General features: G+C 40.0%; 1 protein-coding gene, 1 long non-coding RNA gene and 2 other non-coding genes across 4 annotated transcripts; 3 read left to right on the top strand and 1 right to left on the bottom strand.

Moving 5' to 3' along the window:
* The first annotated feature begins 18,374 nt into the window (after positions 1–18,374).
* LOC136498695 (small nucleolar RNA R71) lies at positions 18,375–18,483 on the top strand. The gene has a single exon (XR_010769704.1). It is a non-coding gene; the product is annotated as a small nucleolar RNA R71 (small nucleolar RNA).
* Positions 18,484–22,678: 4,195 nt separating this feature from the next.
* Positions 22,679–24,139, bottom strand: LOC136495531 (uncharacterized). The gene has a single exon (XM_066491438.1). The coding sequence runs from the start codon at positions 24,137–24,139 to the stop codon at positions 22,679–22,681; it is 1,461 nt and encodes a 486-aa protein (XP_066347535.1).
* A 971-nt stretch (positions 24,140–25,110) lies between these two features.
* On the top strand, positions 25,111–25,695 carry LOC136496324 (uncharacterized). The gene is made up of 3 exons (XR_010769033.1): positions 25,111–25,399; positions 25,476–25,583; positions 25,679–25,695. It is a non-coding gene; the product is annotated as an uncharacterized lncRNA (long non-coding RNA).
* Positions 25,696–39,364: 13,669 nt separating this feature from the next.
* Positions 39,365–39,471, top strand: LOC136498711 (small nucleolar RNA R71). The gene has a single exon (XR_010769719.1). It is a non-coding gene; the product is annotated as a small nucleolar RNA R71 (small nucleolar RNA).
* Positions 39,472–72,089: the final 32,618 nt, after the last annotated feature.

Here is a 72,089-nt window from a genome sequence, read left to right as displayed (position 1 = left end):
GAAGCCAAGTAGCTCAATTTAGGTGGGCCCTAATAAGTGAAAGTGCACACACTAGAGGAAGTAAGGATGTACGGAGAGCCAATGGCGTGAGTCCAAGTGTGGGAGCGGGTTTCGATCTTCCTGACAAATTGGTAGAATCTCTGAGGGTGCGGTGCTGATTGGACCCACGAGTTAGTCCTGAATTGTACCAAAGGTGACCTAAGGCTAGCTTCATGGTGTGTGTCTCAGTTTGTGTTAGGAATAAATTTCCCAGCTAGGTAGGAATCGATTCAAATCGCTCTCTCCTGCATAGTGAGAACTTGACTGAGCAGTGGCAACGTAGAAGCACTAATTGAAACTTGATGGTTATGATGATGCTCAAATTATTCTTATACCGGATATGGTTATTAATGTTTGTTAGCTTAATCAAGTGATTGCTCTAGTACATGTGCTAATCTAGAGATGCTTAATTGAATAGGTATTCAAATTGATGCTAGAGGCACTAAATCTCCAAGTTATATTACTTAAGCTTTTATGCAAAATGTTGTCAAGCTAACTCCACCTTTTAAAGCCATGAATACTCCTTGGTGTCTTATTATTTTGGTTTATGATGGGTAAGTCTAGCTAAGTACATTCTTGTACTCAGGGTTTATTCCCATTTGTTGCAGATGACATGATGTACCATGGTTACTACAAGCATTGCATAACTCATGCAGTTGATGGAGAGTAAGACCAAGGCCATGGTCATTCTATATCATCTCATCTATGTGATTTTGTTGGAGATGATCCTAAGCTGGCTATGTATTTGAACTATCATGATGTTGTTTCAAAACTATGTTGCTTCCGCTACTTCTAAATTTGGGTTGTAATAACTTCATTGAAACTCTGATGTATGAGAACTATTTGTGAATTGTTGTAACATGTGACTGGTTGTGTTGAATTATGTACGATCTTGGTTTGTATGTTGGTTTGTTTGAGACCTTCGTGATTTCATTGGACTATCGGGTTTGTATGGGTTCAAGTATGACGGTTCGATCACTTCAGTGATTGCTATTGTACTTGTGCTCTTATGAATTGGACGGTTCTGTTACAACTGGCATCGGAGCAAGGTTCAACATTAAACTTGTCATATGAGTATTTAAAACAAAGGTTTTATGTTTTTTTTTAAAAAATTATAAAGTATGCCAGTGGTCATCTCCATTATGCCCAGTTAAGGACTATTAGGTGGCTATATAAGTACTAACATGGGATGGGTTTTTACTTTCGTTGTCCATACGGCATGCTATTGTATGGATGTCATTCACTTGAGTGGTAATGTATGGATCGAATGCCTCTACACCCAGGTAAGAAGGTAAGTTAATGAGTGGCTTGACCGCAAGATGTGAGCATGCGGTCGGGGAGAGCTAGCTTTGATACGAATGTATATGCATGCTTGCATGTGTGTATGGTATGTATTTAATTGTGGGTAATAAATTGTCATCGGATAGCTTTGGTATAGAAATATATATATATATATATATATATATATATATATATATATATATATATATATATATATATATATATATATATATATATATGGATATATATATATATGGAAGTATTTAGTTTACCACTCTCATATATTCAACCTAGAGCCTAGATTACATTCTTGTACATTTAATTGTTGGGATGGGCTAAAATGAATCTTCTACAGCTACACTAACAACAAAACGTGTAGCTCGTTTAGTTATGAATATATTGAGAGAACGTATGTATGCCACCACGTATATCGTTAAGAATTTAATTTTCCTAAGTTTGTGAGGACGTATGGAATGTGCATGCATCATGATAAATCATTCATTCATATCATTACATTGTTCCTCCCCTTATAAGTTTCTAATTATGTTATGTAACCCTTTTCTATGATCGCGTTGTCTCATAGGAGTTATACCATTTTGATACAGATGGCAGCCCCAGGAGTCCATATTGCAAGCGACACCTTTTTGGCACTGTTTGGAACTCCCACCCTACTGTGGAGGGTACAGAACTTAGTCGAGTATGCGGAACCGCCTTGCTACTTTTGGAGTGAAGTGGTAACTAAGGGACAATAGTGGTATGATGTACGGGTGACTGTCCTAGCCCATGCTAATCACCCACAGTGGTAAGGCTGGAGTGTGGAGTCAGATGGACAGACACCTTGGGAGGGTGCCCAAGTTGTAGCTTTCGAGGTCCTTAATGAGGTATGTCAGGAGTTTGGGGATGAGCTTGTCAACGGTCTTGTCAGATCCTTTCCTCGAGTGGACCCCTCTTAAACCACTTGGACCCAACCAGGCGGTAATGCTTTGGTAAGAGATAGGGATGAAAGGGCAGGAAGTAGTAATGCTACCACGAGTGCCATGTATGTTGTTATGAAGATGATTTACTCTCGCTAGGATGGCTACATCAGCTATATGCAAGAGCTCCAAAGAGCATAGGTTGCATAGCGCAGGATGCGAGAATGTGTGCATAGGCATCAAAGGGCAGTTAGAGCAGCTAAGAATGAGATAGGTAATTATATGATAGCCTTGGAAGCTCATAGGGGGTAGTTTGTCCATGCTGTTGTTGAGAGGGATGCAGCCATAGCAGAGGTTTAGGGGATCCATGTGGAGAGAGATGAGGCTATTCATCTTGCTAAGACTAGGGAGGTAGCTAGAATCTAGATGGTGTTTCAGGCTGCTAGGTAGGCAATGAAGTTTGATCATAGAGAGTAGGAACTTATACGCTAGGTTGAGGAGCTTCAGCTGAATGTTCATCGTCTCAACATGGTGAACCCAATTCTTCCTCCAAATGATCCAACGGTGGAAGAAGATCCCAATGTGTTGATTGCCAAGGATGATGGCATGGAGGTGGACGCCGAGGCCGTGCCTAAAGATGAGGTGATTGAGCCTTTTGAGGATGACCATGGTGATGGGTGTCTAACGTCGACACCGAACACCCCGAGGAGTAGCTTAGCTTTTGTATCTAGTTAGATGTGTTAGCTCTCTATCTTCGATCATTTATGTAATGAACTCATAATTTAGTTTGATCTCATGGTGTACCCTTTGATGTACTCTTGAAACCTTGCATGTAATCCATGTTGTGGTGGCACTATTAATGAAGGCCCGTTGTGTTGGCTAGCAATTTGGCATATACGGAATGCATTGCGAATGGCGTTAAGTAATATAATTGGTGATGGATGGTTGTGGAAATGAATTATTGTACCTCTATTTTATTGTCTGAATTTATATTCTCTCCAGTAAATCTAGTTTGGCATAATTATACAATTCTCCTCCAATTTTCTGACATCATCAATAATTGCTTATTGTTGTAATTATGCAGATGCCTCACACCCATTCTGGAGCCGGTGGGAACAATGGGAACGATGGTGCCGGGGGTAGTGGCTTGAATGGTCATGACAATGAAGATTTGCCACTACTACCACCGCCTACTTCGGCAGAGTTGATGGCTATGCTTGCTGAAGGGCAACGTGCTATGGGCGAGGCTATGCGCACCATGGCGCAGCAAGTTGCCTAGGGCAGACATCAGCGCCAGGGTGCAGAGCCAAACCAATACAGTGATTTCAAGGAGTTCCTAGATACCAAGCCGCCTATTTTTAAGGAGGCTGAAGAGCCACTCCAAGTAGAGAAATGGCTGAACACACTTGAACAAAAGTTTCATTTGCTTAGGCTGACTGAGCCAATGAAAAATGAGTATGCATCCCACCAGTTGTAAGGGCCTGCAGGCATTTAGTGGAGTCATCACCGAGCCACCCTGCCTGAGAATGCTCACATTACTTGGAACTAGTTTAAGGCTGCTTTTTGGGGACACTATATTCCTCTAGGTCTTATGAGTATCAAGCATACTGAGTTTATGAAGCTGACACAAGGTACCAAGAGCTTGACTGAATATCTACATGCTTTCAACAACTTGTTAAGATATGCCACAGAATTTGTTGACATCGATGCAAAGAAAATTTCTAGTTTCAAGCGGGGGCTTGGTCCCAAGCTGATGAAGACTCTTGCTAATAATAAGTCTACCACTTTAAATGAATTTGTCAGTGATGCCTTAACTCAAGACAATCAAAACAACATTTATGCTACATCCAAGAATTGGAAGAAAGCCTTTGAAGCAAGCGCTTCTCTATCAAAAGCTCCAGTTGCTGTGAGACCTTAGTTTTGCCCACCTGCTCCCAAGTTTAGGCCACCTCAGAAAAAGGTGCAAGGCCTATTCGGTTGCTCTACCAAAGGGCAGCATAGGACAAGGAAGTTCCAATGTTCCACCCAGCAACCTATCGTGTTGTAACCGCAACAAGCCTGGCCATTGGGCAAGAAATTGCCCCTATCCCAAGATGAACAACTAGAAGCAGGGTAATTCCAATGTGAATCAGGGACATATGCACTATACCACTATTGAAGAAATTCCTACTGGTGAAGTTGTTACTGTGGGTACGTTTCTTGTGAACCAACATCGCATAGTTGTTTTGTTTGATTTTGGGGGCATCACATTCATTTATGAGTCAAACATTTGTATATAAGCATAATCAGAGGGTAGTTACTATAGATAAGGGTAGTTACTACATAAGTGCAGCCAGAAATCAAATCTCCACCAACCAAATAGTTAGAGATGTGTGCATCTCCATAAGCAACCGGGAGTATACCACAGATCTTGTAGTATTTCCTAGGTTGGGGATAGATGTAATCCTAGGAATGAAATGGATGAGTGGCCATGGAGTTCTTATTGATACTTCCACTTGGGTGGTTATGTTAAGCGAACCAAATAGTAAGAATGCTTTCTTAGTACCACTTCCTAGAAATTTTAACCTCCAAAATGTAGCTAATGCTATCCAGCCTGTGACTATTGATGACATTCTGGTGGTGTGTGAATTCCCAGACATGTTTTTGGATGAGTTACCTAGGTTACCGCCTGACAGAGATGTAGAGTTCAAGATTGAATTATTAGCAGGCACAACACCTATCTCGCAAAGGCCTTATAGGATGCCACCCAATGAATTAGCTAAGCTCAAAGTGCAATTGCAGGAGCTTCTAAAAAAGGGTCTCATTCGACCCAGCTCATCACCGTGGGGTTGTCCAGCCATATTTGTGAAAAAGAAGGATAAATCTTTGCAGATGTGTGTGGACTACCGACCCCTTAATGCGGTAATGATCAAGAACAAGTATCCATTGCCTCGAATTGATATCTTTTTCGATTAGCTATCAAAGGATAAAGTGTTCTCTAAGATCGATTTGAGGTCGGGGTACCACCAGATTAAGATCAGGCCAGAAGACATACCTAAGACTGCCTTCTCTACTAGGTATGGTCTATATGAGTATCTTGTCATGTCTTTTGGACTGACCAATGCTCTTGCCCATTTCATGTGTCTCATGAATTCGGTGTTTATGCCTGAACTTGATAAATTTGTAGTGGTGTTTATTGATGACATCTTAGTTTATTCTGAGAATGCGGAAGATCATGAAGAACACCTAAGAGTTGTCTTAACAAGGTTCTAAGAACATAAGTTGTATGCTAAGTTTAGCAAATATGAATTTTGGTTAAAGAAAGTACCATTCCTTGGTCATGTGTTATCTGAAGATGGAATTTTAGTAGATCCTGGCAAAGTGCAAAAAGTTATGGATTGGAAGGCCCTGAGTTCGGTTCATGAAGTTTGGAGTTTCCTTGGATTAGAAGGTTATTACCATCATTTCATTCTAGACTTCTCTAAGATAGTCAAACCCATGACCAGATTACTTCAGAAAGATGAGAAATTTCTGTGGACTTTGGAGTGTGAAGCTGCTTTTCACACTTTACGAACTTTGTTGACCACTGCCCCGGTTTTAGCACAGCCTAACATAGAAAAACCATTTGATGTGTTTTACAATGCATCTAGTACTGGTTTGGGGTGTGTGCTCATGCAAGAGGGCTGAGTCATTGCCTATGCCTCACGTCAACTGAGGAAGCATGAGGTTAATTACCCAACTCATGATTTAGAGCTAGCCACAGTTATTCATGCTTTGAAGATTTGGAGGCACTATTTGCTTAGCAATGTGTGTCACATTTACACTGATCACAAGAGCCTCAAGTACATCTTCATGCAACCTGAGTTGAACATGAGACAAAGAAGATGGTTAGAGCTAATCAAGGATTACAAACTAGAGGTGCATTATCATCTAGGCAAGGCTAATGTAGTTGAGATGCTTTGAGCCAGAAGTATCATAGCAAACCATTACTGGAAGATGGCTTCAACCTACTGCATCATGTAGTTTTACATAATCTCACTATCAGTTGCTCTCTTGAAGCTAAGGTCATGGAACTCCAAAAGACCGACGTGGGCATATTTCATATCAAGAGAAAGAAGGAAGAAAAAGAGACTAAACTTGTCAGATTAGATGAGAGAGGTGTACTTTGGTTTAAGGATAGACTTGTTGTACCTAAAGATAGAGAACTTAGAAACCAAATCTTAGATGAAGCACACTCTTCTAAATTGTCCATCCATCCTGGTACTAGCAAGATGTACTAGAATTTGAAGATTTGGTTTTGGTGGACAAAGATGAAGAAAGAGATTGCTGCATATGTGGCTAGATGTGATACTTGCTGCCGAGTCAAAACTATTCATTTGAAGCCAGTAGGGCTACTCCAGCCACTACCTATTCCTGGATGGAAATAGGAAGAAATCAGCATGGATTTCATTGTTGGTCTTCCAATCACTCAGAAGGGTAATGATTCCATCTGGGTAATTGTGGACCGTCTGACAAAGTCTACACATTTCATTCCAGTTCAGATAGTTTACCACCCACATCAATATGTGGAGCTGTATATCACCCACATAGTGCAATTGCATGGGATACCAAGAAACATTGTGTCTGATAGAGGTTCATAGTTTGTAAATCATTTTTGGGAACATTTGCATAATCAGTTGGGTACCAAATTGATCCAAAGTTTTGCTTATCACCCTCAAACTGCTGGGCAAACAGAATGAGTAAATCAGATTCTTGAAGACATGTTAAGGGCTCGTGTAATATCTTTAAAGGGTTCATGGGAGAAATGGCTACCTTTAGCTGAGTTCTCCTATAACAATAGCTATCAAGAAAGCATCAAGATGGCCCCTTTTGAGGCTTTATATGGCCGCAAGTGTAGAACTCCTCTGAATTGGGTTGAGCTGGGCGAAAGAAGGTATTATGGTATTGACTTTGTCAAAGAAGCCAAGGAGCACGTTCGGATCATTCAGCAACATATAGAAGCTGCTCAATCAAGACAAAAAAGTATGCAGACAAGAGGAGTCCTCTTGTATTTGAAGTTGGTGATTACGTGTACTTGAAAGTAACACCGATGAAAAAGGTACAATGATTTGGTGTGAAGTGAAAGCTGGCGCCCTGGTATGTGGGTCCATACAAAATTATTGATCAATGTGGACCAGTAGCTTATAGACTTCAACTACCACCAAATATGAGCGCCATCTTCAATGGTTTCCACATATCTCAATTGAAGAAATGTCTTCGTGTGCCCGAATAAGCCCTTGAACCCACTAATGTCAAGATCCAGTCTGACTTGATGTATGACGAAGAACCTATCTAGGTGATAGAAGAAATGGAGAGAGTGACTAGAAGTAAGGTGGTTAAGTTCTATAAAGTGGTGTGGAACAACCATAGTGAACAGGATGCAACGTGAGAAAGGAATGATTTTCTTTGTTTGTCTATAAATGTGTTACATATGCTAGGGTTTATATGTGACCAATGTATAAAATGCTTATGGGACCTTAGGGGTACCTTAAACATGTTTATAATGTCATATGGAATAACTTTGGTATTCATGACTTGGACCCAATTAGCCTCTAAGTCATGGTTATAGTGTAAGTTACCATTTTCAAGTTGTATGTTTGACCTAAGTTGAACTATAGCATAGAGTATTTGCATGGCTGTACACCGTTAAGCAAAGTTGTAGTACTTGACTAGGGTAACAACTTTTATTTTTGGGTCAACACCTAGTTCGATGCGCATCTCACCGGAGCTCACCGCCGCCTCACCGGAACCCCAACCACCCTTGATAGCTTCATTTGGTTCTCGTGAAGCCATAGCGCATCTCATCGGAGCACGTGATGGCCGGAGAACACCGGCGTACTGCCATGCTACCTCCGCCATGCACCATTGCCATCGGCGAGCTATTTCCGGTGAACCCTAGGTAGCGTATTCGCCACCAGCCAACGCGGCTTGGTTAGGGGAACACTTTGGTGACACCATCATCGTTGGTGATCTCGTCGCCGATGAGATATGGCTGGCTAGAGCACCTCCTCTATTTCTGTATCGCTGACACGTGGGTCCTACTAACCAGCGGGCCCCATCTGTCAGTCACTGTGTGTCTTGGATTTCTTATTTGTTTTCATAGAATTGAATGTATATTACAAAAATTCATAAGTAGAGTTGTAGATATCCAAATGGAGTGAACCAAATTTTTTTGGATTCATCATGAAGTGTAGTATTTGATAAAAATATGAAACCTACTGTTTGGGATATTTTTCTAGGAGAATTAAATGGAGCTAGATAAGTGCTTTTAAATTGTTTGCAATCTTGTAAAATGCATAACTTGAGCTAGGAAGTGATAAAATTGTGATTCCAATTTTGCTAATCTTATGTTGACTTGCTATAGTTAGTAAAAATGTTGAACTTGCAGTAAACTTGATTGGAGTAGGGTCTTTCTATTTATCTTTTAATAAATGGTGTTTTCTGAGGAAATTCATAAGGAAAAAATAAGTAACATATTGCCATGCAAATTTTTGTACAGTGTTAATGGGTTTTGGTAAAGCTAAGAAAAATATGAAATCTATTGTTTGACACTTTTCACTAGGCTAAACTATTTTTGCTAAAATAAGCCTATGCAACTTGTCATTTTTGTAGAGATGGCTATATTTTTCCAAATTGCATGAAATTTGTACAGACTGACTTTTGGGGTCATATGTAGGCTATTGTAATTTTCTCAGAATTTATTGCGTAGTTTTGATATATTTTTTTTTATTTCACCTTTGTGTCCAAATGAATTAATAAAGGCATGTAAATAAATTATTTGGGCTTGACCATCATATTTTTTAGAGTGTGTATGATGCCTATGAACTGTTGGTACCTTTGGTTGTGCGCAATTTTGATTTCTTGTGTGCAGTAAAATATTATGGCTCTAAAATTCAATTATAAAAGTTATTTTGGACAGATTCTGTTGCTAGGTGTTTTGCATATGCAAAATGGAGTTTGCTGTAAAAATAGTTAATAATAAAATTATAGGGAATTTCTTTATCTAGCTTGTTTCCAAATTTCAGGGCAATAGGCCAAATGGTTTGAGAGTTATAGCTGTTAGAAGTTGGTCTTCCAAAATGCTTACTCTCTGGAATTTCTAGATAGACCTAGAAAGTTTACCTGTTTTGGCTAGGATAGTAGTTGAATCAGCTTTTGGTGATTAAATAAAAGTTGTAGTAAATTTTATGAGCTTTCCAGAAAGTCTAGGATCATAACATTTTGTTGAGGGGAGCTCCAGTTATGATCTAAACTTGTAACTATTGTGTTGTGGTCCAGAAATGGACTTAGTGTGGATTCTTGAAATTTCTAGAGAAGAGATATGCACCTACTCAGTAAATAAGAATTTAACCTTGTTATCATCCTAATGACCTAATATGATAGTCATGATTTAACCATGCCCATTATCATGACAGGTCATCCATGATCCTTCTTATGCATTCATGATTCTCACTTTTTGCATATGCATGCAATAGGTGCGACGGAAGAAATCACTGTGTTGGAGCACGAGGCCGATCCCCAGGAAGTGCATCAGGAAGTGCAGCAATAGGAGTCCCCAAGAGAACGTGAGCCCAATGGTGAACAATCGCTAGAGTGCCCAGATCACCAACCCTCAACCTTTGTGAAAGGCAAGCCTCGGAGCATTCTAAGCCTCCTATGTTTTTGAACTATCAACTTGAGCCCAGTTGTGAACAGTTGATGCATTAAGTACTAGGAATTGATTAGAACCACTTGTTGCCTATATCTTCCTTGTCCAAATATATTTACATCTTGAATCCTTTGTAGGTCCAAGATCAAATATATGCTTAGCCATGCTTAGTCGGTAGAAGTCAGGTGATTACCTGTCACCTGCATGATATAGGCTGATAACAAATCACGGTTGGCTATATATGCCTTGGAATATAACCATGTGTCAATGAATAAAGGAGATCGAGTAGGATGGTGATAGAGAAGCAACAAGGCATGGAGGTCTTGGGTGCCTATCTATCCCCGCCTGTGTCTATTAAGGACCGATTTGCTGTACGTCCTCATGTCATGTTGCACAGATGCCTAGCACTTAGTTGGCTGGATCTGGTGATACGATCATGAAGCCGAGTAGCTCAATTTAGGCTAGGCCCCAATAAGTGAAAGTGCGCACACTGGAGGCAGTAAGGATGTGCGGAGAGCCAATGGCGGTTATCTAAGGGCAGGACCAGGTTTCGATCTTCCTGGTAGATTGGTAGAATCTTTGAGGGTGCGGCACTGATTGGACCCATGAGTTAGTCCTGAATTGTACCAAAGGTGACCTAAGGCTACCTTCGTGGGGTGTGCCTCGATTTGTGTTAGGGATAAATTCCCCAGCTGGGTAGGAATCGATTCAAATCACCGTCTCTCCTAGATTGTGAGAACTTGACTGAGCAGTGACAACGTAGAAGCACTAATTGAAACTTGATGGTTATGATGATGCTCAAATTATTCTTATACAGGATATGGTTACTAATGCTTGTTAGCTTAATCAAGTGATTGCTCTAGTACAGGTGCTAATCTAGAGATGCTTAATCGAATACGTATTCAAATTGATGCTCGAGGCACTAAATCTCCAAGTTATATTACTTAAGCTTTTATGCAAAATGTTGTCAAGCTAACTCCACCTTTTAAAGCCATGCATACTCCTTGGTGTCTTATTATTTTGGTTTATGACGGGTAAGTCTAGCTGAGTACATTCTTGTACTCAGGGTTTATTCCCATTTGTTGCAGATGACATGATGTACCATGGTTACTGCAAGCATTGCATAACTCATGCAGTTGATGGAGAGTAAGACCAAGGGCATGGTCATTCTATATCATCTCATCTATGTGATTTTGTTGGAGATGATCCTAAGCTGGCTATGTATTTGAACTATCATGATGTTGTTTCAAAACTATGTTGCTTCCGCTACTTCTAAATTTGGGTTGTAATAACTTCATTGAAACTCTGATGTATGAGTACTATTTGTGAACTGTTGTAACATGTGACTGGTTGTGTTCAATCATGTATGATCTTGGTTTGTACGTTAGTTTGTTTGAGATCCTTCGTGATTTCATCGGACTACTGGGTTTATATGGGTTCAAGTATGATGGTTCGATCGCTTTGGTGATTGCTATTGTACTTGCACTTTTATAAATTGGATGGTTCTGTTATAGCTCGCTGTAGAGCCAGAAGTTCCGGCGATCTATGTCAGAATTTCTAACATAGATTTGAACAGTTAGATTTTGCCTATGAGTATAAATAACTCTCTCATCTCTTCTAACCATTACCCACTCACTCATTGCTCACCAACCTTCGTCTAAAATAGCTCCAAAGCATTCAAGGCACCCCTCTCCTCTCCCCTTTGCTCCAATCTTCAATTCCCCTTGGGTTTTTAAGTGAAAGGAGATTGGATTGAGTGAGAGAATCACTTTGGCAAGCTTGAGCACTTGATTTCTTCATCAAGCCAATTTGATTTGCATCTATTACTCTTGGAGCTTTGTTCCTAGCTAGCTAGGCGTCGCCCAAGAGCTTCCATCTTGTGGAAGATCCTTAGAAAGTTTGTATTACCCTTGATTTCTTAGTGGAAAGCTTGAGTGACCTTTGTGGTTGCTTTGAGAGAGGCAAGGAGGTGGAAGAGACTCCGACCTTTGTAGTCACCTTAACAATGAGGATATAAGAGTGCCTTTGTGGGGTTGTCGAACCTCGAGATAAATCCTTGTGTACCGCGTGCTTGTTGTTGTTGAGATTTGTGCTATCATATTTGTTCTTGTTGAGTTCTCTTCCTCCCCAAATCTCTTCTTAGGGTTTGGACTCGATCTACAGAGTAGGAGCGTTTTAGGGTCAACAAAGTTATCCTACGTGTCTACCAAACCACTTGGAAGTGGGGTTGTAAGATGTCTCGCACTCAAAGTTCATTTTAGCACTTGTAGTGAATTTCTCGTTAGTGTTAGAACTCTCGGCTGTTTGTATTGGAACTTCCAGCTACTAGAAGTTCCAGCCCAAACTGTCAGGACTTCCGACTGTTACTAATATTTGACTTTGAGATTACACTGAAATTTTTTGATACACCTATTCATCCCCCTCTAGGCATTGTTTAGATCCTTTCACTTAGCACTTAGCGTTTAATCAATTTTCTCTTTGTTTGGTTTCGCTTTTTGAGAGCTTAAAAATAGTAAGAGGCTAGATTTATAATTCCATCAAATTGAAGTCCATGGTTTAGGATAAGGTGATGTTGATCTTAATAGACTTAGGTAGCTCTCAAAGTTTTATCAGTGCTAATTTTGTGAAGCTAGCAATTTTTACAAATAGTTCTAATTACCCCAAGGAAGGTCAAATTAGCAGATGGCCATTGGCTCACAACAATAGCTAAGGTACCTAACCTTTAGTGGTACATTAAAGGTCACACATTATCTAGTGACATGATAGTCCTTGATATGCCACCCTATGATGCCATCTTAGGGTATGATTGGCTCAGGGGAAATAGTCCTATGTCCTATGATTGGAACAAGAAGACTCTAGCATTTAACCACAAAGGTCAACATATCAAGTTACATGGCTTGTTACCTGCTCCACTTGAAGCAACACCCATCTTAGCTACTAAGCTGTATAACTCAACCAAGGGAAATGATGCTTGGGCTTTTGCCATTGTCACTACCATAGAATCTTCCCTGAATTATATTGATGATGCAACTTCGTAGATTCCATCTTGTATTCAGCAAGTCCTGGGTCAGTATAAGCAATTGTTCATAGATCCACAAACACTGCCTCCTGCAAGAAGTTATGATCTTGCCATACCCTTTGATCCCTAGAGCAGTACAAGTCAATGCTAGACCCTATCACTATTCACCACAACTTAAAACAGAAATAGAAGAGCAAGTGAAGCAGCTGCTAGAGGCTAGACTGATTACACACAACCATAGTCCATTTGCCTCCCATGTGCTCTTAATCGAAAAGAAAGATGGAACTTGGCGTTTAGCAATCAAGAATATATTTCCTCTACCCATCATAGAAGAAATTCTAGATGAACTCTCTTCTCACAGTTATTCACCAAGTTGGATATGAAGTCAGGTTACCACCAGATTAGGATGTTACCTAAAGATGAATATAAGACTGCTTTCAAAACCCATGATGGTCATTACCAATTGAAAGTAATGCATTTGGACTGACCAATGCTCCTACCACATTTCAGTGTGTGATGAATCAAATATTGAAACCATTCCTAAGAAAGTTTGTACTAGTCTTCTTAGATGATATATTGATCTATAGCAACTCTTTAAAAAGAGAACAATACTCATCTACAGCTAGTACTTCAAACTCTTCAAGACAACCAACTATATCTCAAGCAGTCCTTTGCTCAACCATAGCTAGAATATTTGGGGCACATCATTTGTTCCAAAGAAGATCTCAATAATGTTACATTGGCCTACACCTACTACATTCACTAAACTAAGAGCCTTCTTGGGAATTAGAGGCTACTATAGGAAATTCATGAGAGGGTATGGAGTGCTTGCTAAACCCCTGACCAACCTTCTTAGGGCCAAGCAGTTTCAATGGACAGCACAAGCTCAGACAGCCTTTGACCATCTCAAACAGGCCATGATCACCACGCCAGTCTGGGCTTTACCTAACTTCAATGCCCCATAGATAGTAGAAACTGATGCCTATGGTGAAGGCATTGGTGCTGTCTTGATGCAATCTGGACAACCCATCGCATTCTTAAGCAAAGCCTTGGTGAGAAGCACAGAGCCTTATCCATTTATGAGAAAGAATTTTTGGCACTCATTATGGCAGTTGAAAAGTGGAAACATTATCTACAGAGACAAGAATTTGTCATTCCCACCGATTGTTGATACTTCTTAACGACTATTGGAGGATTCCGCAAGCGCATAGAACTATTGCGTAGCACTTCACTCGGTGAGTACTGAGTGTTGAATTTATAATTAATTCCACAGGAAGGTGGAAGGCTAGAATTTATAATTGAACTAGGATTTACTAAAGGAAGGCTAAAGTTAATCCTTGGTAGGTGAACGATAGTGAAGGATGAATGTAAACTACCTAAACTAAACTACTAACTACAAGCTAACCTAGAGATAGCTAGGTGGGAGAGTGAGCGATTTATCTTTCTAGTAACTAAGGGTAAACAAATGACTAGGAGAAATGTGATAGTACTTCGGGGCACAGCCTGCCTACCAACTAGAAGAGTTAAATAGACAAGGTCTGCCATGAGCCCTATGATTTAATAACTAGACCTATCATGGTGGAATACTGAGGATGGATAAGGCTGTCACCAGTTGACACATACCACAATCTATCCAGAGGCCTAGCCATATCCACAGGTAATCTATAGCCTAAGCACCACGCTTAATCTATAAACTTACTACTTTTGATCTGAGCTCCAATGAAATGAGATCAAAGCACCCTAACTAGACGCTAGAACCGGTACTAATGAAAGACTACAAATTATAAGATAACATATGCTACTAATACCAAACAACAAGCACCTAATCTCACTAATGATGAACACTAATGACTAAGTACTTAAAGTAAAACAAAGCAATAATACTAGAATAAAGTACTTAAATAAATACTGAATAAAGTAAAAGCTAAAATGAAAGAATTACAAAGGAGCTATACTAGACCTAGAAGACTCTTTTGGACTCTGAGAGTAGCTCCTGCTCTTGCTCTACTCCACTACTAGACTACTACTCTATAGCTAATGCTAAGCTAGAAAGCTAAGAGAAGCTTGGAGAGCTTGGAATTGAATGGGGGCGTCCTTCCACCGAGCTTCACACCCTCTATTTATAGTGTAAAGAGGCATGGGGGTATTTGTAGGTAGTGGCAAGGTTAGTGGAGGCATAGGACGCTGGGCGGTGGCAGTAGGGCATCGACCGACCCTTGGATGCACCGCCTTTACATCCAAGGGTGCTGGATGCTCCTCAATGACGGTTGTGAAGACAACACATGGTGAAACTTGGCCGATAAGTCAGTTGGTGAGGCTCCAAGTCCATGACAATGGGTCCATGGATCCGTGACCTCTTCATCATGACCATTGGTTGGAACTGACTTGAATCAATGCTTGGTATTGCTTCTGGAGGAGCTCCCACAGATCAGTGACGTGGCAAAGTACTAATTTGGCACTTGGTGGGGCCAGGCGGCACCGGGCGGCACTAGCCTATGGGCCTAGGTGGCCCTACCACATCCACTTGTTTCCTTGGTTGTTGTTTGTCACCATTTTAGCCTATTTTTGTCATATTTCCTGCATACAAATAGTTCTACAAGCACAAGTGGAACTAGGAGAAATTTAAACAAAATTCTACACATGTGATGATGATTTACCTCTCTGTATCATGCTTTTGGGTGGAATGTTGATGGTCAAAATGGGTGTTAGTGACCGTCAACAAGCTCAGCAAAGATGAGGGTTTAGCATGGAATAGGTGTTGGATCAGGAGTTGCATACTATGTAACGCCTTGCAAAGACTTGTATACAACAAATACTATCTGTTGAGTTGAACATGTTAGCGCTTAGAAATTTCACCATCAGTCTTAGCAATGTGGGACTTATAGCTTTCACCTGGACACAAGCAATTGCAAGATTGTGTAGCTAGATAGATACTTTTTGCCTACTTTGGTTTAGCTCAAACTTCCTAGAGGTTTTCAACAGATTTTGAGAAGAAAACTTGTGTAAGTTTCTCAGATGGTACATTCAAGTCACTCAATGGTGTGTGAAATCCTCACCAAGGCCATCAATTTTAGCCTCAATTTTTATCCTAAAGCTTATGTGGAGCTCAAGGTAGGGGGTAAAAGCATAGCTTACTTGAATTGAATATATTGCTAAGTTAAGCACTTGGATCACAAGGAGCAACAAATCATACAAATTGATCAAGATGTGCATGTGTGTGGTATATTTGATGGAAGTGGTACTCCTTTGAGAAGTTTCCCTTCTCTAGATTTTGTTTGAGAGGGCATGGCTACTTTCTTTTTCTCACTCTCTCTCTCTCTCTCTCTCTCTCTCTTTACTGAACACTAGAGCTTTTTGCCCTTTTATTCTCTCATTTTTTTTCTATAGCCCATGCCTCTCTTTTTGATGTAAGATAGCTAGAGAGGCAACTTTGATTCTCATAGGGCAATAATGAATGGAAAGGATATGTGGTAGCATATCCCCAGAGTAGGAATAACATAAATATATAGGTGTACATGATCTTGATCAAAAAGCATGAAAAGTTTCTCTACTCAGATCAATAGGGCTTGAAAAGCTCAAAACAAACAAGCAGCTTTTATGGTGGCTTTATCATATATGAATGGATGTTTATTTGGCTTTGGTAGGAATTTATCACCATTGAGGAACTTCTAGCAAGAGAGTTTTAGCTTTTGGCAAAACAAAACTCTAGGTTGTTTTTACCATTCCTCAGATAGGTTCAAAGATTTACTCTAATCATGGCATACAACATATCTTACAAAAGCCTATTCTTGGTTCTAGCATTTGCAACCCACAAAAGCATTCAATTTAGGATGAACTCTAAGTTTATCATGCTCAAAACTTAAGAAGTATAAGGTTGTATAATAAGCTTTTGCAAAGTATCATAGAGCAACTATTCATCAACTCCAAATAATTTTATCATCATGCTATTAGAGCAGAGTTTCTCTCGAAATAAATTTAAAGGCACTCCTCTCTACATTCTATGATCATGAATATTGAAATGTAAAGCAAACCTGAATGTAAAGAGAGGGTTTAAGATCTTCATACCTAAGCAGGAAGAGATATCTCCCCCAAGCTTGCCTTTTGCATAGGTTGGAATATCTTCTGGCGGCTCTTTTGATTCTTTTCTTTATTGACTAACTAATACTACTAAAATGCATAAATGACTAACTAACTAACTAAACCATAACTACTAGATAACTTATTTAGCAGGAATGCTACTGAATTTTATTCATTATGATTAAATATTTTTTATATGTTGCTTTAAATGCAAATCTATCCTATCAGGCATTAGCTACTACATACTTTATTTATTAACATAGAGTGGCTAAATGCAACTAACCTATCATGCAATGTAAAGCAAATTTATTGGAAATTTAAATATGAGATGCAACTAATGAAATACGGTAAATAAATGCAAGGGATAGAGAACTTACCTTTTTGATGGGCTCAAGGTCATTCGTCCTTGGGCGGAGGTGTTTCCTCTTGTTCCATCTTGGAGGCCTTGTCAGGATCAAGGGATGACAAGTTTGAGGACGGATCTTTGTTTTTACGCCATCTCTTTCTATTCTTCTTTTTGATAGGTTTCTCCGGTTCTTCAATCGGCTTTGGTTTCTTCGTCTTGATTCTCTTTGGATGCTTCTTCTTTTCCTGTTTCTCATCAAAGTGGGATTGTCCAGAGGCAAAAACATATTTCTTTTCTTCTAGTAAAGTGGAATTGGGCGTTGCCCATGTCTAAGATCATAAAATACGTAGGAACATAGGCACTCCTAACTTTAACTAAGAAACCAATGGTTACTCCCTCGAGATAATGGGTAGATTGATCGGCCAATTGTAAATAAACTAAGGTTGATGCTAGGGGAGTATAAAACATCTTATCATAAGTTTCCTTTGACATGATGTTAATACTAGACCCTAAATTACAAATGGTATCAAGAAGGCATAACTATTATTACCTTGATTATTCAAACGAGAAGAAGAGTAATAATTGTTACCTCCCTGATTGTTGGAGCATTAATTCTAGCCTTGATGTTGTGGGTGGAACCCGTTGTCAGTGTTGACGAAGTTGAGGTCCTCTTGGGTTTTGGGCAGGAATTGCTCGAATGTCCAACATCTCCACAGACTTCGTAAGTCATGTGGGAATCCATGGCTTTGAGTGTCTCTTGGGCAATCACCTTCTCATAATGTTCTACTCGCTTTGCTAGCAAATCCTTCTTAGCTGCAAGCATGTCAATTTTTTATAATTGAATGCATACCTCGTTTACGGGGTTGGAGTCAATCGTCGCTCCATCCTTGGTTGGAGACCATCTTCTCAATCAGCATCTTTGCATTTGCAACACTTAGCGAAAACAATGCACCACCAGCAGTAGCATCTAAATGGCTCCTATCTAACGGCACTAATCCATGGTAGAAGTTCTGGATCAAAAGCCAGCCTTCCATGCCATGGTGCGGGCATGATGAGACGTACTCTTGCTTTCGTTCCCAAGCTTCAGGAATTGATTTATCTGTTGGTTGTTGAAAACTAGAGATTTTATTGCGCAGAGCATTAGTCTTCCCCATAGGGAAAAAACTTGACTAGGAAAGCGTTGGAACACTTGTCCCAGGTATCTATAGTGTTGTGGTTAGAGTAAAACCATTGCTTAGCCTTTCCTAACTAAGAGAAGGGGAAAAGGCGAAGACGTATAGCCTCTTGGCTCACTCCCTTAATGGTGAAGGTGCTACAAATTTCCAAGAAATGTTAGAGGTGAGCATTTGCATCCTCGTGGGCTTTCCCACAAAACGGACTAGCTTGACCATTGTAATTAACACTAGCTTAAGCTCAAAGTTAGCATCCCCACTGATAACATTGGGTCCGGTGGCTACATTAGCAGCCGAGGGTGTAGAAAAATCATGAATGGACTTGTTGCCCATGGTCGTGGAGGGTAGTGATAGGATTTGAGGAAAAAAGGAAAACTACTTTGGATAACTAAAAACAACCTAGCTAACAAATCTAGCCTTATAAATTCGAGGCCAGTAGCCTTCCCCGACAACGGCGCCAGAAATGCTTGTTGACACTTCTTAATAACTATTGGAGGATTCTGCAAATGCATAGAACTATCATGTAGCACTTCGCTCGGTGAGTACCGAGTGTCGAATTTATAATTTATCCCACGGGAAGGCGAAAGGCTAGAATTTATAATTGGGCTAGGATTTGCTAAAGGAAGGCTAAAGTTAATCCTTGGTAGGTGAACGATAGTGAAGGATGACTATAAACTACCTAAACTAAATGACTAAATACAAGCTAACCTAGAGACAGCTAGGTGGAAGAGCAAGCGATTTATATTTCTAGTAACTAAGGTTAAACAAATGACTAGGAGAAATGCGATAGTACTTCGGGACACAGTCCACCTACCAACTAGGAGAGTTAAATAGACAAGGTTTGCCACGAGCCCTATGATTTAATAATTAGACCTATCATGGTCACTACAAGATTTTCGGTCTACTGCAACGCCGAAGAATTGCAACGTAGAAAATTTGGTTGCCAGAGATTGTTGTATTACAACCATTCTAAAAAATGGTAGCGATACATGCCTTTAATACAACGGTTTTCAAGATGTTGCAAAGCTCTGTTGCATTTGGTGGACGATATTGCAATGGTGAAAAATGGTTGCAGTAGACTTGATTTTGGTTGCAATTGTGTGGTAGTACTGCAACTACATTTACGTTAGTTGCATTTGGTTTTGACTATTGCTACGGTTTTTTTGTGTTGCATAAAATTTGACAAGCGTTGCAAATGCTAGATACTTAATGCAACGAGAACTCTTGGAGGCGAAGCAAAAGTGGGGGTCAATTGCAACCTTTTTTGGCAGTTGCAATATACTTTGATATTGTTGCAAGTGCTAAATTTTATTGCAACGAAATCTATGGGGTCGAAGTGAAAATTGTGTTCAAGTGCAACGCTTATTTTTTGTTGCAATATACTTTGATAATTGCAATGAATTTAAAACTTAAAAAAAGTATGGAAAGAAAAGAATTGGGGACGCATATATTAAAATTAAAAAGTGCTCCCCACAGGATTCAAACCATGGAGCTCTGGTTTAGATAAAACCTTCTCCACCACTGCGCTATGTAGGTGTGTTCGTTGTAACTCAGGTTTTAATTTATTTGATATGATTGAAGACCTTATGAGTTATAAAACGCCCCAACCCTGGCCCCATCTCGGCATCTCCGTCCTTATGCCTGGTGTCTGAAACTTTCTGTTAAGTAGTAGTTGCTGTTAAGTACTTGATGTTAAGTATGCGTGGATGTTAATTAGTACTTGAAGTTGTATCGGGGTGGTTGGTCACTTTGTTAGCGATAGTAAATGCCTGACCGTGCACCATCGGTCACATGGTGACCACGCTAATGAACCTTTCCTTGTCCAAACATTTGTCCGACCGGTGATTACTCTTGGGCAATCGTGATTTTTATTTCAAAACTTTCCACTTACCTCTTTATTTCAAATACTTAAAACATTTATCTCAAGAGGTATTCATTAGCATAACGAACATTAAGGTTCCATGCAATGGTTCAAACTTAACCATGTCATCAGTTCAAAAGAAAAAAATAATAAAGTGCGACATATGCATATGAAGGACAAGTGACCCTTCCCACCAAACAGTGCAACAAAAAAATTGCCTTCAAGCAAAGAAATCATCTTCTATATTTTCTTCCATGACTGGTGCAATAACCCCATCATCAATGTAGGTGTCATCGTCGTCAGAATCATCATCACCAATATAGTCATCAATAGGTTCGGGAATTGCTTCGCTACGCACTTGATTAATAATGGCGGCAGAACCAGTTGTGCCTGCCCTATCTTGTCTTGACCAGTTTAAGAATTCCTGACCTTGGCCTGATTCATTCATTTCTTGGATTCCCACATCAAGTGCATCAGTGTCATTTCCTGTGTCTGGCATGGAAAACAAATTTCTTGGTCTCACCAAAACAACAGTAGACCATCTCGGCTTGTTCACGATAGGGACATAAAACACCGGTTTAGCGTTTGAAGCAAGAATGTAAGGTTCATCTGAATATCTGAACATGGAAGTAGCAATGTCAATAATACCAAATTTATCCCTAGTGTACCCTCTGCTTCTGCTGGTACTGGTAGCCGGCACATCATACCAATCACACTGAAATAATATAACTTCTTTTCTTGTGGGAATTCCAGTGAGATTATATTTCTAATGACTCCATACCAGGTCATGTTGCCTGTACTATCGTCACCCTTCACAAGGACACCATAATTTTGTGTCACGAGACTTTTCTCTATGGCAGCTGTCCGAAATAGCCAATTATTGATGTGCACTCTATTCAACACACGAGCTCGAGGGTTAGGTCCTTGAGAAAGGGCATGCATTAGTTTACTTGCTTCCCCTTTCTCATATAGTTTTGCTATCTACAATTTAAAAATCAAGTTAGACATCTACCGGTTAATTACTACGTCGGTCTGACCATAAAGTTGAATTTAAAAATATAAAATAATACTACATACCTCGATTTCAAACCATCTTACAAAATGCTCCTTGTGTCATTTTTTAATGTTAATTGAACTATCCCTTGTTAGTTGTGTCTTATGCTCCCTACATCAGAGTGCACCAAATTATTAGTTGATGCCACAAACAAGCAGATAAAAGATAAATTTAGTGGTAAAAATTGCAACTTACTCTACCCATTTCCTGGCTTCATCACAATTAGTAATTATGTAGTGCCTCATCTTTTGAAGTTCAACTTTCTCCAAATTCTTAAGCTTATTTCCTCTCCTCTTGTAATCAATTTCACTAAATATGCTTAGACCACTTGGAGGCTCATTCACAACTGTATTTTCATGACGATCAGCTCGACTCAGCTTGGTGTCGACGTCGAAGAATCGAGAGCAAAATGTAAGACACTCCTCAGCTATGTATGCCTCGGCTATTGATCCTTCTGGTTGTGCCTTGTTCCTGACATATCCTTTAGCAGTACGTAGATACCTCTCTACTGGATACATCCATCTGTAACACACGGGCCCTCCTAGTTTAGCCTCTTCAACTAGATGGACCGGCAAATAAATCATTATGTCAAAAAATGCAGGCGGGAAAACCATCTCAAGCTGACAAAGAGTCTCTTTAATTGATCTGTCTAGTTTGTCAAGATCTGCTGGCACCAACTCATTTGAACAAAGTGCACTGAAGAACCTACTGAGCTCAATCAATGGCCTGGCAACATCTTCTGGCAAAATCCTTCTAATGACTAAGGGCAATAGTTTTTGTAGAATAATATGGTAGTCATGAGTTTTGAGTCCAGACACCTTACATGTTTTATCGTCAACACATCTCTTTAAATTGGAGCAGAACCCATCAGGCATCTTCACTCCTTGAAGAAATTGGCATAAAATCCTCTTGTCATCCTTGTCTAGAGAGTACAATGCTGCTGGCAAGGTGTACGTGTCATCATCAATCATAGGATGATGATCTTGCCTGATCCCAAGATGTTCCATGTCAAGGCGGGCATTCTCGCTGTCCTTACATTTCCCTTCAATTTCAAGCAAAGTCCCTAATATGCTCTCGCATATGTTTTTCTCAATATGCATCACGTCCAAATTATGCCTTATGAGCAAAGAAGACCAGTAGGGGAGCTAAAAAAAATACTCTTCTTCCTCTAATTGTGCCATCTTGCGTCTTCATCACGCTTCCTCTTTTTTGATATGTCCTTTCCAAATCCCGTTGGATGAAAAGTTGCTTATTGGTCTAATACATCTTGACCAGACAGTGGAACTGGAGCCTCCCTGGTTTCCTCTTCATTGTTGAAGCTCATCTTGTTCATGCGCCATGGATGGTCTAAGGGCAAAAACCGACGATGTCCCATGTAGCAGAACTTCTTCCCATGTTTCAACCACAAATAATCTGTATCCTTGTGACAGTAAGGACATGCAAATTTTCCTTTTGTGCTCCAACCAGAAAGCATCGCATATGCAGGGAAGTCATTGATTGTCCAAAGTAGCATAGCACGGAGTGTAAAGTTTTCCTTTGCCTTTACATCCCTACAATTAACACCAGTATTCCACAGCGCCTTCAACTCATCAATGAGGGGCCTCAAGTAAACATCAATATTCATTCCAGGAGTTTTCTTGCCAGGTATCAACATCGACATGATCCAATAAGATTGTTTCTCATACAACCAAGGAGGCAAATTGTAAGGTATTAGGATAACAGGCCAACAACTGTAAGTAACATTTTGCATACCAAATGGGTTGAAGCCATTAGAAGCAAGACCCAGTCGAACGTTACGAGCTTCTTTAAATCGTGGAAACATATTGTCCACGTGCTTCCATGCCCTAGAGTCAGCAGGATGACGTAGTTTGCCATCATCTATTCTTCCTTCCTCATGCCAACGCATTTCTGATGACGTGCTCTCTGACATGTACAATCTGCGTAGCCGAGGTGTGAGAGGGAAGTACCGAAGGATTTTGACTAGGACACGACGACGTTTCTTATCATGACCATCGTTCACATGGCCATCACCATGGTCATCTGTTTTCCACCTAGATGCTTTACATTTGGGGCATATATCTAGTTTCTCATATTCCTTCCAAAATAACACACAATGATTCTCACATGCATCTATCTTGATATAGTCCAAGCCTAGATTGTGAACCACCCTTTGCACTTTCTCCATTGTGTTTGGGACACAATGACCTTTAGGGAGAAACTTTGAGATCAGAAAGAGTACCCCCTCCAATGCTTTTTTACTTATCCCATACATGCACTTAACCTGGAAAAGTTCCACAATAAAAGATATCTTTGTACCATCTTCGCAACCTAGATATAATTCCTTTTTTGCCTCCTGTAGTAACTTGAAGAAGACCTTGGCTTGCTCGTTTGGCTCGTCTTCATCACCGATCTCTCCTCGTATTTCACCTCTCATTAGGGATTTAATCAAATTACTGGCCTCATCATCTTCACTCGGTGCGCCGCCTTCTTCATTGTCTACTCCAGAATCATGTGGTGCACCTTCATCATCGTTCTGTACTTGTACATCTGCTGCTGCTAGGTCATCATTGTGTACTTGTACATCACTAGGTCCTGCATCTTCATTGTGAAAAACCACATCAGCTGAACCTTCCCCTTCCATTATAAAACTTTCAGCAAACCCTGTTGAAAGGACATGAATCTGAAGCACAGCCCGTGTTCTATGTGACATGCATAGACATTTATGGCACGGACATGTTGTAGTTCCACCCCTCAAAGTGCCACTATATGTCCTGTCCAAAAACTGCATGAATTTTGGCACTATCTGGTGTCGTATTTTGGCACCGAAGAATTCCAGGTTTGTTCCCAATTTTTAAAAAAACTTGCCAATTCCACTTCTGACGTCAAGGTTTATGTTTTGCGCACTGCTGATTTTATAAAAATCAAATCATTGCTGGTTCTGTGCAGAGGATTAGCAATAAGAATTCTCAGAATCGGCACAATCGACAGATACACCATGTTACAGGATCAAAGGGTTTTTCTCAATTGAGCTATAAGAAGGTAAAAAATTCTGTCACAAGGTTTTCCTTCAGGCATTTTTTTATGGTTTGTGCTTGTGCCCCCGAATGACAATGACATGATATTGTTATAACCTATATAGTCTTTGTATTTGATAGAGATATTTAGCCCACTGCCCACTACAAAAAAATATATTTTGCCAACAAAAAGAACTTGGATTCCTGTACTTTTTCAATAGCAATAAATATTTCTGTTATCTTCTATTTTTAAATTCATGGTGGATATCTTCCTGATCTTTACAATTTATAAAAGCTTCTACATTTCACTAGATTATGAAATATGGCTAATTTTTTTACATTCTTGCCTAATTAGAGGGACCAACTAACTGGTGAAGAGCCAAATGATATGGAGCTTTTTATGATGACCCACCAACAAAATGGACAATGGACAAGCGAGGAATCTAGGGAAGTCTATGTGAGTATTAAATAGTTTTTACAACCCTTATTAAGTGATGCAACTGTCCTTGCTTAGAATTAAAGTTTTAATTAACTAAATGTCTTTGCTTTGTTAGGACAATGCAACCAGGAAGATTATGGAGCTGGAGTCAAGGCCTAACGCAAATGTCGTCTCAGACTTGGAGCAGAACCAGATTTTCCAATCAACCTACAAGGAAATGAGAAAAATCAAATCAAACAAGATGCATGCTAATGGTTACCTTGCAAGGTACCCAACTAGAAAGGAGCTACTATCGGAGGACTACCAGCGCAAACTGCAACAGGAGGAAGCCCTCATTGAATCGTTTGGACGGCTGCAAGATAGACTAGAAGCTCAAGAAGTTGAAAGGGAAGCCGAGAGGCAAGAACATAGGCGTCAGCTTGAACAGATGAACAAGGAAAGGGAGGCTGATAGAGAAGCACTTAGGCAAGCTATGTTAATGTTGCAAGCAGCCCAATAGCAAGCTTCAGTACAAAAGGTAATATTAACAACATCTATGTTCTCATAGTTTATTGAATTGAAAATCATGATCTTGAACCCAATTCGAAATGCAGGCTAGCACAATTGTGGAGCCAACTGAAAATGTTGCTGCTGCTGCAACAATTGAGGGGACACAAAATGTAACAACTACAATGGGAGAACACATGATGCATAGTCAGCAGGTAGTTTGATGATAATTGAAGAATGTTTAATTGTAACATGCATGTCATATTCTTGTCAAGGGGTGTAATTTTTACCACCAACCATTTATTTTCAGGTTACCCAAGAAACCAGCTAGCCAGAACAACAACCCCCTTCTTCCGTAGCTGAAGAACGTCTCACTAGAGGGCGCATGACTAGAAGTAATTTGGCAGCGAATTCGGGTGCTATTTATACTATAGCAAAGCAACTGAAGGAAACTGCGGCTAGGAAAAGATCTGCATTGTCCAAAAAGAATACACAGGTACTATGTGAAACCTTTTATCTCTCTTTGCATTAAAAAGGAACATATAGTCCTTTTGGAGAAGTACATAGCTATTCTTTTGTTCTGCTCCTAAATATGGTCCTAGGCTTAGTTTCCTCTTGCTGATTAGAAATATATATGGATGTGTTTGTGCTCATAAAATGTCTTGGGAGGCAGCTGCATGTATGTTTATATTTGCTTTACGCTTCAAAGTTCATGGTTGATAGTACTACAGCTCACAGAACTCTAGTACTGCAGCTCGTGTTTTGCTTCAGTGTTCAATTAGCTTTGCCACCACTAGTCTCAGTTTAACTAATGCATGTCAATGATTTTTTCAGGAGGAATCTTGAGTTTGAGAAGGAGCATGCGAATGGTGGGACGATGGCCAACATACATATCAAGGGAACCTTCGCTGCTACAGTAGACATTAGTCTTTTGATTCGAATGAGTTCAAACAGTTGTCTGTGCTTAACACATTATTATGTGTTAAGCTATCTACTTGTGTTCTCATTTAGTTTGACACTCGGTGTGTTTTGTTAAAGATTTTGTATGAACAAATTATATTTCATTTTAATGGATGTCGATGCTTCCTTCATTATGTATTTGTTGTTTTGCGATTATTAATTTAAGCTACCAAACAAAGTGTCGCAACATGAATTATTAATATATTAATCTGGCGTTGCAATATATGATGGCACATATAACAACCACATTTAGTCATGGCAATAGGTACGATAATCGTGGCAATAGAGAAACTATCTCTTGCAACTACAAAAAGATGACGGTGGCAATAGAGGAATCTACCTATAGCAACCAGATAGTTAGTAACGTGGCAATAGATGACCTGTCTGTAGCAACCAACCTAAGTAACATGGCAATAGCCTATGCCATCTATAGCAACCATTCAGAAACGTGGCAATATATGACCTCTCTGTAGCAACCAACCTGAAGAGATGTTGCAATAACCTAAGCCACCTATAGCAACCATTTAGGCGACGTGGCAATAGAGAACCTCTATTGCAATGCTTTCTCTGCGTAGCAACAACCACGATTGCAACACCTGTGTTGTGTTGCGCTTGCATTGTGTTGCTACACGACCAGCGTGTCGCAATACGTATCGCTAGCAACGCCTAGTTCATTGCAATTGATACTATTACCACACCCATAGTGGTTGCAATTGCTTTTGTTACAACACTCACCAGGTGTTGCAAAAGCGTCAAAAGTGTTGCAATAGAGGGGCTGTGTGTCGCAACTAAAATGTAACCCATTGCATTATGCTATTGCTACCCTTACAAGTGCAATGACATTTAACCAAAAAAAATTGGTAGCAAAATTACTATGGCTACCATTTTTGGGTCTTTTGCTACACTTTTTTGGTGTTGCAGTAGACCGAAAATCTTATAGTGGGTGGAATACAGAGGATGGACAAGGATGTCACCACTTGCCACCTACCAGAATCTATCCGGAGGCCTAGCCGTATCCATAGGTAATCTATAGCCTAAGTAGCATGCTTAATCTATAAACTTACTACTTTGATCTGAGCTCTGATGAAATGAGATCAAAGGACCCTAACTAGATGGTGGAACCGGTACTAACGAAAGACTACTAATTATAAGATAACCTATAGTACTAATGTCAAACAACAAGCACCTAAGCTCACTAATGATGAACACTAGTGACTAAGTACTTAAAGTAAAGCAAAGCAATAATACTAGAATAAAGTCTTAAATAAATACTGAATAAAGTAAATGCTGAAATAAAAGAATTACAAAGGAGCTATACTAGACCTAGAAGAATCTTCCATACTCTGAGAGTAGCTCCTGATCTTTCTCTACTCCACTAGTAGACTACTACTCTATAGCTAATGCTGAGCTAGAAAGCTAAGAGAAGCTTGGAGAGCTTGGAATTGAATGGGAGCGTCCTTCCACCGAGCTCCACACCCTCTATTTATAGTGTAGAGAGGCATGGGGGGTATTTGTAGGCAGTGGCAAGGTGGGTGGAGGCAGGGGGCACCGGGCAGTGATAGTAGGGCACCTGCCGACCCTTGGATGCACTGCCTTTGCATCCAAGGGTGCTGGTTGCTCCTCAATGATGGTTGTGAAGATAACACATGGTGAAACTTGGCTGGTAAGTCAGTTGGTGAGGCTCCAAGTTGTTGGGGGCAAGCCCCACCTCTAGGCACCCAATATGGCTCAATCGCCGCCTCGAAACCTCGCACAGGTTGTTGAATGATGGGAGTTAAGGTTATCAACTCTTAGGCGAGAAGTCGTGCAATGGGAGAAGATGAGCGTGTCGCGTCCTCTTTTTAGTGGGTCAAATTGAGGGCAGCGCAAGCCACCCCATTTCTTGCCATCCCTTTTTGTCATAGCGAAAAGGCGGACTCCACGGCAAGGATCAGCCCATGTCTGGTTCTGCTCCTTTCACCCCAGTGGAAGGAGCAAAACCACCAAGGATCGATGCCACCAGGGGGCATGTAGTTGATCTAGCTATTCACCCAGGCGAATAGTTGTAAATGGTTTAGTTGATCAATTCTGTAGGCTTCGCCAAAGGAGGGCGCACAGTCGATCTCGGCTATTTGCTCAAGCGAATAGCTGTTGAAGGTTTGGTTGATCGTTTCTTTAGGTTTCATCAAAGGAGGTGTAGGTCGGCCTCGCAAGGCTAACAGCTTCTGTCTACCAAGGGCCTACCTGGTCGGTTGAACAGGTGGCATAAGGTGGAGCCGGTCATGCCTCTCTAGGTCGGCGCTATCTGAGGCAGGCAAGGACTCCAAATGGTGAACAAGCCCAAAGCTATAGGGAATATTCAATGAATTTGTAGTAGTTGAGAGGGCATTGATGTCCTATGAAAAGCCTATGGGCATGTATAAATAGACCCCAAGGAGGGAATGTAACAGGGGGAACAAGTTGAATAAAATCATTCATCTTGTTTCGCTTGAGTCCCATTTAAGACTTATTTTGTGCTTGATTTCACCTGAGCCACGACCAATGTTCGAAGGCCTTCGCATAGAACAACATTGGCACCCACCATGGTTGTCGCTCGAGCTTGTCATGGCACCAAAGAACAAAGCATCAAAGCTACCGATAGACAGGGCAGAAGCATCAAAGGCAACAACTTTTGTAGCTGCAGGGATAGTCATGCAAGATGGTGTGGCAACGATGGAACCACCAGCTCCCTAGGTGGTGGGAGACAACATGGTGCCTCCTCTTGGTCGAGAGGAGACACCCAAAGGGATGGTTTAGGAAGTCCAGCTTGATCAAGATAGAAATGAGGTATTGGAAAAGGACAAAGATAGTGAGATCACCGAACAAGGAAGAAACATGAAGATGTTGAATCAGTACTAGCAGGACATCCTCAGACTATAGAATGAGAAGGAGCAGCTGCTCAGGCAATCCGCTACATGTAACAAAGCCAAACAGACATAGAGGGCAATCAGGGAAGCCAAAATCTAGAGGGATAGATTGGTGAGAGAGATTCAAGGGCTATAGGGAGCGAGGGCAAGAGGCACCATTTGAACTGGTGGAAACATTGTAATACCACACGATAACTTTCTAGAAGAGGACAAAAGTGCATATGACCCTGCTTCACCTTTATCGAAAGAACTCTAGTTGTATTCGTGGCCAGCCAGCTATAAGCCTAGCATTTCGATTTTCGACAGAAAGACAAACCTAAGGAAGTTCCTTGCGAGTTATGAAACAATGATAACATCAGCCAGGGGATATGCCCAAATCCTTGTAAAGTCACTCATCATGGTGGTCAAGGACATCACACATGATTGGTATACCTCACTAAAGTCCTTATCCATCAAGTCCTAGGGCCAAGTAAGAGCAGAGCTAGTGTCCACCTTCCAAGGATATCACTCGAGAACAAAAACAATTAGAGATTTGCCAAATTGCATTTAGCGAGACGACGAATCCCAGTCTAAGTTTTTAGAAAGATTCATTCAGACCAAAGCTCAGGTGCCAAATGCACTAGAGGAGATGGTCATAGCAGTAGCCATAGAAGGATTGGCCATAGGCTAGTGCATAGCTCACTTCGCTAGAATTGACCCCACTTCTGTAAGGGAGCTATTCCAGGTGATGAGAAAATACGCAAGGTCATACGATGAATTGAAGAAGCAAAAGGTGACAAGGAATTCATGGAGGCAAGCATGCAAAGCACCTAGGCCACCACTAACCCCAAGCTAGCGAAATATGAGACCATTCCACGCAATCAACAATTTGTAAGGGAAACCAGAGCATAACTCAGCAGAACAAGGTCTCCAAGGGCCACCACCTAACTAGCAATATAGAAGTTTTGATCAGTCTCCATGTGGTAGGCAAGGAGGACAAAGCCCCCATGGTGGATGCGAAGGTAGAGAAAGGGGAAGAGCCCAGAAGATACCCTATTGCACCATCTGTGGTGAAAACGCATGACACATTTCACAAAAGACTGCAAATACAACAAAATGGCCAGAGAACTTAAGGAGAAAGATAAGACCGCAAGAAGCAGTGAAACATCTAATCATGTGTTCCATAACACCAGTCATGAGATGATGAATAGTCAGGATCACGACAACCAATATATGACAACAAGAACAGTTCTTTCCATCATCCAAACTTTTCACACGAATACAACCATGATCCGTATATCTAGCAGCAACCACCATTTTCGGTGTACCAGTGTTCGCCTAGCACCTTGGACAGTCGGCTATTGCATCCTCGCTAGTTCAGCAAGAGCAGCAGTAGTCAAGCCAGCCTCAGCTTGTGAAGCAAGAAAATACCTAGGAACACCAAACCATAAACAACCTCCTACCATCACAAGGCCATATATTCACAATCACCGATAGATCTAACCAGGAGCATGAAAACAAGAGAGCTAGAAGGGAGTTTAAAAGGAGAGTGCATACCGTCTCACCGAGGGTACCGCTCTATAGGCCAGCCTAATCCATGGTGCTGATTACTTTTGATGAAAATGACTTTCAAGTGTGGGATTTTCCACACACAGACACTTTTGTAGCAACAGCGAATATAGCTGGGTTCACTATACACAATATCCTCATAGACAACAAAATCTCTGCTGATATCCTATTCATCAAACCTTTTGATTAGATGAACCTTGACAGGCGAACGTTGGAGCCAGCTGGGAACTCGTTGTTCGATTTTGGCAGAAAGAAGATAGACGCTTTGGGGAAGAAGGCAATCCCGATCTCTTTCATAGAAGGCAAGAAGGTCCGCACAGAAACCATAACTTTTGACATAGTCAACATGGATTACCCATATACCACAATCTTCAAAAGGGGAATTCTGAGTAGATTCAAAATCATGATAAAGCAAAGCTACTTGTGTATGAAGATGCCATCCCCTTTTGGCATTATCACAATACACAAAGATCAGGCTACATCTAGGCAAATAGAGGGCAAACCAATCCTGGGTTACAGCCTCATAAATGAAGTTTCCAGAAAACCACCTAACGAAGAAGAAAACTGTGAAAACAAAGTTCAACCAAGGGCAGAAGCAGCCGAAGACACTTAGAAAGCCCCACTATCAAAACTAGTGCTAGAAAAATGCATGCACGTGGGCTCTGATCTTGTAGAGGATGAGAAAGATAGGCTGTTAGTTTTTCTTCATGAGAATCAAGATGTATTCGCCTGGTCGACAAAAGACCTACAAGGTGTTAGTCATGATCTCACACAACACAACTTGAATGTAGCAAAAGGGGTGAAACCTAGGAAGCAAAAACTGAGGAAGATGTCCGCAGAGAGAGTGGAAGCAGTGAAAGCAGAAGTGCAGAGATTACTCGACACCGGCATCATCAAGCCAATTCAGTACCTGAAATGGCTGGCCGACGTTATAATGGTTAGAAAGAAGAATAGGAAATGGTGAATGTGCATCGATTTCACTGACCTAAACAAGTGGTGCCCAAAGGATCCATATCCACTCCCAAGAATTGACAAGTTAGTTGACATCGCCGCTAGGTGCAAAGTGATGAGTCTATTAGACTGCATCTTTGGGTATCACCAAATCTGGCTAAATCTAGATGACGAAGAGAAAACAAGTTTCATCACCCTAGGAGGAACCTATTGTTACTGGTGAATGCCTGAGGGACTCTAAAACATAGGCCGTACCTTTTCTAGAATGACAGATGGAGTTTTCAACAAGCAGAAAGGCAAAAATCTCGTAGCATTTATCGATGACATTGTGGTCAAGAGCGACAAGAAGGAGACCCATGTTCTGGACCTTCAAGAAACATTTGAAAACCTAAACAAGGCCGACCTCAGGTTGAACCCAGACAAATGCATATTTAGCATCAAGAAAGGCAAACTACTTGGTTGTCTATTATTGGCAAGAGGCATCGAAGCAAATCCTAAAAAGATAGCAGCGATAGTGAATATGCAACCACCAGCAAGCAAGAAGTAGGTATAGAAGCTCACTGAAAGACTAGCAACATTGAATAGGTTCATTTCGAGATCAGCCAAAAAGGGCCTACCTTTTTTTAGAACTCTTTGAAGCTTAGATCATTTCAAAAGGGGGCATGAGCAGCAGCAAGCTTTTGATGAACTCAAAACATACTTAACCAAGCTAACAACATTGTCTAAACCATCACCATTTGCAATGCTACTGTTATATCTAGTAGCATCACCTACAACTATCAGTGCAGTACTAGTAGAAGAGAAGGAACATGAAAACAAGATGAAGTAGTTCCCGGTATACTTCGTATCAGAAGCCCTGTTAGGAGCAAAGCACAACTATTCTGAACTAGAAAAAATAGCGTACACAATGGTCATGGCATTAAGAAAGCTAAAGCACTATTTCCAAACTCATCACATCAAAGTCCTTTTAGCATAACCGCTGGAAGCACTATTCTGCAATAGCTAAGCCATCAAAAGAATCGAGAACTGGGCCACAAAGCTAAACGAGTTTGTCGTGGATTTTGAACATAGATCCACTATCAAATCCCAAGCACTTATAGATTTCATCGTAGATTGGACCCCAACAGCTTATGACACCACATTGCAATTCGAAGAGCCAATTTGGATGGTGCATTATGATGGAGCATGGTGAATGACTAGCGCAGGTATAGCAGTAATATTAATGCCATCGAAAGGCCTAAAACTTCGCTATGTAGCAAGGCTCGAATTCCTCACAACCAGCAATATAGCCGAATACAAGGCAATGCTCCTAGGGCTACAAAAGCTCGGAATGCTAGGAGTCAGGAGGTGTATAGTCAAATCAGATTCTCAGGTAATGGTGGGACATGCCAAAAAAAGTTCACTGCGAAAGAACCCAAGTTGATCAAGTACTTGGTAGTGGTAAGAAGAATGGAGAAGCATTTCACCAGTGTCATTTTTCGCCACATTCTAAGAAGCAAGAATGCGGAAGCCGATGAGCTAGCGAAAGCAGCTGCGTAGAGAGCACCAATGCTAGTAGATGTTTTTATCAAGAGCTGTCAGCTAAAGCAAAACGAGAAGAAGAGGAACGACTGTTGGTATTTAATAACTTATCACTTGTTTTAAGTAGTCACCTATAATATGCCTACATCTCCTAGCATCACTTGTACTAGGTTGTCATCCCTAATGATGGTGCCAGAGATGCTTTTTGGTACTACATAACATTACTACTAGAATAATGCTAAGCAGTTCTTTATTTACTTGTGTGACCATATATATATGAAAGGAATCTGCAAGTGCACAGATAATTATACATTATAGAACTTCACCCCTGAGTATTCTAGGTATCGTTATTTATATTTTTACCATAGGGAAGGTCTGACACAGACATGTATTCATAACTCATACTATTGATGGAGAAATAAACCATAACCAATCTTCTACTCATATCAGGGGTAAGTCATATGATAAGATATATGATAAGTATTGATCAATGATAATGATAAATCACTCAGAGTACTCCTTTCTATGGCATTAGCATGGTCAGGTAGAATATTAGAGGAATAATTCCTAAGTCATTCTTAATTACAAGTCAAAGCATACATTGATTAGTGCAATTATACCTAGTAGTCATTGCTAAGATCATCTTTATATCTACACATAAGGGATATTACTAAGGAATATTAATAACAGAGCTTGTTCTTCCTTCGTAACCGGACCCTACGTGTGCCTATATTCGAGGAGTGGACTACAAAGGACTCAATGGGAGTGTCACATGTGTGATCAACCACATGACCCAGAATATAGGGTGTATCCGTAGGTAAACAACATATAAACACCACGCTTGCACAATGTCTACCACTCACCCATGGTACCTTAGAGTGAGCGCTATACGAACTTATGTATTAACATGATGATAATCTCACTATACTAAGTATATAATCAAAGTAGACGATGACATTATAACGAAGAGCATGAATAAGATGAATACTAATATTGTCCTATCAATTGTATCTAGCATATAAAAAAATGGAGGTACAAAAGAGAATGGGTACAAAAATTATACCAAACTATGCTTTTGACATGATCGAGAATCCAAGCGAAGCCTGCTTGCCTCCATTTAGACCTAGCCTAGCTAGATATGCCCTAGAGTTGGTGGAGCTCTGAGGATGATTAGGGTTTCTGTCTTCTAAAATGACTTGATGACTGGAGTTATGATGCCTAGGGGGTGGCAGGGGCTAATATATATAACTCAGAGCATCCAACGTGAGCCCTTGGATCAAACTGACCTAAAGGACGGCGTGCATGCAACCTAGGAGGCGATGGAGAACCAACATTCGAAGGAGGGCTAACATGTGGGCCTAGGAGGCTAGGCGGCTTATAGGTGGGGCCAGCCGGCCCCACCTGGTGGCATCTCGCCCTCCGCTTTGGTGTGGAGTCCTCCCAAGTCTTCTAGAGTCTTCTGGTGTGCGTTTCGCTATGGATAAGCACAATTAAATCAGACATGTAGGTCCACTTTGATGGTTTTCTAGATAAACCCTACAGAAAATACAAATTCACCAAAACTTGTGGAAGTTTTTAGTTTAAACCCCTAGACCTTCATTGGTAATTATATTTATGCCCTTATACATGTTATATTGACAGTTTATAATGGTTGTTAACTACCATCAACAAACTCCTCCAAAGCTTAACCTTTGCTAGTCCCTTAGCAAAGCTAAACTTAGTAAATGGATTAGGAATTTAAGGATTTTGAAAACATTGATGCAACTCCTCAAAAATACACATGCGTTCAAACAAGAATTCTCCTCCGGATTAGAATGAACCGATCTGACTTTCAAACTTACCCATATTACCTTCAACCATGGGGCTTCTCAGCCTTCACTTGGGTCTTGAGCAATTGAAAGATAGAATGATCAAGTCAAGCACTATGTTTCAAGTTCTTTGTTCAACCATTATTCCAGAGTTTTTATAGGTTTTCAAAAATAAAACTCAGAGCTTCCATTGTATGACACTCTCAAGTCTCTCAATATATATGATATTTGTGGATCCTCACCAAGGCAAAAGTGATGTTATGCCTTTTTTTCTTCCTACAACTAAAGCTTATATGGAGCTCAGAGGGGTGGAAAAAGTATGAAAGAGTATATTTGCAATACATATATTGTAAAGTCAAACCTCGGATCCAAAGAGAGTTGAGTCATACAATTTAATCAAGATGTGCATGTGTATAGATATACGATGAATATATATATGGTGGCTAACCTAATTCTACTATGCTCCATGAAAACTTATCTCTCTTTTGAAACTTGGAAATACCTTGCAAGAGAACATGGGCTATCTTATTCATCTCTTCTCTTTTTTTAGGTGGGCATTGGAGTACCCATTGTTTTAGATATCTCAGACACTTGTCCATTTTTTCTCATCTTTCTTTTTTATGAATAACTTTTGCATAGCCACATGCTTCTTTTCTACAACAAAACTTTTGAGAGATAGCAACAAAAACTTGGAGCATTTATTTGGTGGATATCCTATCAAGAGTATTTTTGGTGTTTTCTCCCAGTGTAGGAGTAAAACATTTTGGGTGGATCTAGATGGAAAGCATGTTTTTGCACCTACCTCTAGTGTAGGAGTAGTGCATATTTGGGTGGTGTGTACATGATCTTGATTTTAAGAGCATGACAAACGTCTCATAAGGGTCAACAAAGTTTGACTAAACTCATTGCAATGCAAGCAGCATATAAGTGGATGTTTTCCTAATCTAAATATCATATATGGCTCTGGTAGGAATTCAAGCTTTGTCATACTCTCATCATGTAGGATTTTTATGTCTTTCAAAAGATAAATCTCTAGAACTTTAGTGTCACTTAGAACAAGATAAACAACAGCTCAGACCTTCTCATATCACATCAGTCAATTACCTAGACTTAGATCAAGCATATGCTACCCATGAGTTTTAAGTTCAGAGTAAATTCTTATATCAAAACAGTCTTATCCAAAACTTAGGAGAATTCAAGGCTAAAAACTAAGTACTTGAAAGGAATTACGATAGAGCAACTATTCATCATTTCTATTGCAAGAGATTATCCTCAAAGTTCATTTATTTAGTTCCTAAAAATAGAAAACTAGACACACACTTTTTATTTTGTTTTCAAAATTTAAGATCACACCTTAATATATATATAACTAGCTAAGTTAAATTTTTATTTTGGTTTTAGTTTGTTATACATCTTTTTATCTCTTTAGCAAATATGAAGCAAAAATAATAAAATCAAAAGGGAAAGAAATACTTAGCTATATACATGGGGGATGCTCCTTCTCCAAGCTAGATGTTGTCGTGGTCTTTCTTAGATTGAGTCTATCAGCAAAAGTCTTTCTGATCCATCTAGAAGTAGGGTTCCTCGTGCAGCGAATGTAGCGACAGTTCGGAAAAATGTGCTTCGGATGGATGGCTTTAGTCTTGATCATCCTACAAAATACTCCAACAAGAAGACCAAAACTCGTAGCACAGATTAGGATAAGGGGTTAGTGATCAGCCATTTAGAGATTTGTTGTCCTTGGGAGTTTAGACAGATTTCCTAATTGGCAAAGTTCTAGTAGGATGTCTATTTAATATTTTTGGATTTTCTTATTTATATAATGTAGAAAGAAAATATGCATGCATATATATATATATATATATCATGCATGCATATTTATTTATGCCGCCATATTTATTTATGTATATATATATATTTATGCATGCATGAGATATATATATATATATATATATATATATATATATATATATATATATATATATCATGCATACATGAATATTTATTTATGCATATATATATATATATTTATGCCACCATAGTGAATATTCTCTTAGGCTTTTACACACTGAGAAAATTTTTCACATGGGGCTTAGGCTTTATGATGCAATGATGTAATGCAGAAAAATGAATATGCTAGAGTGAAAAGTAATTCATACAATACTAAAAAGTAAATATGGATAACAACTGATGTTACCTCATTGCCAGGGTTCAGATTTTTAAGTCCTCTGGATAGGACTTGGCTGGAGAAAAATTTTCACTCTTCGAGTGCATCATCCGGTCTCAACGATGGAGACCTAGATGGCTGCACATCTTATGACAGTGTCTCTGATGTTGGTGTCACCTTCTCTTTCCATACCTGCTTGGTCTGTGGTCTTGACTTAAGCGGAGTAGGTTCATCTTTTACAACTTCTTTAGGTTCTTCATCTTCCTCTCAACTTTTCTTTGGGGATTGATTCTTTTGGTTTCAGGATGATCAACGTCTCCTCCTAGAGTGGGTCTTCTTGTGCTGTTCATAAGTGGTATAACTATTGAAATAATAGCGTACCTTCTCTCTCCAGGGAATTGGAAGTGGACTTGTCTAGATCCGACGTAGATGATTGTGTTGGTAGTGTTGAGGAACGATCTTCCAAGGATGATGGGTGTATCATCTTCTTCTTCTCCCATGTCTAGAACCATGAAGTCGGCAAGGGCATATTGATCATGTATTCTTACCATAACATCTTTTGCTATACCCTCTGGAAATCAGATTGATTGATCCACCATCTGCAATTGCATATATGTAGGGAACAAAGGTTCATCACCGAATAAGTATTCATGCATTACCTTGGACATTATGTTGACACCTAATCCAATGTCATAGAAGGTCTTGTGAAAAATTCTTTGTCCAATGGTACACTCGATCATGGGTACACCTGGGTCATCCTTCTTAGCAAGGAATGGTGAAGCGAGGAGGTGGTCATACTCTCATCGAAGTGTGTTGATCATATTAACTAATTCTTCTTGTGACTACATGGCCTTATTCTTCCTCCTTCTCCTATTCTTCTTCTTCTTGGTCACTGTTGTCTCTTTAGGTAGGTATGGCATCAGTGGATGTCCAAGAGATTGCAGGATGCGGTTCTTGAAAGAAAACTTCTCCTTCCTATCCTTGATTGTGAAACCGATCTTGGCACTGTCTACGTAGATGATGGCTTTTGTGGTTCTTAGGAAAGGTCGGCTCAAAATAATGGGTGCCCTTATATATCCACCTATTTCCAAAACCACAAAGTCTATGGGAACATATGATTGTCCCACTCAAACAATGGCCTCTTCAAGAACTCTATTGGGGTAATAGAGTGATTGATCTACAAGCTACAAACACATGTTCATGTACAGAAAAGTATCTCCATTAATTTGATCATAAATTACCTTAGGCATGATGTGGACACTTGCTCTAAAGTCACACACAGCTTCTTGGAAAATGTGTGGTCCAATGACAATGGGGATGACAGGTCTACCTAGATCGCTCTTCTTTTCTGACAAGGTATAATCTATCCACCTTCCTGTCGATGGTTGTATATAGTAGTATGCTACATTGTGAATATCGACAAGATTTGTAGTTTTTAGATCTTTCGGTTACCCTGGAATCTTACCTTTGTTGGACAGAGGAATAGCAGTAGCCAGCTGGGCTATTTGTGATTCTATCATTTTATTAAAGCTATGCTGGTTCTTAATGGCAGAAGCAAAGCTATCCATTCTATTATTTATGTTCTCTAGAATTTTATCATTAGTAGATACCTTTCTAGATAATCCCTCCATAAGTTTGGATTGGCCAGCAATTAATTCTCTCAAGGGTGGTTGATTGAAATTATTAAAATTATTACCTTGATAGTTACCTTGGTAGTTTGGTCTCTATTGCTGATTCCATCCTTGATTCTGCTAAGGACAAAGTAGTTGTTGTTGACAAAGTTCACATCCTAATGGGTTTCAGGACAGTTGCTCCCTTAATGCCTAGTGTTTCCACACACTTCACATGTCATGCGAGAATTAAGAATGTGCATGACTTCTTGCTTCTCAATGGCTTGACCTTCAAGCTTCTTCATCAGCAGGTCCATTTTGGTAGATAGCATGTCTACCTCCTCGAGTTGATGCATACCTCCACCTCTCTTATAGGTCTGAAGACACTCTTCATTCCAACCTTGGTTGGAGGTCATCTTCTCCACAAGAGCTGTTGTAGCTAGTATTGTGAGTGATAGGAAAGCTCCTCCAGCAGTAGCATCCATAGTCTCATGGGTACTGTTGGTCATCCCGTGGTAGAAAGTCTGCATGAGTAGCCAATTCTCCATCCCATGATGAGGACATTCCGCAATGTAATCTTAAAAGCATTCCCATGCCTTAGGGATAGATTCTCCCATGTTGCTGAAAGCTTGAGATTCTCCCATGTAGAGCATTAGTCTTGCCTATGGGAAAGAACATTGCTAGAAAGGTAGTGGAGCAGTTATCCCATGTAGTATTTCAATCTTTGTTGGCGTAGAACCATTGCTTTGCCTTCCCCAAGAGTGACAATGGGAAAAGGCAAAGTAATATGGCATCTTGGGTTACTCCTTTGATGGTGAAAGTGCTATAGATCTCTAGGAAGTGTTGGAGATGTGCACTTGCATCTTCATGTGCCTTTCCACTAAATTGGCTTGCTTGCACCATGTTGATGTGGGCTGGCTTGAGCTCGAATCCATTATCTTCGACATTGACTATAGGTCGAGCACGGATGTTGGCCATAGTTGGAGTAGAGAATTCATGGAGAGTCCTGTTAGTCATAGCTTCAAATTCAGGTGTTAAGCTTCACCTTATATGGTTGTCTTCCGAGCTTAAAGCTAGAACTTTCTTGAGTTTAACTCTAGTCCTCCTAATTAATGCTTATATCTTCAATGTAGTTTGTTGAAAGGTCAAAACCGGTCATACATTACCCTACATAAAATACACAAGTAGATAAAACAAGGGTAAGCCTATTTGAGCAAAGGTTAATGATTTTCCTCGATCACATCAATGAGTATAAGTTTATCAATACTTTCTTTGCCTAGCTACCTTCCCTAGCAACGGCGCCAAAAATGCTTGTTGGTATTTATTAACTTATCACTTGTTTTAAGTAGTCACCTATAATATGCCTACATCTCCTAGCATCACTTGCACTAGGTTATCATCCCTAATGATGGTGTTAGAGATGCTTATTGGTACTACATAGCATTACTACTAGTATAATGCTAAGCAGTTCTTTATTTATTTATGTGACTAGGAAGAATAGATATGAATATATATATATATGAAAGGAATCTGCAAGCGCACAGATAATCCTACCATTGTAGCACTTCACCCATGAGTATTCCAGGTATCGTTATTTATATTTTTACCATAGGGAAGGTCTGGCATGGACATATATTGATAACTTATACTATTGATGGAGAAATAAACCATAACCAATGTTATACTCATAATAGGGGTAAGTCATAGGATAAGATATACGATAAGTATTGATCAATGATAATGATAAATCACTCAGAGTACTTCTTTCTATGGCATTAGCATGGTTAGGTAGAATATTAGAGGAATAATTCCTAAGTCATTCTTAATTAGAAGTCAAAGCATACATTGATTAGTGGAATTATACCTAGTAGTCATTGCTAAGATCATCTTCATATCTACACATAAGGGATATTACTAAGGAAGATTAAGAACAGAGCTTGTTTTTCTTTCGTAACCAGACCCTACATGCGCCTATATTTGGGGAGTGGACTACAAAGGACCCAATGGGAGTATCACATCCACGATCTACCACGTGACCCAAAATATAGGGTGTATCCACTGGTAAATAACATATAAGCACAACGCTTACATAATGTTGACCACTCACCCATGTTACCTTAGAGTGAGCACTATACAAACTTATGCATGAACATGATGATAATCTAACTAGACCTAGCCTAACTAGCTATGCCCTAGAGTTGGTGGAGCTCTAAGGACGATTAGGGTTTCTGTCTTCTAAAATGACTTGATGACTAGAGTTATGATGCCTGGGAGGGTGGCAGGGGCTGATATATATAGCCCAGAGCATCCAACGTGAGCCCTTGGATCAAACTGACTTAAAGGACGACGTGGATGCAACCTAGGAAGCGATGGAGAACCGACATTCGAAGGAGGGCTGACATGTGGGCCTTGGAGGCTAGGTGGCTTATAGGTGGGGCTAGCCAGCCCCACCTAGTGGTGTCTCACTCTCCGCTTTGGTGTGGTGTCCTCCAGAGTCTTCTAGAGTCTTCTAGTGTCTGTTTCGCTATGGATAAGCGCAATTAAATCTGACATGTAGGTCCATCTTGATGATTTTCTGGATAAACCCTACAGAAAATACAGATTCACCAAAACTCATGGAATTTGTTAGTTTAAACCCCTAGACCTTTGTTGGTGATTATATTTATGCCCTTATACATGTTATATTAATAGTTTATAATGGTTGTTAACTACCCTCAACAACGGTCCATGTTATCACAAGTAATGATTGGAGATCGCCCATATTAGCCTACCTTAATGGAACCTATGAACCACATAGCAAGCACGGGACAGATAGAATGAACTCCAGGACAAAACAATACTCCATTATAGTGGGAGAGCTGTACAAGAGCGGAATAGTCGCACAAATGCTAAAGTGCATAAGTAGAGAGCAAGGAATTGAATTGCTAAGCGAAATGCACGCTAGAATGTGCAGAGCTCACACGGGACCGCACAAAATTGCTCATAGAGCAATGAGGCAAGGATTTTACTAGCCGACAGTAGTAGAAGACGCAAAAGAGTTGGTCCGCAGTTGCCAAAATTGCTAGATGTTTGCCAAAAAGTAGAGAGCCCCAGCTAATCCAACCACGTCAATCATCCCGACATGGCCTTTGCAGAGATGGGGAGTCGACATAGTAGCTTTGGAGTATTTCACCAAGTGGATCGAGGCCAAGGTACTGGCGAAAATCACCTCTAGTACCTTAATTAGTTTCGTCGGGCAAAGGATCATCTACCATTTCAGGGTCCTATCCTACATCATAGTTGACAATGGGAAGCAATTCGATTGCACGGAGTTCAGAAATTTTTGTAGCGAGTTAGGGATCAAACTAGCATTCGCCTCAGTGAACCACCTAGAGAGCAATGGAGCAGTCGAAAGAGCAAATGGCTTGATTTTCAATGCAGTATCAAAAGCACTATTCAACTTCCTAAATGGAAAATGGGCCTAGGAATTTATCACTTCCGTCTAGGGTAACAACATCTCACGCACCCGGACAACCATGTTCACCCCCTTTCGCCTGTTGTATGGCGAAGAGGCAGTCACACCAGAGGAGATCAAGCTAGGGTCTTTCTGCACCCAAATTGCAGCAACCACTCTAATACAGCGATACATGGAGCTCGAAGTGATAGAAAACGCTAGGTTACATGCAGCAACAAACCTCCACAAATACCATCAAGAAATGAGAACCTAGAGAGATAAGAAAATTCTATGAAAAAATATAAATCCAGGTGACATGGTGCTGATTTGTCACCCTGACAAGCAGGGCAAGCTAAAGTCCCAGTGGTTTGGGCCATTCGTGGTGGCAAATATGGTCAGGCTAGGAGTTTATAGGCTACTCAATTGAGATGGAGTCAAAATGAGCCACATGTGGAACATGGACAACTTGTGTCGCTTCTACCCACAGCAATTTCGCCCCCAGAGGGGTTGTAATTTTTCTCTTTCGATATTTTTGTGAACATAAAAAATGGGATACACACTCTTTTTCTTCATAGGGGAAGCCTTAGCAAAAAGGCATGAGGTTTTTAATGAGGCGATCCTATGTACCCCTTAATTTAAGTTGAGCTTTTCCCTAGAAAAGATCTAAAAAGTAAGACGTCGAAACAAAACCTGGCTTCGGCAGGTCGTAGATATCGATGACAGAAAGCACCAGAGAAGGTTGTGCCATTTTTCACTCGTGCGAAGTGTCATGATAAAAAACTCAACAACCCTAAAAAAGCCTAGAGGCTGCAAAAGACCTTTCACCTCACCAAAAAGGAGTGAGCAAAAGGAAAAGGCTAATAAGCCATAACAGCGTCTCGCTGCACCAAAAAGGAGTGTAGACGAACGCAAAAAGTTGGGTAGGCTCAAAACAATTCGCACTGCAAAAAGGAAAGGTGACGAGCAAGAAAGGCTTAAGAGCCACAAAGCACATGTAGACAAGGGTTGCAAACATGAGTGCGAAAAGATCTACTCATATTATCATAAAAAAACAAAAGTGTTATAAAGAAGCGCATCCACAAGTACGTACATGTACTGCAAAGGACAACCAAAATTAAGAAAGTCACCAAACACTGGCGTTAAATACCGCTACTAATCGCAACAACCAAAATTAATGACATCGAACCCCTAGAACCCTATAAATAAGAGGCCCAGGCACCCCCAGATAGCATATCAAGTTTTAGTCTAGAGCAAAAGCATTAGGTTAGACTCCCACGCCACTCAAGTCATGGAGTGATAGTGAGAGAGGTGTCCTCACTTATAAAGGCAATGAGTGGGCATGAGAGAGTGTCAGGGTTTTTAGTATCTACCAAAATTGGGAGGTCTCGAGTGTGGGACAGAAGGTTGTACAAGTATAAGGCCGCTAGCAGTGAAAATTAGATGTTGCGAGAAACCACATAAAGTTTAGGGCGCATGTTGTCCAAAAGGAGCATGCACCCTATATTCGCCAAGCATGGAGCTAAAAGATGAGGCAACAGGATGTGGCCGTGACACAGCGACAAGCAAGCATAGAGGGATGTTGCAAGAAAAAATGTAACATCCCCCCATTCGACAAAACCACGAATTGAGGCCATGTACCTGCACGAGACGAGATTCTTGCTGTAGCTCTACACTAGGAAGCATGACACCACAACATCGTACATCAACTTAGCTAATTCGACCTGCAGTAGTGCTGATTCACTCTGGCGAACCAAACAAATGAACTAGATGTTGCGAGCCAAGAAGCAGAAGGAAAGATACCGATTTTGCATATCTACCAATACACCTAATAGCAAAACAAATGTAAAAACATCTAAGATAGGAAAGGGGAATGCAATATATCAAAATAACAAATATAACATATATCCCCTCGCCCTAAAAGGTTTGGAGGGATAGCGTTTGTCTCTTCGCCTAAATGATATGCCAAGGGGCTAGCATAAAAGCCACCTTGAGTGCCTTCATCATTGCATATTCTATCACCCTAAAAGGCTGGGGAGGACGACATTTGTCTCTTTGCCTACACAATATGCTGAGGGGCTAGCACAAAAGCCACCTCGAGCGCCTTCATCATCGCATATCCCTTCACCCAAAAAGGTTGGGGGACAGTGTTTGTCTCTTTGCCTAAACAATACGCCAATGGGCTAGCAGAGAAGCTAATCAAAGTAGGTGTGTTTTCGCATTGCCACATGATTCAAAAAGTTGGGAGATGGTGCCTTTTCACCCAAACTGCATACAAAATGTATAACATCTTAATAGCACCAGGGGGATGGCGCAACCAAAATTCGAACATCGAGCAGCGCATGACCCACAAAGCAACCAATCTATAAAGGCCATTTGGATAGCCGAACAAGATACACTTTATACAAAATCAATCTTACATGACTTGTCAAATAGGATTGCAAACATTGTACATCGCTTTCGCTTTAAGCTACTCTTCGCCAATTCTAGGGCAAAGATAATAGTTATATCTACGGTTCTCTAGGTCCAAGGTCATCTCTTTTGCTGGCTCCTCCTTAGGATCCTTTAGGCCAGATGTTGAGGGCCCCCAACGCTCCTGCTTAGACTATTTGCGATGAGTTTTTCATTCTTCCATAACAAACGTGTCAAATTCTGAATAGAAGAATCTGTTTAGAAACTCTTCTTTCCTAAGAAAACGCCAAAAGCGTGACCTCAAAAACCTAGTCATGCTAGATCCTAGAAACTTCTCGCGATGGCAAGACCAGGATGCTCCTCCAACATAAAAGCCATTGCAATTAATCATAAGTGGATAGATATCCATAGGTTGCGCAGGCTCCTTGTCCGGAACCTACGCATTGAAACCACAAGAGTTTAAGCTATCTTACAACAAACATCCAAGCGAACATTGTTTTCCAAAAGCTACAAACATCAATTCCTAGTTATCTACCCTATCTTGAGCCGCGTTTTCTCTAGGAGTGCCAGCATTGTCGTAGTCTAGAACCTCAGCAACTCAGGTAGGCGGGGCCTCTATGTCGCTAGAACCGCTTCTGGCTGCACCTTCGCGGGCATTCCGCTCAGCAATGTACTTTTTCACTTTCCTTGACTGCTGTGCACTCTTCAATGGACCACAGCACATGTGCCAAAAAATGTAAGAACCTATCTAGGCAATACACTATAGAAAGGAAAAAGTTTTTGAAATGGAAGCAAACCTTATCGTGGCTCATAGCAGCCCTAAGGAGAGCGAGATCCCTGGCTCCTAGGCACCAAAAGCCCTCAAAGAACCTTTGCCTAGCCTCATGAGCATGGCTAGGGGCATTCTAGTATGTCTGCTGGTCCTTGATCTTGAACTTCTTAAGATGGTCACAACCACATTCTTCTAGAGCCTGGGCAAAGGCGTGGAGTGAAACAAAAGAGGCATACTCCCGCTCGATGATCATGTAATTGCTCATGGTGGCCAGCTCATTTGCCATCCACTCAACGAAATCGACAACTAGAGTGTCACGTGGATCCTCCAACTCCTCACCCATGCTCTCAATAAGATCCTTGTACATATTCACCTCTCTCTAAGCGCCGACAATGACCCTATTGCGTTCTTCGAGCTTCTTCTTCTAGTACCCCTTGAACTCTTGGTTCATCTTCTTGATCTGCTCCTCTATAGTCTTGCGGGCAGCGTCATTCTCTTTGGCCACTCTCTTGGCTGCCTCCAGCTCCTTCTTGAGGGCTTGAATGCTTTCATCCTTAGCTATGTGACCTTTCTCAAGGCCTTAGCAAAAATCTTGCCCTTGATGTTGAAGCCTTCGAGCTAGAAGCATACCTACAAAAGTCGAAAGCAACACATGAAAATGCCGAAAGACGTAAAACAAACGACAAAGCAAATACAGGTGAAGACCCAATCACTTACACTAGCAGCATAAAAGTTCACTACTTCTATGAGAGATGAATTAGGAACTTTTAAAAGGTCCCTATCCACCTCAGGAGCCGAAAAAGCATCAACACATGCATCAGCGAAACTGGCCGCTCCCTGGTCTGGCAGCAAGCCAACTCTGTGATAGTTCATGTTGGCGATGACCCGGGAGTTTGATGCAGCCCCTAAAGAATGAGCAATCCAGTAAGTATCCTCCTTAGTAGAATTCATTTCACCAAAAGAGCTCGACCTCGAATACACCCGCATATCACCATAATCCTCAGGGCGAGAACTTAGTCGTAGTTCCCCATGACCGAATAGTTGCCCACGAACCAGGTTGTCGCTTAGACAAATATACTCCATATAAAATCAAGACTTACCCTGTAGCTAAGAGCCCGAAACATCAGGAGATGCCATGGAACTAGAGACCAGGTGTGTAGAAGGTGACTCTTCGGTAGAAGTCACTCTTGCCTTTTTCGCGATGGGCTCCTTCGGGGGGACGTTGGCCTTACACAAATTAGTCTTAGCTTTCTTATCAAAAAGGTTGCCAACGGACATAGTATCCGCAAGGCTAAAGGCGTCATGAACATTAGCGACCTTGGTTTTACCAGACGTTCCAGCCATCCCGCCAAAACTCAAAGAAGACTGCAACATCAGCAGCAACATCAAATTAGTAAACATGTAAACATCAAATAAACCCAAAAGCAAAAGACCAAACCAAAAACAACAGGGGAAAATATACAGAAACGAAACTAAAGCGCTACCATTTCGGTCTAGACTTGCCCAAATCAGCGGGTCTGTCCAATCATGATCTTTTTGCTATTGCCCACCTTGGCAGCGATCTCCATTTTGATTCAGACATTAGTAGGATCTATAAAACCATGACCCTAGCCACCAAGCTTTTGCTTGTGAGACTCCATCATGGCGGTATTCACCCCGTGTTGATGGCAGTTAATATTCATCATAAACCATCAATATGACTTGGATAAATGGCTAAAATGGATCACCAATGTAGACTTAGGGGTTTAAACTGAGAAATTCCATGAGTTTTGGTGAATCTGTGTTTTTAGTAGGATTTAATCAGAAAACCGCCAAGGAGGACCTACTCGTCAAAAGAAATCATGGAATTCCACCATGTAATCAATGTGGGAAGACTCTAGAAGACTCTAAAAGGTGAATCACCGAAGCAGAGCCCATGCCCCTAACATGTGGGACTGACCAGCCCCACCTGTTGGTCGACCAGCCTATGGGCCCCCCCCCCCCATGTCGGCCTCCCATTGCTACATCAATTCTCCACCGCCTTAAGGATTGCATCTCCGCCGTTTATTCAAGTCGGTTTGATCCAAGGGCACATGATTGATGCTCCAGCCTATATATACCTGCCTATAGCCCCCTCTAGGGCAGATGCCTCATTTGATCTTGAGAGCTAAGATGCTAGAAACCCTAATTCATATGTCCACCAGGATTAGGTCTAGCAATCAAGAGAAGATTAGTCCACAATAGGATCTAGTCTTGTATTAGAGATAGTCTGATAGAGTGAGAGGGAAGAGTTTCAGAGGAGTCTTGGCCTATCGGTGCTCTCTCTATGGCTTGTACCCTAGCGAAATCAAGTTTTTCTTGAGCTTGCTTCTAAGATTTCTCCAGTAATCGACTTCTAATTCAAGTAAGAATCTTGTTCATATTGTTCTTCAGGTTTGCGACTCTCTTTTGAGTACTTTAATCCTTGTAGCTCTCGGGTTAAAGTAGTATTCGTAGGGTAAGCATGGTGCTTAGACTCAATTACTCATGGATGTACCCTATTTTCCAGATTGGTGGTAGCTCGCGAGGGTGACTCTTATAGGCTCTTTCAATCCTTTATAGTCCACCTCCCGTTAGTAGGCCTAGCAGTTCTTTATTACTATAGAAAACATACTTTGCCTGTGTTTTCTCTAATAATATCCCCAGAATTGAACAATAGAAGACAAAGCTTACCCAAGTTAGAACTAGAAGACTTTAGCAGTCTCCTCTATGCTCTAATTATCTAGCCTTGATTGTGAAGTTGGGATAAGTTAGATTTGGTTATTCTCACACATGTTTCCTCGAGTTCGATATAAAACTAGGTACTTCCGGTGAAGTGTTACATCGGTATAATATCCGTGCACTTGTGGATTATTCTGTGTGCATTAACTTATACCAACAAGCATTTCTGGCACCGTTGCCGGGGAAATAGTTGTTGAGTTAACTTCAAGCCTAGCTTATCCTTGTATCATTGTTCTTTCCTTTTATCTTTTTATCTTTTCTTTCACCATGGAACTAGAATCCACCCCTATCTACCAATATGGCGCACCCACGAGTGCAAGCCTACAACCAAAAGAGTCTTCAAAGCCTATCCTAACACCTGTCTCTGAGCTGCGCCCATGTTTAATCAACATGGTTTAGGATTAACCCTTTTCAGGCAAAGATGATGAAAACCCCTATTCCCACCTAAATGAGTTTGAGCAGACCTATACATGCTTGCACATTGTAGACATGTCAGACGAAACCTTACGATGGAAGCTTTTTCCTTTCTCTTTGATAGGAAAAGCTAAACATTGGTACAATCTCACCATAGGGAGTAGACAAGGAGATTGGGAAACCCTATGTTCTAGCTTTTGCTTGCAATTCTTTCCCATCTCTAGGGTAGTTAGACTTTGTTCAGAGGTTCTATATTTTAAACAAAAGGAAAAAGAATCTCTAGGCATGGCTTTGGAATGCTTTAATACTCTCATTAATACTAGCCCTAACCTTGCCTCAAGATCCTATTCTTCTTCAACACTTTGATATGGGTCTTATTAGGTAAACCTCGATGCTTCTTAATACAGCCTTAGGAGGCTCATTCTTGCATGTCTCCGCCAATGCGGGGAGAAGCATTCTTACTAAAATCTTAAAGAACATCCCCAAAGAAGTAGAAGAGATGCCATTAGAGGAAGAATTCTAGATAGCATAACCTGAATCTTTACTAGACCAATCACCAACTTTAGCTATCCCAAATCCTAAACCACCAGAAAAGGAGGAAACTCTGATTTTGGATTTCATGATTGAAGTCGAGGATGAACTTTTTGATGAATATGGAAATACCTCGAATTACCATACCATGAGGAGACCCCAAAAGTCTAGGAAATCATCATCCAATGAAGAACCTTTAGACCCTTCTGAGGAAGATTTCCTTAAAAAGACTATGAAAGAGCTAGTGTCTATTATAAGCAATGAATGGTTAGAAGAATTAGAGCTTTCCTCTGATGCGATTCACCTACTATATCCATTCATTGCTAAATTAATAAAGCTCCTTTTGATGCTCTTTATAATCCAGTTGTGGGTGTTAATATCATGTCTGCATCTTTTGCTCATGATTTATTAAAACACATGCCATTAACCCCAACAACAAAGTTGTTGAAAAGTCTTTCAGGACACATTCCCCCAAATTTGGGAATTTTGTATGTCCTCCCTATCCATGTAAAAGGAACCAAAGTTCATTTGAGCTTCTATATCTTTGATATTATGGAGTTTGACCTATTGATAGGACAACCAATTGAAAGACTTATTCAAGAAGGACAAACAGGGAAGTTAAATATAAGACTTAGGAAAAACTTTAAGCTTTCTATACCCATTACTCATTCTCTAAATGCTGAGAGTGAGCCAATTCCCGAGGAAGACCCAATGGAAGAGGTTAAGGCTACATCTCTTGATTTATTTGATTGAACCCAACCTTGAAGATGATGCTCAATTCTTCATCGAGGAAGGAGAAGAAAATCTGATGGAGTCTGAACCTCTTGATGAATTGCTAGAACCACCTAAGCCCACCGTTGAACTTAAACCCTTGCCTTATGGTCTTAGATATGCTTTTCTCCATAATGATTAGGATTCTTCTATGATCATAAGTGATAAACTCTCTCTGGAAGAATCCCTATGCTTGCTAACTATCTTAAAAAGCATCATTCTGCTTTTGTCTACTCGCTCCAAGACCTTAAGGGAATTAGCCCTGCTCTTTGCACCCATCGCATCCCTATAGATCCTAACTCTATACCTTATAGGGAGCCCCAGCATAGGCTTAATAATGCGATGAGAGAGGTTGTTAAAAAAGAGATTTTGAAACTTTTGCATGCCGGGATTATCTATCCTATGCCGCATAGTGAGTGGGTTAGCCCTATTCAAGTTGTGCCTAAAAAGGGAGGCATAAATGTTGTTAAAAATGAAAAGAATGAATTAATCCCCCAAAGAACCGTCATTGGATGGTGGATGTGCATAGATTATCGAAAACTTAACAAGGCAACAAAGAAAGATCACTTTCCATTGCCCTTCATTGATGAAATGTTGGAGCGACTAGCGAATCACGCTTTCTTCTATTTCCTTGATGAGTATTTAGGTTATCACCAGATACTGATCCATCTAGATGACCAAAGCAAAACCACCTTTACATGTCCATTTGGAACTTATGCTTACCGTAGAATGTCTTTTGGACTATGTGATGCTCTAGCTTCTTTTCAAAGATGCATGATGTCTATATTTTCTGATATGATTGAAGAAATCATAGAAGTTTTCATGGATGACTTTTCTATTTATGGAAAAACTTTTGATGATTGTCTTGAAAATTTAGACAAGGTTTTGCAAAGATGTGAAGAAAAGCACTTAGTCCTTAATTGGGAAAAATATCATTTCATGGTTAGAGAAGGAATAGTGCTTGGACACTTGGTGTCCGAAAGAGGGATAGAGGTAGATAGAGCTAAAATTGAAGTAATCAAATAGTTACCTCCTCCCATAAATATCAAAGGGATATACAGTTTCCTTGGTCATGCTGGTTTTTATCACTGCTTTATAAAAGATTTTTCACATATTGCTAGACCACTTACAAATCTTTTGGTTAAGGATGTTCCCTTTGAATTTGATGATGCATGTTTGAAATCTTTTAACATTCTTAAGAAAGCACTCATCTCTACACCAATCATTCAACCCCCTGATTGGTCGCTACCTTTTGAAATTATGTGTGATGCTAGTGATTATGCTGTAGGGGTAGTTTTGGGATAAACTAAAGATAAAAAGCATCAGGCAATTGCTTATGCTAGCAAAACTTTGACAGGACCTCAACTAAATTATACAACAACTGAAAAAGAACTCCTGGCTGTTGTTTTTGCTATTGATAAGTTTAGATATTACTTAGTAGGAGCTAAGGTGATTGTTTATACTGATCATGTTGCTTTAAAATACTTGCTCACTAAGAAAGATGCTAAACCTAGACTGATAAGATGGATTTTGCTACTCCAAGAATTTGACTTAGAAATAAAAGATAAAAAGGGAGTAGAAGATTCTATTGACTTAGAAATTTGTAGGAACTGCCCATCAATGATTCGTTGTGGGATGACATGCTCTTCAAAGTCATAAAATCTGACCCATAGTATGCAAATATTGTTAATTTTATGGTTGCATGTTATGTACCACCAGGGGAAAACAAAAGGAAGCTCATCTATGAAAGTCGTCTCCACATATGGGATGAACCATACCTCTTTAGAGTATGCTCTGATGGCCTACTCAGAAGGTGTCTATCAGTAGAAGAAGGCATCAAGATCATCGAGCGATGCCACTCATCACCATATGGAGAACATTATGGTGCATTCCGCACTCATTCGAAGATCTAACAAAGTGGATTCTTTTGGCCAACCATGTATGAAGACACAAAAGACTTCATCAGGAGGTGTGGAGCATGTTAGAGGCACGGGAATATCAATTCAAGAGATGCCATGCCACTTACCAACAACCTCTAGATCGAGCTCATCAATGTCCGAGGAATTGACTACATGGGACCTTTTACAAAGTCAAAGAACTATGAATACATCTTGGTGGCAGTTGACTATGTCTCCAAGTGGGTTGAAGCCATACCATGTAGAGTATCTGATGCTAAGAACTCCAAGAAAATGTTTGAAAAAACAATATTTCCAAGATTCAGAGTTCTAAGGATGGTGATTAGTGATGGAGGCACTCATTTCACTAACAAGAATTTTCATAATTACTTGAGAAAGCATGGAATATGTCACAATGTAGCTACTCCATACCACCCTCAGATAATTAGTGGCCAACTAGAAACAACAAATAAACAAATCAAAAACATTTTGCAAAAGACGGTAAATGAGATGGGGACTGCATGGAAAGATCGACTATCCGATGCACTATGGGCTTATAGAACGACCAATAAAACACCGTTGGGCATGTCACCATATCAACTAGTCTATGGGAAGACCTGCCATCTACTTGTTGAGTTAGAATTCAAGGCTCACTAGGCCATCAAGCGATGGAACATGGACTTTGAAGCCGTAGGAACCAAGTGGAAGATGCAACTCTCTAAACTTGATGAATGGCATGAAAAAGCATATCATAACGCCAAGATTTACAAGGAGAGAAAAAAGAGATGGCATGACAAGAGGATCAAGAAGGAGTTCACCTTAGGAGATAAGGTATTACTTTTTAATTCTAGGGTTAAATTATTCTAGCATGGAAAACTTTGAATCAAATGGGAAGGACCATTCAAGGTGATAAGCACTTCTTCGCATGGAGTGGTAAAACTTCAAAATGGTGAAGGTACATTATTCAAGGTAAATGGCCACTGTCTCAAGATCTTTCTAGAACCTAAAAAACCACCTAAGGATTTGGATGAGGTAGATTTCCTAATTTTATCATAGATTTACACCTCTACCATCCCCCTTACGTTTCGTAACATGAAAATATACTTTTCGGCATTAGATAAGCGATAGAAGTCATAGCACAAAAGATGACCCCAAGACCTCGACATGTGGGGCTAGCTAACCCCACCTAGAGGCCGCCCAGCCCACTTGCCAGCCTCCTCGCGCTCGATCAATTCTCTTGAGTCTTCTAGATCCTTCCTTGTTAAAATCCCAAAGTTTTTTGCCGCATTTGGTTTTTCCTCATTACGAGACCTCATATGGATAGATCTTGATGCCTACTGCAAGTTGTTTCCCCTATATAAGCGAGCCTCTACCTGCCTCCATAGCCATCCCATCAAAGTCTTCTCTCTCCAATAGCAGCAAAGCTCTCCTCCTCTCTAGTTCTCATGGCCAACAAAGAGATGGTCCCCTATGGTTTTGATCCTAGCAAGAAGCCCGACGCGCTTGCCCTGACCATTCTTCCTCTAGAGGTTACCCCTATTCATTCAAGCTTGTCTTACTTCATCCATGCCATCTAGCATTCGGTGATCACTCAACCACCGCCACGTCCACTTCTTGAAGGAAAGCCACGCCAACAAGAGCCTCATCTAGACGTCTAGAAGCTGATCAAGGTAATGAAGGAGATCAACCTCCTTCCTTTGAAGGGACATGAGGTGCTGACTAGAGTGAAGACCAATAAATTTGGAGATGTTACATGTGCAAAATACAAGTTGGTCACCCCTCATACCATCATCGATGGAGTTTGCGCTATGCCAGATCAGATCAAGGTTGTTCTACCAAAGGAGAAGAAGACAAAGGTGCCATCACCACCTATACTAGAGGCTGAGAAGCATCCAAGAATGACTATTGCCCTCCTAGAGAAGAAGATTGAAAACCTCTCTGATGTTATCTATACCCTAGAGCAAAGGATCGACGAAGAACACGTCTATCGCAAGAGCCTACAATATGACCTAAATGCTTTGAATCATTTTGTTGCTAAGATGAACAAGTGAGAATTAGGTAGTCAATAATAAGGTATGAGTGGTAAGGTCAAGTGTTTAAAGATAGTATGTTTAGGTTACTCGCTTAATTCAGATCATTAGAATATTGAAGTTTGTGCTAGGTAGTCAAAAGTTTGCGTTTAGTTTGTGCTTGTGTAATAAAGTGCCTTATATATCAATAGAGTCTTATTATTATTATTATCTGCTTTCTATTTCTTTTGGATATGTGTTTGTCTCCACATGTTGTGCACAAATGTATACAGGAAAACAAGTGTGGGGGATACACACCACGACAACAAGATAGAAGTTAATCGCGAAAATCATGAAAACTAGAAAGTAATGGAACAAGAACCATGCTCGGCAAAGTTGGATCGAAACGAGCCCAAGAGTGGACCACTTGGCCTCCTACATGGGCTGGCTAGCCCACCACAGCACCATCTCGCTTCGTGCTTCACCCATGGTCAGGTTTGTAGCCCATAAACTCTATTTTCACCTACTGTGCTTTCTTGGAAGTCATGCTACTTTTCTTGGAAAGATTATTTTAACTAAAAATCAATTAATAAACAACTTTAAAACATGAGGAAAGATTATTTTAGTCATGACTTAAGGATAGACTCACATAATACTTTTCTTGGAAGTCATGCTACTGTTGGGAACTTATTATTAGGGACTCCATGTTACTTAAGTTGTTGTGGAATGAGATATAGTAGAATAATGAGAACTTGATTCTTGATGTCTCGTTATAGGAGAATTTTGTTTCAAAAAGTAAGAAGAATAGCTACACCTCTCCTTTGTGGTAAGCAATATCCCACCAGAGCCAAATATAGACTAGAGAAACCTTCTACATGTACTACTTGTCATTATATTGAGTTTGGTCAAACCTTGTGACCCTTGTTGAGAAATTTATCATGCTCTCAAGATCAAGATCACGTACACTCCACATATATCTACTGCTCCTACACTAGGAGTACGCAAAAACATGTTTTCATCCACCCAAAAATGTTCTACTCCTACACTTGGAATAGACACAAAAATTTGCTTGATAGGATAAATGCTCCAAGTTCTTGTAAATGTCTCTCTTGAAAGGTTTCAATTGTAGAAAAAGAGGCATGGGCCACGCAAGGGTTATTCATAAAAAAAGAGAGAGAAAATAGTATTGAAAAAATGGGCAAGTGTCCAAGATATTAAAAACAATGGGTACTCAAATGTCCACTCGATAAAAAAAAACAAGAGAGATGAATAAGATAGCCCATATTTTCTTGCAAAAGTTTTTCAAGTTTCAAACAAGAGAGATATGTTTCAAGGAGCATAGTAGAATTAGGTTAGCCACCATATACATATCCACACACATGCACATCTTGATCTAAGAATATGACATTTTCTCCTTGGATACTTGTTTTGACTTCACAAGATATGCAATGCAAGTATGTTTTCATATTCATCCCTACCTGAGCTCCACATAAGCTTTTAGATGTAGGCAAAAAGAAGGCAAAAGTCATTAATGTCATGGTAAGGATCCAAAAATACCATATATACAGAGTGATTTGAGAGTACTACAAATGGAGAAGGTAAACTATGTTTTGTTTTCAAAAATTTTAAATGTTTCTCCAATTGACTTGACTGAAGGAAGATGGTGATCTGTTTCAAGCTGTTCCATTCTTCAACCGCCCAAAGTTTTATGATAAACACTTTGAATCCTGCAGTGCATGCATGACTAGTAATGGTTTTTTGTTGATGCCTTGTCCTAAGGTTATGTCTTAAGTAATCCATCCTTTTATCGAGGACGAGTAAAAGCCTAAGTGTGGGGAAGTTTGTTGACGGTAGTTAACATTCATCATAAACCATCAATATGACTTGTATAAATGGCTAAAATGGATCACCAATGTAGACTTAGGGGTTTAAATTGACAAATTCCATGAGTTTTGATGAATCTGTCTTTTGAATAGAATTTAATTAGAAAACCGCTAAGGAGGACCTATTCGTCAAAAGAAATCATAGAATTCCATCTCATAATCAATGTGGGAAGATTCTAGAAGACTCTAGAAGACGAATCACCGAAGTAGAGCCTATGCCCCTGACATGTGGGGCTAGTCGGCCCCATCTGCAGGCCGGTCACCGTGTGGGCCCCCATGTCAGCCTCGCGTTGCTACGTCGATTCTTCACCACCTTAAGGATTGCATCTCCACCATTTATTCAAATTGATTTGATCCAAGGGCTCAAGATTGACACTCCCGCCTATATATACCTGCCTACACCACCCCTCTAGGGTAGATGCCTCATTTGATTCTGAGAGCTGAGAAGCTAGAAACCCTAATTCATATGGCCACCAGGATCAGGGCTAGCAATCAAGAGAAGATTAGTCCTCAATAGGATCTAGTCTTGTATTAGATAGAGTGAGAGCGAAGAGTTTTAGAGGAGTCTCGGCCTATTGGTTCTCTCTCTATGGCTTGTACCCTGGTGGAATCAAGTTTTTCTTGAGCTTGCTTCTGAGATTTCTTTGGTAATCAACTTCTAATTCAAGTAAGCATCTTGTTCATATTCTTCTTTAGGTTTGTGACCCTCTTTTGAGTACTTTAATCCTTGTAGCTCCTAGGTTAAAGTAGTATTCACAGTGTTAGCATGGTGCTTAGACTCAATTACTCATGGATGTACCCTATTTTCCAGATCGGTGGTAGTTCGCGAGGGTGACTCTTATAGCCACTTTGAATCTATAGTCCACCACCCGTTAGTAGGCCTAGCAGTTCTTTGTTGCTATAGAAAACATACTTTGCCTATGTTTTCTCTAGTAATATCCCCAGAATTGAACAATAGAAGACAAAGCTTACCGGAGTTAGAACTACAAGACTTTAGCAGTATCCTCTACGCTCCTATTATCTAGACTTGATTGTGAAGTTGGGATATGTTTTTTTGTTATTCTCACACACGTTTCCTCGAGTTCGATATAAAACTAGGTACTTCTGGTGAAGTGTTATGTCGGTATAATATCCGTACGCTTGTGGATTATTTTGTGTGCATTAACTTATACCAACAAGCACTTCTGGCACCATTGATGGCAAAACGGTTGCCGAGTTAACTTCGAGCCTAGCTTATCCTTGTATCATTATTCTTTCCTTTTATCTTTTTATCTTTTCTTTCACCATGGATCTAGAATCCACCCCTATCTACCAATATGGCGCACCCACAAGTGCAAGCCTATAGCCAAAAGAGTCTTTAAAGCCTATCTTAAAACCTGTCTATGAGCTGCGCCCACGTTTAATCAACATGGTTCAGGATAAACCCTTCAAACCCTTAGATCATGATGATGACTTTTATCTTCAAAACCCAACAGCTGCTCCACCCTCTTTGTCCTTCAAAACTATTGTAATTGTAGTCCTCTTAATCTTTGTTTGTCTCTTACGGAAAAAGCTATGAGCTCATGTACTGATTGTAAGTGTGATGGTTAGACTTGATTTAGCTAGAATTGTAATGGTTACAGCTTCATTAACTACTACTCTAGTTTGAGTTATATATATATATATCTATGTGGTGCTACTCTAAATTTACATGAGGTCATACCATGAAAATTGTTAATGATTGTTAAAGTTGCACTTTGGTATGAGTTGTGGACTTCACAAACCATCAATATAACTTGAATAAATGGCTAAAATTTATCACCAACATAGACTTAGGGGTTTTAACTAATAAATTCCACAAGTTTGGTGAATCTGTGTTTTTAGCAGGATTTAATCAGAAAACCACCAAGGATGGCCTATTCGTCAAAGGAAATTTCAGAATTCTGTCACGTAAATAGCGTGGGAAGACTCTAGAAGAGTCTAGGAGGCTCTCCACCAAAGCGGAGCCCATGCCCCTGACATGTGGGGCCGACTGGCCCCACCTACTGGTCGGCTGCCCTGTGGGGCCCACATGCCTACCCCTCGTTGCTATGTCGGTTCTCCAGCGCCTTAAGGATTGCATCTCCACCATTTATTCAAGTCGGTCTGATCCGAGGGCTTAGGATTGATGCTCTAGCCTATATATACCTACCAGCACCCCCTTTAGGGCATGAATAGGCATTTGATCCTAAGAGCCTGAGGGCCAAAAACCCTAATCCATATCTCCACTAGGATCAGAGCTAGCAATCAAGGGAAGATTAGTCCTCAATAGGATCTAGTCTTGTATTAGAGATAGAGAGATAGAGTGAGAGGGAAGAGTTTCGGAGGAGTCCTAGCTTATCGGTGCTCTCTCTATAGCTTGTACCTTGGTGGAATCAAATTCTTCATGAGCTTGCTTCTGAGATTTCTCTGGTAATCGACTTCTAATTCAAGTAAGCATCTTGTTCATATTCTTCTTTAGGTTTGCGACTTCTAATTCAAACAAGCATTTCAGATGCCGTTGTCGGGGAAGGCATATTGATTAAAGAATCTAGTAGGACATGTTCATGATAATATGCATGTAAGGTAGCCATTATTTATGTAGGGTAACTTTGCTTGTTTTCTCCTATTGTGGATGAAAATTGGATACTGTATGACCGGTTACAAACTGCCAGAAAACTACATAAAAAATCCGGAGGCACTCCTAAGGAAGAAACGGTCTCGTACCACTTCTTCTGCTACTCTTCCGATAGTCAAACCAGTCACCCCCATACCATTCGCTACTCCAATCATGGCCAAGACCCTCCATGACTACTCCACACCCAATGTTGCCAACGTGCCCATTGGGCCCGCTGTCAACGTTGGGGATGGGAACTTTGAGCTCCGCACCAGCCTCGTCATGATGGTGTAGGCAAACCAATTCCTTGGTTTGCCAAGCGAGGACACAAACATGCATCTCCAACATTTCCTCGACTTGTGCATCATGATCATCATCAAGGACATCGCACCTAAGAGCATCAAGCTCTGCTTGTTTCCCTTCTCCCTCTCGGGGAAGTCGAGCAGTGGTTTTACAAGGAAAAGGAAGCTATCAAGATATGGGACAAATTTTCCACGGTGTTCCTCACCAAGTTCTTTCCCATGGGCAAAACCAATGCCCCGAGGGGACGAATTTTGAACTTCCAGCAAAGTTCCATGGAGACCATTCCCGAGGTGTGGAAAAGGTTACAGGACTACATCCAAGCATACCCACACCATGGGATTGAAAAATGATTAGTGCTCCAAAATTTTTATGATGGATTAATACCCATGTCTAGGGGCCACCTCGATGCTGCTGCTAGAGGCACTTTCCTTTCCCTCATGATTGATGGAGACACAGCTCTCAACAATAAAATGGTGTTGAATCAAAGCTAGGGGAGGAAAGGAAAACATAAAAAGGAAAGCATACCGTGAAGGAGATGGACATGCTTTCCGCAAAAATAGATTTATTGATGAAAAGACTGGATGAACATGCCCAAGATAAAAAAACCATGAAGGGCACCGTCCAAGCCATGGACTGACACATGACGTGTGAGGTCTGTGGAAATGTTGGCCATTCGGGGAATGATTGCCCTGAAACCCAGAAAGAAGCTACCTTCATCAACAACGGGTTTCGCCAACCAGGTAATAACAGGTGGAACAACCAATCCCGTCCGCAAGGCAATTTGAACTTCAACTCCAATTATAATTCGAATCTACCTTCCTTCAAAGACTTGGTTTTAGGCCAAGTTAAAATTAATGAAAATATTACTAAAAAGTTGATGTATAATGATAAAATGTTAGAGAACATCAACTCTCAAATTGAAAGTTTATCCTCCATAGTGAAAAATTAATTAAGTTTTAACAAAATGATAGAAACTCAAATTTTGCAAATAGCTGCCGCCATTCCTGTCAATCATTCAGGGAAAACCTCAGGGCAAACTCAATGAAGGAGGAAAAGTCTTGCTTGACAAACTATAAACGTCGAGCCCTTGCCAAAGGTAAATCGGTAGTTATCTTAAAATTTTAAAATTTGAATTAAATTTATGCTTCAAAATTCAAAATTTTGCCTCACAATCAACTTTTTTTTAAATAATTATTATAATAAATGTTTTGAATCTCTAGTTCACCTTTCAATGCCTTCACTTCCGTTGGATGAATCTTGGTTATCCTTCCATGCTCTACACAAAGTATGTTTTGGTCTGGGTATGATTTGTGATTAATCATACTTTCATAGGCTTTTTAAATTAAGCATGGTGCTTAGGTTAATTAGCCTACCTTGATCAAACAAAACTCGAAGTCAGTTTGATCAATGAATCAAAACTGCATAGTGTAGACTTTGGTTGGGTATTTAGACTAACCCTGTAGGGAAACGATCAAATCCATGAGGGTAAGTCATGAACGGATACAAGGTCAAAATCTTTTGGTGAACCCAAAATAATATAGTATGAATAATAAATAGCTATAATAAAAAAATCCTCGAGTTGTTGCATCTGCAATATAATAAAAGCAGCTAAAGGACCGTAGGCGACAAACTAGCTTTGGGAAGGACCCTGTAGAGGTAAGTAGTATCTTTTATTTTCCACATTTTAAATTTTCGCATTATTTATTTTCTGTATTCATTTAATTATTAGCATTTAAAAAATGAAAAATAAAAAGGTTATATGATAAAAACAACAAAAAATAATGATTCCACTTTCATATGTGATTTAAGAATGTTTAGTTTCTCTCTTTTTGAAATGATGAATAGTTGATATGTCTATAATTCATCTGTGCCTAGGCTGTAACTTAGTATTCCCCAAGATTTAAGTTTGTTGTCTAAAAATGTCTCATCCTAAAAGCTTGACACTTGTGGGTTCAAAAGCATGATCCTTTTCTAAGTTGTTGCAAGTTATGATATGGTAAATAGAATATGCTATGACTTTATTCTAAGAGAAACTTGACATCTGGAGTTTTGATCTTAAAATGCTAAAATCATAAGTTTCTCAATGATTACGAATTCCTACCATGGCCATATGACATGATTCAAATGCAAATCTTAGTCATATGCTACTTACATTCACATTGTGTTTTGTCAAATTATTGTGACCCTTGCAGAGATTCTAGTCATGCACTCATGATTATGACTCACGTACATCCATAAATAAAATGCTGATTCTTACACTAAGAGTTATGCAAAAACATGTTTTTCATCCACCTAAAATAAAAACTCCATTCATTTGTTATGAGTCTTTCTCTCCAAAGTTTTCATATGCCAAAAAGAGAATGGGGCTATACTAAAAAAAGAGAGACATATGAAGCTCTCAAAATAGCAAAAGAAAAGAAGAAAAAGAATGGAACACATGAAGGTTCCAAAGTATTGAAAAAAGAGAGAAAGTCGTGATCAAAGGAGTATAAAAAATATTATGAATCACTTTTATATTCCACACACATGCACATCTTGATCAAAGTGTATGACTTTCATCTCTTTGGATCCTGTTTTTGACTTAGCAATATATGTGATGTAAGTATGCCTCTCATTCATACCTACCTAAAACTCCACTCAAAGCTTTTTAGAGACAGGATGAAAAGAAGACAAAACAAATGCCTTGGTAAGGATCATACACATTGAGCGATCAAGTGAATCATTTGAGGAACTTACATTTTATTTTTGCAAAACTCATAAGACCTCCGGATAGAAGATTGATCAAAAATGAATGATTGGTAATTCTATTAAATCCCTTCTATCTTGCAACCGCCTAAGACTTGGAAAAGCAATAAGCCCCACAGGGATTAAGTTAAAAGGATGATGAATGCCAAACTTTGTTATAGGCATGGCACTTGTGAATTATATTCATCATTGTAGCAACTATTGATCAACAACCAATAACTTAGCTATTTTCTTAGGATGAGCAAAGGTTAAGCATGGGGGAGCTTGTTGGTAGACTCTATTAATCAAATCCGACCGGCAAATAAGTCACAAAAAGAGGAGAAATTAGCAATCTTAATCACATATGCATTTACTATTAATCAAGTTCCACATGTATTTGGAGAACATTACTTTGCAGGTCACAAACACAAATACATGGAATAATTCACCGAAAGGCGCTTTCTGATGCTGACTTGCACAAAGGAACAAGGGAGACACCCATCAAATCAATTCAAATGGGGCAAAACCCCATGGGGAAGCAATCTGGGTCTAGCCCACGGCCTACCAAGCAAAGGCGGTGGCGAGAGGCCACGGTCAAGGGGCGGCTGACCCCTAGGGGTGCTCGACCCCTTGCTGGCGCTGCTCAGCCCCTCCTTGCTGTGGTAGTGGCATGGAGCCATGCTAAGGTGGTGGGAGTCAGTCCTGATGCCAATTATAGCTCGTAGTACTGCCTAGATAGGACAATAGATGTTGTTTCGACCTTCCGGCAAGTTTCCACAAGAAAAGGAAAGAAACATTGAAGAACCCTAGGGTGCCTAAACATTCAAGATCCATCAACATTGGAACTGTGTCATCTCATAGGTTTGTATATACATATATTATTCTAACCATGTGTAGATTGGAGAAAAAGGTCAACATCAGAAGAATTCAAATCACATCTCAAGTGACGAATACATATGCTACACTACTCACAAATTGCATCATGTGAGTCATGGTAAGTATGATCAAGAAAGGTAAGATAGTCATGCTCATGACTTTAAACTTAATGAATAGTTATCATTTAATTTTTGCATTCCACTACACATTTACTTTGAATAATCCATACATCCACTCTGTTTAGTTTGAGTTCTCTCATATCAAATCCACAGCATATTTAGTTCCTTGAACACATTCATGCCACTTGCATCTTTTATTAAAAAATATCTCTCACCATGATCATGCTCTTTCATCTCTATTTGAATAAATCTCTATAATACTTTCATGTTACATTTTGTTTACTATAGCATGTTTATGTTTGGAAGTATCTTTATACATCTTTTAAAGTAAGCATAGTGCTTAGTTTAAATCAAGAGGTGTGTGACCTTATTTCCAAAGGCTTTTTAAATTAAGTGTGGTGCTTAGGTTAAAATACCTTCCTTAATCAAATTAGATATGGAGTTTAGTTTGGTTATTGAACTAAAACTTGTTGTAGTAGATACTGGTTATTTTGTTGTACTAACCCCTATAGAAAACTCTCAAACTCAAATTGGGGAAGTTCTGAGATAAATTCACACCGGAGATGAAGCAAGGCATATGAATTCCAAAAACTTTGCACAAAGAAGACCCAGCTAATTCTTCATGGAAGGAATAACTATGAGTATCAAGGTTTATTCACTTATCTTTTGTTGCAAGTTATCTTAGCCTTGAACCATGCTAAAATATAGCCAACACATAAAATTTGTTAATAAACAAAATCTATGCTAAAGCAATCCTAAAACCATCCTTTTATAAGCATAGAGGAAAACTACAAAAGTTATGGACAACAACCCATAATGCAAATTTGTTGTATTCCTTTGGGTATGTGTCTTCTAACATTTTGTAGAAAAAATGAGTATAAGCTATGTTTATCCATGGTATGAACCTACAAATCCAAAAATCACCACTACAGCTGTGGAAGTGGTCAAAAACATTGATAGACTATGAGCACCATTAAAGACAACATAGCATTGAGCCTTCCCAAGACTCAAGCTAAGATGCTAATAAGAAGCAGGATGCAACCCACCTCGAATTAGCCAAAATATGCCTGCTTTCATCATCTTCAAAAAGACCAGCTTGCACGTCGGTAGCAAGGACCAAGATGACGGGATACCACCACATCATGGCGTACATTCTCGCACCAACAGACATCATTGATCAATAGTCTACTAGTGGTGTCTTGTAAGGTCACAACCATGGTCGCACAAATATATCCCTAGGTCATTGGAGATGAAGCTTTTATGAAAGTTCCAATGAAGTTTCTTCCTTGATCATCAAGACGGCTGGTGTATCACTATCAAACAAAGAAGAACAACTCTCTACCTACCATTAGAGGATGAAGACAATCAAGGAGGAATTTGTGTTTGTGTCCCCAAAGAACCCCAACTCGTCAACCAAGAATCAACAAAAGTTAAGGGTTGATGAGAGAAGAACAAGTAATTGTCCAAATGATACAAAGAAAAGCATAATACAAGGAAAGGTCCTGCTCAATGGACCATGAGCTCTCGCTAATAGGAATGAAACAATGAGAGGGTAGAAGGTTCAAACACAATGCCAAGATCCACAAAAGAAAGGACAAAACGATGGCATGACAAGAGGATGAGAAAGGAGTACAACATATGAGACAAGATGCTCATGAACAACTCAAGATGCAAAGTTAGTCAAGCAAGGAAGGCTTCGAGTAGAAAGAAAAGATCACCACAAGTCATCTACCCTTCATCACATGGTGTCATCATACTCTAATGATGAAGGCAACATCTTAAGGTAAGTGGTCATTATTTAAAAAGATTGCCTTTAATCTTGCTATTCACATAAATGAAGAAACAAACATGTTTGAGTTACAATTTTGCTTGATTCAACCTGATTTACTCAACATGTCTTGTTCCTTAAGATTATTCATAGGACCACTTTCTTGATCTCATAGTCTTAACAAAATGAGCTAAAATTTTGCATATCTTATCTTTGGAAGACGATAGTCATAATCATGTAAAGTTTGATACATTTTGTAAAGATGGACAATCCTCCCATAGGTTAAGCAACTCCACTCTTTTTGACAAATGTATTCAAATGTCACAATCATCCTCATTTTATCACCCATGCTGTAAGAATGAACAATGCACATAACATCAACAATTATCATGATCCAATGTGCCTAAGGCTACAGAAAAAATAAATAAATAAAGTTTTGGTTCTGTTGGTGTTTCCCACCAATAGAGCCCATCCACTTGATCTCTACCTTGTCTTTATGAACAAACACAATTCAAGCAAAGTGTGGGGGAGTTGATCCCCCAAATTCTACAAGTGAAAGTTCTGAACCGGCAATAATGATGCACACAGGATGTCACTAGTTTCTACTACTGATGGTTGACTTCGAAAGGCTAAACAAGGAGGAGGAACAAGTCAAGAAAGGATGCACCTATCAAACCTAAATCAAACTCAAAACCAAGACGGGTTTGGTAAAATAAGGTGGCACCACTATTGGAGGCACCACCTCAAGAATCCTCTTCTTCAAGAGTGAACCGAGGTACTCGATCAATGAACTTCCACAACTATCAAGGGTAAGATTATAAAGCAACCTTAAGTGGGCATCAGGGAGGACACATGTCTTTCTCTAGTTGAGGTTATCATGACTCTAAGGAATCCTACCACCACCTCGACAATAGACTCGCAACCATTGAAAAGACAAATGCTGCCATACAAGGTATGTTACATAATCATGCACAATGGTAGGTAAGAATGGGACACGAGATGGCTAGCCTCCAGCAATAGCAGCAACAACAAAAATCAAAATGGAGAGGCACTGTTTCAGCACCTCCACATCTGGCTACCTCGTTGAGCATCCATGATAACAACCATCTTGGGGGAGAAGGCATCCCTGTGTATCTAGATAATTATTTTTTTCCTTTTATTATTATTAGTTTGTTTTATATATATATATATTAAAAAAGATGAATAACTAAAAATGAAATAAAAAGTTATCTTTATAGAAATATATATAGTTATAATGTGTGATCTAAAAATGAAAATAAAATAAAGAGAGTGTATCCAGTTGCTTTAATTTATTTTTAAGAGCTGAATAAAATAAAAATGACTCTGAAAATAATCTTTTAAAATGAAAATGATGAATAGTTGCTCTGTTGTAATTTCTTTCAAATACCTAGTTTTAAGCCTTAAATTCTCTTGAGTTTTGGATAAGATTGTTTTGATATAAGGATTTACTCTGAACTTGAAACTCGTGGGTAGCATATACTTAATCTAAGTCTAGGTAATTGACGCATATGATATGAGAAGGTCTGAGCAGTTGTTTATCTTGTTCTAAGTGACACTAAAATTCTAGAGATTTATCCTTTTTTAAAAAACACAAAAATGCTATGATGAGTTCCTGTATGACAAAGCTTGAATTCCTACCAGAGCCATACATGATATTTAGGATAGGAAAACTTTCACTTATGAGAGATTTTTCATGCTCTTAAAATCAAGATCACATACACACCACCCAAATATGCACTGCTCCTACACTAGGAGTAGGTAGAAAACATATTTTCCATTTAGATCCACCCAAAAATGTTTTACTCCTACACTGGGAGTAAACACCAAAAATATATTTTATAGGTTTTTCACCAAATAAATGCTCCAAGTTTTGTTGCTATCTCTCAAAACTTCTTTTGCAGAAAAGAAGCATGGGCTATGCAAAAGTTATTCAGAAAAAAAGAGAGAAGAAAAGAAAAAAGATTGAGAAAAAATGGACACAAAAGTGTCTGAGATATTAAAACAATGGGTACTCTGATGCCCGCTTAAGAAAAGAAAGATGAGTAAAGATAGCCCCTATTCTCTTGCAGAAATATTTCCAAGTTTCAAAAGAGAGATAAGTTTTCAATGAGCAAAGTAGAATTAGGATAGCCACCATATATATCCACCATATATCCACATACATACACATCTAGATTTGATTATATGACTCATTTCTCTTTGGGTCTGTTGTTTGACTTTACAATACATGCATTGCAAGTATGCTCTAGTTTTCTCCGTACCTATGAACTCCACATAAGCCTTAGTTGTAGGAAGAGAAAAAGAGCATAACATCATTACTGCCTTTGGTGAGGATCCACAAATACCACATATATTGAGAAACTTCAGAGTGTCATGCAATGGAATCTCTGAGTTTTATTTTGAAAACTTATAAAAATGCTGGAACAATGGTGGAACAAAGAACATGAGACATAGTGCTTGAGTTGATCATTATGTCTTTCAATTGATTAAGACCCAAGTGAAGGCTAAGAAGCCCCATGGTTGAAGGTAACATGGGTAAGTTTGAAAGTCAGAATAGTTTGTTCTAATTCGAAGGAGAATTCTTGTTTGAATGCATGTGTACTTTTGAGGAAAAACATTGTACCAACTCCTGATCCATTGCTGAGTTTAGCTTTACTTAGGGACTGGCAAAGGATAAGCTTGGGGGAGCTTGTTGACAGTCATTAACATCAATTATAAACCATCAATATAACCTGCACATATACTTAATTCCATCACCAAACATAGGTCTAGGGGTTAAACTTACAAATTCCACAAGTTTTGATGAATCTGTGTTTTCAGTAGGGTATATTTAGAAAACCATCAAGGGGGACCTAAATGTCAGAACTAATCATACTTATCCACGATGAAACCTGCACTAGAAGACTCTAGAAGACACCAAAGGACACCACACCGCAGCAGAGGGTGAGGCATTGCTAGGCGGGGCCACAGGCCAGTCAATCCAAGGGGCCCACAGGGTAGCCCCTCCTCATGATGTCGGTTCTCCACTGCCTTAAGGATTACATCTATGCCATCCTTTTAAGTCTATTTGATCCGAGGGTCTAGAATTGATGCTACCCCTATATATATAGCCCTATACCCCCTCCAGTAGAGCCACCATAAAACCCTAATTCATATCTCTCATTCAGATCAACACACACCATGAGATATAGGTCCAGAACTCTCCAGTGTAGTAGATTAGTAGCTCGGGACTGGGGGTCGAGTTGGGCTCATGCTATAGTTCCGGTTCTAGTCTTAGAGGCTCGACAAAGCCTTGTATCTTCACTTCTACATCTTGTAAGACTTATTATCAATTTATCATATTCTTATATATATGTCTATGCTTACTTTGAATATATATCTTGCTTAGTTAAGGTTATCATTACTTTTGTGTGCGGGTTCATAGAGCGCTTAGCTTGCTAGTTTACCGGTTAGGCTAAGTAGCCGAGCCTCATGTAAGCATGGTGCTTATACGATGCTCATCCTGTGAGTACACCCTGTTCCCTAGATGTGTGGTAGCAGTGAGAGGTGATAGCCCCATCTATCCTTTGTAGTCCACCCTAAGTGAGCAGGTTCTTAAATTGTAGGACCGTAGTCGCGTCACTAGAGTTATCCTTTGCGGTGCTCTACCATCTAGCGGTGTCCCAAAGTGCACAAGAGTAGAGTAAGTCTTAGCTATAGTTGATTATACTTTGACCATCTAATAAGAATGTCACATGAATCTATCTCGCCCGTTGTTATCCCGAGCTGACTAGTTATTTATCTTTATTGATTTATCCCTTGAGTGTCATTATACATAATTCCTATCATTATATTTACCCCTACTCTAGCTATGTTGGTATGTTGGTTAGTAGGTACTCCTTTGTTATTCAATAATCTTTACTCTATTGTTTTCCTGTGGTAAAATATAAATAACGATACCTAGAATACTCCCGATAAAATGCTACAATGGTATTATGTGCGCTTACGAAATATGCCATATTTCTATTTGTAACACCCCTGGTGTTAGTCATGAGTTAAGCATTGAAATTGGACTTAAGTAGGATATGTCAAGCAATGATTATGATCTCTAGTTCATAATATGGAAGTAATAATGAAGGTATTGAGGTCAAATCTATGGAAATGAGCCCAACTCAAATTTGGACAACACACCATTGCTTACATGTGGACCCTTGTTAAGATTATGCATGAGTAATGTTAAAACATGCTTATTTCATATACATTACATCAACATGCATTTAGAGTGAACTTTGGAAAAGTTTCATGAAGTTTGGAATCAAAAGTCACATGAAATGCTAAGTTATAACCTCTCTTGAATTGCTTCATCATGTGAATGGGAATATGGGATGTTGATCAAACCTTGATACCTTTCCCAAATGATTCTAATTCAACTCTTGAACAAAAGTCATGAAGGGTTCATGTTGAGCAAATGTCAAGAAAATGCTTCAATGGATCAAAAAGTACAATTTAAGCTTTATCGTGATGCTGCTTTGACCAAGATGAAACAATGAACTTGGGAGCTGAAATGAAGTTTGACCTTAAATAAATGTTGAAGTTTAAGTGGAATACAATAAACTTCATTTTTGGACCAAGCCCTGATTCAACTCCTAAGTGGCTCAAATAGTGGCCTCAAGTTGGGATACAGTGCTGTTTTGGTCCCTCCAGGATTTTTCCTGTCCCGGATCGATAACAGCGAGTTGATATGTTTGTGAATTTTTATCTTCCAAATTCATATGGTAACTCAACTGGATTCCTTAATATGAGTGGAAGTACACCTTGTGAGTTTTTATCTTCCAAATTCATATGTTTGTGAATTTTTATCTTCCAAATTCATATAGTAACAAAACAAGTCTCATCACTTTTGGAGCACGTTTGGACATTCAAAGCTAGTTTCAAAATCAACAAAGACTAACTGTTTTTATGAGTTAACTGAACCTCGGTTTCAGTTTTGTGTAGCACGCTTTGGAGCCTAATATCTTGCAACCCAAGGTGATCCAAACTTTGATCCTTTAATGTAAGATGTAGTTTAGTTTGAGTACTACAAATATTGTTTTTGGACCAAGAACCAGATCAGCTTGGAAATAAGTCAAATAGAGGCTCAAAGATTGAATGTGCTGCTGTTTTCAGACCTAGAAAATATTTCAAGTCTAGAATTTTAGTGGCAATGATGATTGGCATCCCGCATTCTCCAAAATTTGTTAAGCAACTTGAGTTGAGCCAAAAATAAGAGTTGGAGTAGGAAGAAGTTGGATCAAATTTGACCACATTTTGACCAAGTAATTCGAGCTCAAGGAGAGCAAGGCTTAACCCTTGATTAGTCACTGACACTATCAACTTGGGGCTTAATTAACTTCTAATGGAGAGCTCCAATGGCCAGCCTCCCTTAATGAGTTTTGTAGATCATCAGGTGGGCTGCAACTTTGCTTTTGGGCCCAAGGTCCAAATCAGACCGTAGCTGGCCCAATTTGGCTCCCACCTTGCCCACTTCACCGCATGCCACGTGCTCGACACAATGCCCCATGGCTGCCATGCTCAGCGCCGCACATCCTCCTCCGTGCCACGTGCCTCTGCCCTCTCCTCGCCTTGATTTGGAGCCATTAGAGCCCCCTCTTAGTCTCTCCCTCACTCTCTCCACTCCATCTGCGTGCTCTCTCGCCCTCGGTGCCACGTGGACATGCCAGAGCGCAGCCGCCATTAACACTAAGGTGGAGCTCCAAGCCGCTGCATCTCCCTTGCCTCCGCGCCTCCTCGTGACCTCCAGCCACTACCACAGCGAGCCCCTCCTTTTGCTGTTGCAAGCTGTTTACACAAAAATTTGGAAGAGGAATTACAGGGGCTCAAAAGCTCCCAAAGATCACGTCATCAAGGAATCGATTGCTTGAAGGTCGGTATCAGCTAATTCGAATGCAGCACTGGAATCGGTTTTCTTCAGATAGCGCCAGTAGATAACGACAAAAGCTACGATCGCGCTGGGAAAATCATGATGGACTCTATAAAAAGGGAAAGATTAGAGTCCAAGTTATCTTAAATTAGGAATGTTTTCTCTTAGGCCAAGAAATTGTAATGAGCCGTGCTTAAGTAGGATTCATGCATAGGTTTCGGGTATAAATATTGGACCCCAGCTATTGTAAAGGACACACATGAGCCCATGCTTCAAAACTTTTATGAAAGCACCATTGCTTCATGGGCACTTGGATTCATCTTTCTAGGCCGGCTATAAAATGTCTATCTGACCCTAGCGAGAGCAACTCAACAATTCAGCTATGATTCTCTTCCATATGCCCCCTCGAGTGCTTCTAACTCCGCCAGACCCTCCATGGTCTATCTTTTCGCTATGAAGATCTTGATTGGTTAGAAGAATTCTTATGCATAGGGTGATTGTGTCGCTCATTCTAGCACCTTGTCGAGCAAGAGGATCAGCTACTGTAGTTAGAAGAATTATTGTGATATCACCTGAGTCTTCTCTCTATGCTCGTAGAGCTATTCTAGTGTTTGCAAGGGCTAAAATGTGTGGACACCTTCCCTTTGTTTGTTCCACCAAACGCCCACCGAGAAAGCCACAGGCTTCTTTCCCACAGTTTCCTAGTCATCGAGAAATCAGCTAGGCATCTATTAGGCAGGCGGCCTTTCCCCTTCTCCTGGTATAATTCTATCAATGGGCCAATGTGACTCAGTTCATGATGACCTTCGGCCTTGTGGGGACTCAGACTCCCTTTAATCAAAAGAAGCCTTGGTGGGTTGATCTCTGGTCAATGTACATTCTTCGTATCCATCCCATGATATTTTGTAATTTGGGAAAACAATAAGTCTGAATCTATTATCTCTTCGTTATCTATCCCCGGAATATCCAGAGTGTCGATCCATTTTTGGAGTAGGTTGGGATGCAATGCTCGATAGCTGTGAAGAGACGAAGTCAGCAAGTGAACATCATTTTGAGAAGGGGATGAATTGTTTACCTGAGCAGCTGATGGTCTTGTTCTATGGAGTCTCTTCCTAGTAGTGGTTTTCTGTGTTGCCCCTTGGACCACCTTGCACTTTAAAGATTGATATGTCACAATTATGGGGGCAGCGGGAGTTTTCATCAATCTCTTTAGGGAAGGTGCAGCTGACCCCATTCTTGAAACTGGGCACGGTGGCTGATAATCTATAGGACCCCCTTCCCATCCAAGCTCGGAGGATCAAATTGAATATCCTGAAAAGATCGATTAGGATGGTTAGCAGAGGAATTCATCAAACAATTTTCTTGAAGAGAAATAGCAAATTACCTCTCCATCCGAAGCAAATTCTCCATCCAGGGCTATACACAAAGGGTGGATCGATCCACAGAAAAGATGGGAACTCCATTCTTGCCACCAGGAGTCGAAGAGAGTAGAAGAGAGGCTGACCCTAATCCAATCGTGCAAGCAGAGGGAAGGGAGATCTGATCCTAGCTGAAAAACTCTTCTAGCTTCCAGTACTTCACTGATGTCTTCCTATGGCTTCAGTATGTTCTTGAAGAATAACTAAGGAGGCAATTGGCCGAAACCAAATTGACGAGCTACAAAGGATGGGTTGTAAAATTTGTATGTTGGGAGGTTGCTTGGAATGAAAGAACCTGTAGCCATTTTGCCACAACCATGATGAAACTCGGCTGGAAAGAACACAGGGCTTGATGAAAGAATTGAAGATTGCAGCCACCACATCATCCGAACAACCTGACTCAAAGAGAAAATTGAATGGGAAGTCCAGCTCATCATTCTCATCATCATATGGTAGCCAAGTCAGGAAGTCTCCACCAAATCATTTGTAAAACTTCTTGAAGAGATGGCCAATATCAAAATCAATTGTGATGGTCGATGCAGCCTCACCATAGCTCATGCACTGCTGAGTTCTTCCTTTTTCACCTCTATATTCCTCATCAAAATTGGAAGAAGGGAAACTCAGACTTTTGAGATTAGGCCTCACAAACTTATGCATATATAGGTTAAGCCAC

The sequence above is a fragment of the Miscanthus floridulus genome, chromosome 12, assembly GCF_019320115.1.
Source record: "Miscanthus floridulus cultivar M001 chromosome 12, ASM1932011v1, whole genome shotgun sequence".
In the NCBI taxonomy this organism is placed as follows: domain Eukaryota; kingdom Viridiplantae; phylum Streptophyta; class Magnoliopsida; order Poales; family Poaceae; genus Miscanthus; species Miscanthus floridulus.
The sequence above is the reverse complement of the archived record's forward strand: the minus strand, read 5'-3'. Positions and strand labels throughout refer to the sequence as shown.

Coding starts and splice junctions, on each gene's coding strand:
- LOC136495531 (XM_066491438.1), bottom strand. CDS start 24,139: ATGTCACATAGAACACGGGCTGTGCTTCAGATTCATGTCCTTTCAACA.